Source organism: Enoplosus armatus, chromosome 7 (assembly GCF_043641665.1).
Source record: "Enoplosus armatus isolate fEnoArm2 chromosome 7, fEnoArm2.hap1, whole genome shotgun sequence".
NCBI classification, from domain to species: Eukaryota; Metazoa; Chordata; class Actinopteri; order Centrarchiformes; family Enoplosidae; genus Enoplosus; species Enoplosus armatus.
In genome coordinates this window covers 2,491,054-2,558,202 of record NC_092186.1, presented here as the reverse complement: position 1 = coordinate 2,558,202, position 67,149 = coordinate 2,491,054, and the positions used below count along the sequence as shown (strand labels likewise).

Genomic DNA, 67,149 nt, shown 5'->3' with positions numbered 1-67,149 from the left:
TCCCCGGCTGGAGATAGCCGCTAAACCGGTCTTCAGACAATATATAAACAACCTAAATGGACATGACATTCTCAGGTTTTTTTGCTTGATCAGGTAATGTGCAACGCAGAAGAGACAGCACGTCCGTCAAACAGGACATAACAGAACATTCAGCTTGTTCTACACGTCCATTGGGATCCCCCAGATTTCAGGACTCAACAGTCAGAGTGTGTTGTAATTTGCCTCGGGACAGTTTGGGTATCACAAAAAGATAAATCAAACAACTGCTGGCACAAACCTGCACGTCTCATTTCTCAAACCATATGTTCAACTCAGTCTGTGTTTGCAGTCTCAGCAAACTGCAATAAGAGATACCATTTGTCTTACTCGGTGATCTTGTCTTCATCTTGCATATGCACCTTTTGTCTTTCACCCTCTCTGTCTTCTCCGCCTCAAGGAAATGGATTTTCTCTTGTTATTAATCTCTCCTTCGTTACAGCGTCTGTGTCTCGGTCAACATTCCTCTGCGTTACGTTCCCATAATGCAGCACATTTCAGGCCGTAAATCATTAATTGGAAACCCAAAGTCGATGATGGTCCTCAGCAACACTGGCACAATGCACTTTATAATTTGAGGTTTTGTGGGAACGAGAGGATCTGGACAGATTTATTTGTTTCCTTCCTCCACATGTGATTCGAGCAGCAAATTTTCTTGCTGTCAACATATGCTGTCTTCATATATGAGCTATATCATCAGCACACGCCGCACTCGCTGACCACATTGTGACCTGCAAATCACTTCATGCAAAAGAAATGGAATTTTACATGGCTAGGCGCCATGGATCGCGTTGACAGCACGGTTATTTAGTGCTTTGTCAGTTGGACGACTTTCAGGTCCATCACAATGCGCTACAGTTGGTCTACAGCGTGCTTAAAGTGGGTCTTGTTTTGGTGTTTTACGGTTACAGTTATTAACGTGAGGGATAATAACAAGTCACAAGCAATGTGGGAATTTTTTTTAGTTAGAGGATCATCGCAGTTTATCACAACTTGGATCTTATTTTGTAGTTTTGGGCATCAGTAAGACACAACTGAGCAAAATGAACACCAGTAAGCGGAGTTCAGATTTTTTTTTTTTGTCAAATGTTTCTGAGGTCAAGAATTCATTTTTACACTCATCATGTCTTTCACTTGTGATAAGTCATAATTACAGAGATGTCAGGCAGTGGCAGTATCACTAAACGGTAGTTTGAAGGCGAAACGCGAGCAGCTACGATCAGAGAGGTTATCTAAATCACTTTATCTGGATGTAAAACTGAAAGTGAGAGTACCCAAAAAGTGTTGATTTTTTGAGACAATGACAGACGTAGTGAGAACAATGTCATCATAACTGATTGAAATGACGGCCAAAGCTATAAAAACAAGATCCAAGTTGTAATAAACCAACTTGATTAAAAAAACTGAAAGACTCCAAAACAAATGTAATCTGGCCACATATAACTTGTGATATAATTTGTAAAGGAACTCAAATGACAGAGGGAAAGAACTGTGTCCGCCAGAAGAGATTTGGCAATACTGTTTCCACCGTAGGAGCTGTCCCTCAGTGTCTCTGCTATACATACGGGGCAGGCCATGTACCAAATCAGGACTAGCTTACCACGTTCTCGCGCGCCATGAGAGCAACAGTTGGTGATGGTAACGCACCTCGAAGCTGGCTCGGTTCCCTGGCTCACACTACGTTCTTCACATGCTTGGAATGACACGAGAAATAACAAAACTAAAAGAGTTTCACAAGACATAGTAGAGAAATGTTTGATCAGAATTCACGGAAGAGTGTGACTCCTAAAATGACAGGAAGTGAACATTCAGCAGGGGGACTCGCTCAATCCACGATACCCCAGACTCCCCTGGTCGTTGGCTAATGTGTGTACTGTTGTTATTAGGTCGTACTGTGTACATAAAATAGTACATTTTGCCCATGTGTATGATCTGATGAATCCTTGATATTATTGACTCTTTATTTCCTTAATATTCATGTTGAGAGCAGCAGAAGACTTTGAACTTGATGCATAGAAATTCACCAGAAGGCAGGAAATGAAGTGTCTCATGGGACAGGACCCCCAGACCCCCCGCTTGATTTGTGTCTACTGGGCAAGGGGCCGCTGTCAAGGTGTCCCTTATTTTTCCGCACTGAAGGTGGCAACCCCAGTTGCTTTCCTATCAGGGGAATGATTAAAATGTAATTTTGTTGAATGATGTTGACTGTGGCTTACGGGGAAAAAGCATAAATAAAGCGCACTGCCAGCTTCGTGTTGAGGAAAATCATTTGGTGCTCCTTAACTCAGCCGGGGTGCTGACAGCGAAGACAGGCCTCGTCTGTCATGGGGGAACATGAAGATCGGCTAATGAAGCGGGGTTCATTTCTGCAGGCTGATGATTGCATCTGGGATGTTTTAGGACAAGACTTTACAGCATGTAGTAAAATCTGGTAAACTTGCAGTGGAAATCTGCTAGTTCCATCATAATCAGAACTGACATCTAGCATTACCGCCTAATGTTTTTAACTGTTTTTTCTTTTTTACTTTAGTGGAGCAAAGACGATGGGATATAACCGTATGTAGGATGCCAACTTGGGTGGTAGACATCTGCCTTTGTTAACCGCCATCCTCAGACGCCATTCATTTGTTTGGAAGTTAGGACTGACAGTTGAATCGTTTTCCAGAAAGTTCAAAGCTTATAGTTGTTGTTGTTGTTGTAACTATATCTGAAATGCTTAGTTTCCCTGTAGGTTTTCTGTGGGCAGGAAGCAGGTAAATAACTGTGTCAATACAGTCCTGTTTAGTTTTTATGTGTTTTCCTTCTCGGATAATCCTGAAAGTTTCCACATTCTCCACAACCACCGTCATAGTGACTTGGGTATGTACTTTCTTGGAAAGCACAGGACTGACTTTACAACATTAGAGACTGATGTAGCACTTGTTGTCACCCTTTCTCTAGAGCTTTTATTGAAATCTATTAAATGCCACGCACGCTTTTAAAACCAGCCGTTCTTTATTGATTGCTGTAATGGGGGTGCTCTGCAGGAATGAACTCCTCCTGTTTTCAATAAATTGGAAGGAACACGGCCTGACTGCTCTCTGTCACTGTCTGCACCAGTTGGTTAGAGAAACATCTGGAGGCAAGAAGAAGAGGAAGACAAAAAGAGGAATGTGTAGGGCTAAAAAGGTGAAGAGAGAACCAAAAAAAGTTAACTAGCTGAAGGTTTTTAATCAAGGCAGCTGCATGTGGGAGCAAAGAGAAGCAAAGAGGTTAGGGTTAGGGCATGTGTTATGATGTGTTTGTGGTAAAGTCTGCGCCGTTTGTTTGGGCTGCAGTTAGATATGCCTGGCAGCTCTCAGCAGGAGGTCTGAGTCCTGCCCAGCAGAGGCTCTCTCTAATTGGTCAAACAGGCAGTGTGGCACCTTGGATTGAACTCATGCCTGGAGGCCAGGTACGGCATACTTAGCAGCATACCGAAGAAAGATCACAGTCATGTGTTTGCAGTCACCGACTGTCTTTAGGTCAGCAGTCCTCCCACGGCTCGCCGGGAGGAGGAGGAGGAGGGGGCTGCTGTGGGAAGGAGATACAAGGCTAGACAATCTCGCCTGGCGCTCTCAGGTTGACCAACTCAAGTGACACTTTCCTGAGAGTGCGCCAATTCCAGGCTGCTAAGAGGATCAGTTTCCCCTTCCTGTCCTGACACACATACCCAGCTAGCGCCACTCAGAAGTCTTCAGGCTCGCTGCTCACCGGGCACAGCCGCTTCAAACACTCTTCCACGCTTTCTAAAAGCCATGCGGCCCTGCAGCATGAACGGGATCAGAGAGTGATTCACTGCAAAGACAAAGTCCTCACTAAGAGGATTGAGATCTTAAAACTCACTGTGTCAAAGTCTAACTGTAACCACAGGTAGGCCAGCGGTACAGTTCATACAACTTCAAACAGAATAGAGTCGTATAGAGATGATTTTCGAGGGAATGCTTTGGGATTGAGATTAAAAGATTGAAGGAAGAAGAGCAGACAGAAGAAAAGCACAACACAGTAGGGGGGGAGGACACAGAGGTGTCTAATCTTGGATCTTGGAGTGGCGAGGCTTGCACTGAGTCACATGTAGTGATATCGCCTCCGGGGAGCCGGGCATGCGTTCCAAGTCGAGTCAACTCAAGTCAATTTTATTTATATAGCACAATATCACAAATCACAGTTTGCCTCAGGGGCCCTCCAAGTCAATAGATGCTTTCAAATAATCTGCGAATGGACGCTTGGGAGAGAACAAACACATGAGACACAATGAATGTTTTAAAAACCACAAATGAAATCCCATTTACCTCCACTGTGTTGGGGTAGTGACAGACAGCTGGAGTGAAAAGTGTCGCTCTTGCTGACGAGACTCTGCAGGACTCTGCAGGACTCCTCAGCTCTCTAACTTCACTGTTCTGGCTCACTCTCACTGCTCTCATCAGCATTGTTTTCAAGCCATTTCAATGAAAAAAGGTGGAATAAGCCCACTTTACACTACCTGTCCAGCACCAAATCTGTTTAGGTCTTTACGTGGTAAAGTCCTGTCAACATACAAAATACAGACAGCACCAGCCAGGCCTTGCATATCTACACCTCCAGTATTTGATTATAAGGCCTATATGTACTGAAAGGACTTGATCTCAGTTAAAAAACACTAAAAACATGTCGCATCACTTGTCCACCAAGTACTTGAAATAGTTGAAATCAAAAGAATATATAGCAATAATTTTTTTAGGTGAACTGACCCTTTAAAATGTTATTATAGGGAGTTGATGAACAGCAAAGGAAGCTCATGGATTTGAAATCAAAAGATGAAAGCTGAACAGCAGCTTTCTACCTGATGAAGGGACAGGTGTTAGCGCCGCAGAGAGTGCTGCCAGAAAGGCCAGAGAGCAGCCCATTATGTATGAATGTTACCCCTGTATATTTTGACACATGTTGGAGCCTGACCTGACACTGAGCAGGTGTGTGCCAGAATGGGCTAAAAGGCAGCATGTCCTGCACACCAGCTGCAGAGTGGCTCTGGCTGAACCCTGCCGCCTGCTAAACCTGTGCGCCTGACGTGCTGTTTGGATTGCGGGTGACTGATTAGGTCGTGATGTGGAGCCCTTCCACCACAAGCTTAGCTGCTGCACTCAGGCGGCTAACAGCCGCTCGGAGCAGCACCTAGCTGTGGCCTAATGGACGGCCTCCATGTTGGACATGTGGAGAGGCTGACAGGCTGTATAGGAAAACTTAGGTGTGGCCAACATGTAAGACTGTGCGCAGAGCAACCTCTCAGACCCCTACTTTATCAGATTCTGCTGTTAAAGCAATACTCGACCACTAATCTTTTCATCAATTAATGTATTGATCATTTTTATTTGATCTATAAAATTCCAGGAGCCTAAGATGAAATCTTTAAATTGCTTTTTTTAAAAACTGATAGCTAACTTTGGAGCCGCTCCTGCAGCATAATCCACTTCTTGTTCCAAACACTCGTGTTTTTGCTGCTTCTGCTTTGTCGCTTGCAAGGTTCTCTGTTGGTCGCCACTAGCTTGTTTACTTTGGTTGAAAAGCCGTATATTTTGCTATATTCTGGAGAAATACGACTGTTACGGCTGTACGTGTTCCCCGTACTGTTTGTCCCGTTCTCCTCTTCTGCCCTCTCCAGCTCTGCCCAGGTGTGCTTCATCTGATTCCACAATGAGTCACACCTGGGAAGGAAGTGCTTAAAGGCTTCTGGTCCTGATGCTGTGTGGCTGTTGTGTTTTTTGGTAGTCTTCATTTAGTGTCTTGGTTATTTGTATGTCTTTCTGTTAATAAATCCCATGGCTTTGGTGGTTTCAAAGGTGTTTCTCTGTGCTTGATTGGGTCAGTGGTGGAGTTTTTGTTCACCCCATAGGGCCGCCTAAGGGTGGGGCATAACAATGACAAATATAGTTTTTGAATCTATCGTAACTGCCGTCAGCGACTGTAACTGTTGTCCATCTTTTCAGAGACACCGTTTGGTGACTGATGCTCAAAAACAAGTTTTTAGGTTGATGTGTGCTTACAGTGTATCCACACTGTGCTCCTCACATCGGTGACTCTGTAAAGGGCATGTCGAGCTCTGCAGATTGTTTAAGTGAAGGGAGAGAGAGAGTGAGGGTGTGTGGGGGGAGAAATTAATGGTTCCCCCTGCTTATCGCTTAGCAGAGAAGCTGAGTGAGGCGGCGGTGCTGTGGTGGCGTGTGTGGGGGGTGGGGGGTGGCAGTAAAGTAGCTTGGTAAAGTAAATAAACCGTGCTCCTCTGTCAGCAGTGGAAAAAGAGAGAAGAATGAAAATGTAATCTCACTCCAGCTTTTAAATCTGTCTCCCCTGCGAGACCTTAATAACAACACGTTTCCCATCAGATGGCAGATCAATCTCGAGCAACTCATGCACGGTCACATCCTGTTCTTCTCGCAGTGCTGGGAAGGCTGTGTGGGAGTCCGGCGGCGGAGGGATGACAGGGAAAGACGGGAGGAAGGGCTCAGTGCTTGCATCATATCATCTGATTTCTGAGGAGTGTGGGGGGCAGGAGAGTAATAATAAAGATGTCAGGAGTGAAAGCAATATCACCGTCTGGGCCAAGATCTCTCTGAAGAGATGCCTCCTATAGGTCGTGTTTCCATGCCACCTGCTCTGCATTACAAGGCTGCAGAGCTGCTGACGGGGAAGTCCGTAGGCTGGTGTTGTGGAGACGAGAAGAGAAACTGACCAGATTTCTGATGGAGATGTCAACAAACTGCTTCACATTAGTTTACAGTGAAAAAAAGAATACATCTGTGCAGATTATAGGATTTAGAGTTATAACAAAACAGTTGAGATTAATTATCTAAAATATCCAATGCAATGCAAAAATACTGAAACGCTTGTGTTGCAGACGTTTCAAACCCACCGTATCCTGTTTGCAATCGCCACTAGAAGACTGACATAATCTTTTTTTCCCCCCACTTTGCAGTTTGTAGAGTAAATCTGTCACATTTATGCGTCGTGCGAATACTTGAACGTTTTGTCTGATTTGTGGTCTCCCTTTCGTGCTGTTGAGCTGATGTCAGTTTTATGCCCACTCATGCTGACATTTCACCACTAAGACCACATTAACATCCACTATCAGAATCAAAAATGTTCACCGTTCCAGTAAATTCCAGTTAGTTAATAACAATTAGCAGGAAAAGCTGGCAAATAATTACAACTGATCAGAGGCAAAGATCTTAAAAAGAGAGGGAGAGCCAGGTTGATCCGTTGAGACATGAGCCCAACAGACCGGTGAGTCTTCTGCTTAGTAAGATCTCATGATAACAAATGCACTTGCAGCTGACGTGACACAGTGGTAACTACTTTGCAGTCAGAAGACCTGAGTGCTTCTTTTCGTCCTGAACAACTTGTACATGTTAGATTCATATTTCCTGACCATATAGTCTAATGTACTTTTGCCACGACCACCTGTGAAATTCCTCATGTGAACTTTATTTCTGACACAAAATATTTGGGAGCTACTTGACATAATGAAGAAGAGAGAGGAAAAAAAAAAACACACTGTCATGCACACACATGGACTCATCAAGGCTTACACACACATGCACACACACACACACGCACACGCACACACACACACACACACACACACACACACATATACATATCCTTTCTTGGAAAGCCACAAGTTTCTAATTATATCCTGGGTTTCAAATAAAAAGCGTTTACAGCCAATTCGTTTGCGTAAATGCCATTCCTGTCTGTGTGGAGAGATGTAACCATTTCTACCCCCGAGACAATAAATAGTTTATTGCTTTTATTCGTCATGGCTTTATGTTGTATTGCCAAGCCCTCAAAAGAATAGAAAAAAAAGCATATTTTCCCACTAATGACTGTGTGTGATTTATAGAGTCTGTCTTTGACATGGGGGTGTCTGTGCTTTCAAACCGAGCATAATTAGACCTCTTGAGCTGCATGCAGCGCAAAACACATTGGACAGAAACGCTGTACTTCCCAGAGAGACTCTGCAGCGCGGTTTGGGTATGATGCTGAACAGTCGGTGCATGAGAAAAACGCCTGGAGGTTTCCCTTCCAAACACACGCACGGATACGCGCACGCACACCGAGGTCAATGATATCTGAAACAAACATAATGATTGGCTTTGACACACTTTCAGAATCCGATACAAGGGGAGAAGAAAGAGCATATAGATTGGCTCGGTGGGGATCCAAAGAGTTAGTCAAGCATGAGCTGTTCCCTGCTGAGCGGAGAAAGAACGAATTCCCCTCCCTCCTTCGTCCTCACTGACCCTGAATGCTCACTGAGTGATTTTAACAGGTCACAAAGGAGCAGGAGTTCACACTTTTTTTGACGCCCCTCACCCCCTCTTACTCCTCCTCCTCCTCCTCCTCCTCTTCTCTCCTTCTTCCTGTCTCTCTTCGCCTTTGTCCGGCCGGTCTCTTTTTCTCTCTGTGCGGATGAGAAGAGAAGAAGTAAGAAGAGCTGAGACGTTTCTGTTTTGGGTGCCCGTCAAGTGATTTCTAATGACACACTGCTCCCGTCCCCACAACATGTATTTTAGAGTAAATGAATCAGGCAGTACATGGCCTCATTAAGTTGAAAGTGCCGCTCTCTGCCGCAAAAGTACATGGTGCTTTGGAGCCGGGCCGTTCACACCAAGAGGCAGGCGAAGCTGCAACGCCAGCATCGCACACGTGCAAATAGAGTTTGTCCGTGTGTGTTTGGTGGTGCACTGAGCAATAGGGTATCAAATGAGAAGTAATTCGGACTCCAGAGCGACTTGATTTGTTTAGACTGAAGGTCTGTCGGTGTCTCTGTCGACTTTGGCTGGCCCTTCACGCTGGATGTTTGGCTGATGATGCTGCTGAGAGAGAGGTGTCTGATTTGCTGATTTTACTCATTTTGTGTGGTTTCTATTTTTAACTTCAGACTTTTCATCTCTTTTTACGCATTAAAAAGACAATGTGCTGAAAACACAAAAAAAAAAACGGATAAACTTTTATCAAACGTATTGTTGAACAGACATTTTAAACACATTGTTTGGAAAGGTTTCATATCGACAGACACAAGGCATATCAGCAGCCAGCTGGCCTCTGGTTGTGGTCTGTGCAGCATCTTCACGTGCAACAGAAGACATTTCACTTTTGGTCTTTTTCATCGCAGCCCTTAAAGGGATCTAACGATTGTTGATGTTTTTTTTATGTGGATCAACATTTTACATACTGACTTGGACTGGAATTATGATTCTCCGAAGACGCACGTAAACACCTGAATGGGTCGAGGCGGAGAAGGGTGTTATGGGTAATCGTAGGTCGCAGATGCTGGCAAAGAAGGCGACATGCACACCTCCCGAATCTATTTATCTAATCTAATTTATTTGCATAACCGCGACCTGAAATGTATTTTCTTCCATTTAATGCACCTAACTACAGTGACTGTATGTCCACACATCCTGTCTAGACACAGACGGAGGACCGAAGCTGCTGCTTCTCTGCTAATGTGCTGCTTTCATTACGCAAGCTGTGTAGACATCGTTACGTGTCAAGTAAGATGATTGGTTGATCCAGCTCCTGTTGGGAGGCGAGCTCATATTGGAAAATCAACAATTGTTAGACTCAAAATCAATATAAGTACAACATAAAAGAAACAGCCACGCAAATATTTCCCAATGACCCGAGTGCCCGTTCTCCTACATGTAGCTTGGAGAAGCATTTCAGCCTTAACTGCAGAGATGACTCTCGCTCTTCATAGCTAATCATGTTGTAGTGGAGCTGCTGCACCCCTCTATCACTACAATAAAGCTGGTTAGTGTTATTAAATACGAGGATCAGATCCAGGTTATAATAATACAGACTTTGCTTAACTTTACGTTACACATGACTTCAGATGTTAATAATTTGTGTATAGTTTGAGTCTTTAAATCATGTTTCTGGTGAACTGAGGTGACAGGTTATTCTGCTCTGTGTGTGTGTGTGTGTGTGTGTGTGTGTGTGTGTCAGTGGCAGATGGGGATGAACAGTCGGGTTCAGTCAGGTCTGACTAACACAGATGTCTAAATGTGGTAAAAAACATTGTCCATTTTGTGCAAGAAACCACTAATTCTGCAGAACCAGGATGTGATACTACGTGTTTCACATCACACACGCAAACACAACTTCATGTACACACCCCCAAACAGGTGGAGAAGTCATTGTGTTCATTTCCCGTCACGTTATGTCAAAACGTCTTATTTATAAGCTATTTTTGCTTCATTAGGCTTAATTTTGTTGACAAAAAAGACAAGACAGAGGAGGAAGAACGTCATATGGTGACGTTTGTGAGGCAGATTGAAACTAGAGACGTCACAAACCTGCTGCAGTTTGTGCCTCTGCAGTGCTTTTTAATGATCATATCTGTCCAATAGTAGTCACAAAGATTCAGTGTTTATGAGGCCAACAGTTAAAAGGAAACACAAAGAATTTGTAACAGCTCATAACCCAATTCAATCCGCAAACTGCCTCATGATAAATCTAATCTGCAATAAACCACAAACAAGCTACAGGAGGGGAAATTAGGCTTTTTTTTCCTAAAGGAGAGAAAGAGGAACAATTTATTGCATTGATAAATGTCAACTCTCCATTAGCGGTGGTCCTGCTGATTGTCAGGACAGATTGATAACATTGATTTTGCAGCGTGTCACAGTCACCTGACTGGCGAGGACTGGTGGAGACAGATCAGGAGGTTTCAGCAGCCAATCACGGCTCAGCCGTGCAGTCTGTCAATCATCTTACCACAACCAATGGCTTACTCTGCAGCTGGGCTGTAGCCCTGCCTCCCGAGCTGTGCAGTCAAAGGGTTAAAAAGAAATTCACTATTGTCAAATCATCTGGAAAGCAACAGAAAACAGAGAGGCTTATTCCGGTCCTCTGTTCTGTCCCCAAAAATGATGCAACACAGAGGACAGACTGAAGACTAATGTTCCAACTGTCAACATGCATCTTAGATTATGTAGCTTAATATATAGCATATTGCTTAACATATTGCATTTATTTGTTCATTTAATCTATTTGGCCTTTATCTAACCAGGATGGTCACATGAGATCTATTAGATATCTTTCTTGAGAGAGTCCTGTTCACCACAGTTATGTTACATGAACCCATGCAGACACTAAATGAAGAAGAGGAAGGAAAACATAAAACTGATGGCTTCCTAGAGTGATAGGAAAGGACATTTCTAAAACACAGCGTTTATGTATTTGACCATACATTTTCACCACATTCGTCTGCTGAGATCTACATCAATGAAAACTAGGTCGCAAAAAAAGAGGAAAAGCGTAGAAGAGAATTGAATAGAAATCAATGGCTGCCTGGATGGGAGGAAAAAGGAAATTCAAGTTTCTAAAGAAAAAACAATTACATTTATTTATTTGACCGTAGCTTTAATGGTCCAAGAACCAACACCAACTGCAAATGAAGAAGAGGAAGGAAACGAATAAACAACGAAGGAAGAACAACTTATACAATAATTAAATAAAAGCCTATGGCTGTCTGGAATGGTTGGAAAGTTGCATTTGAATTTGTAAAACATATACATTTAAAGTAAATCTCTTTTTAAGAGAGTCCTTCCCAGTACAATTATGTTGTATGAACCAATACAGACACAATACGCTAAAAGAAAAGAAAATAGAGGAAGAAAAATTAGGAAAAATTGAATGAAATGAATGGAAACCAACGGCTGCCTGCAAGGGTAGAAAAAATGGCTTCAGTTTTCTAAAACACAGATCTCTCGTGAGACCTCTTTTCTTTTTTTTCAGAGCGTCCAAAATGGCCAATGGTTCTATTTCACAAACCAAAAGCAACACTACCACACAAAAAGAGAAAGGGAACAGCTTAAGGCAAGGGTCGAGGCCAAAGACAAGGAAGCGCAGATATGAAGGGAAAGGCTTTCTGTTCCATGCATCTCCCAGTTTATGACTCCAGTTCTCCCAGTGCGAGTACCGACAGGGACATGGCTCTAAGCTCTGATAAGATGATGCAACTCCTCCGTGCTCTTACATCAGGCAAAACACCTACCTGGGCTGCAACCGCCAAAGGGTTAACCCCTCCCAGCCTGAGCATATACATGCAGCAATGCACAGATCATTAAACACATGTTAGCCACGCATGCAGTTATTCCACGTCGCCCCTAATCCTGCAGCCTCCATGTTCTTTACATGTCTTTATTTTAATACCCCCACCCTCCCTCCCCTCCTCTCTGCTCCACCACCCCCACCTCTAACCTAAGTGGCAGGTGGGACATAAAATGTTGGGAGGTCTCGAGCTCAGGACATCAAAAGGATGCATCATGGGTGAGTCACCCCCACCGGCTCCAGATCGCTGCCCTGCATCATGAAAACAGAGCGGCTGTGCATAAAACACTGGTTGGCGGCGAGGAGAATGGAAAGTGGGATACGACCGGTCACAGAGGAATGTAATCAAAGTGCGTTTTATTATGTTTCGCAGCAGGGCCACAGGACACTGCAGCTCTTACCTCACACGTCATTCCACTCACTCACTGTATGTGTGATGCATGCCTGCTTTGAATTTGGAGTGTGTGTGTGTGTGTTCAGATGAGTGGACGCGCATTCCTCTCATTCGTTACATGAGTGTGCTGCATGCCTGCATGCTTTTGAATGTTTTTCGGTGAGAGAATGCTTGGACGGTCCTTTGTAGCGTTTGTCATCCCTAAAGGACCTCATCAGTGTGTTTCCAACTTTGAACTCTTTGACCGCTCAACATGCGTAGAGAGCCGAACTTACAGTGAAACTTCAGAGATCTGTACCAGAAACAAGAAAACCTCTTTCAAAATCAATTTGACGTTTGTAAAAGCACAAATTAATAAAGATCCATATAATATATAACTTTTTTGAAAGAAAATGTTTTTAGTGGCCTTTAAGAAACACCATTTCCCACAAGGTTAAAGGTCAAGGTATGCTTGAAAAGAACTAGTTTGTATGTAATACAATTGTACATTCGAGAGTGTTTATACCTTGAAGTTGCCACACTCGAAGGCGGGGACGAGACACTGTCGAATAGTCTCTCCTCAAAGGAATTCATGGTGTTGCACTTGTGACAAAAAGTAGTGGAAGTAGCTGTGTGAAGAATGAAGAAGAAGAAAGCGTGACCGTCCGTTTAAATTTACCTGTCAATATGGTGTCGGGGGAGGGGTTTTCAGATGCTGTCCAACGAACAACCTCTGCGTTTGAAGCATATTGACGCCGGGATCATCACCATTTAGACAAACTGAGGTCAGGTTCGTCAATGGGTACGGCAATAACAATAGAACACCTTCTTAAGTAATAAGAGGTGGAATTAAGGGAGAAAAATGACCTGCCGTACGGGCACTCAGAATATAGATAGCAAAACCCAGAAACACCAATGAGAGAAATGATCTATCCTGGATGTGATATCAGGACTTTGATTAGTCCTTCAGGATGTACATTTGAGTATGACATGTTTTAGAACAGAACAGTTGAAATGAATCATCCCACTCACATCCAGGCGGGATCAATTTTATCAAGCTGAATCATTTTTTGTTCGGTTCTTCCAACTGGAAGCAAAGGTCTTGGCCAAACCTCGGACCATCCTTCTTCCATGTTTTTTCATCATATTTGGGATTCCTGTAATGGTGAATAGAGCCTTTGAGATAACGGAGGATATGAATCACACACATGTGACACACCCGTCTCTGATATTCATTAAGCCAAGCATTTTTTTCCACCCTCATCCTCCAAGATGTTAATCACTAAACAAAGAAGATACAGTTTAGAGAAAAGACGGGACCGGGTAAGAACTGAGGCAAGGACGGAAGTCTCCTGAAGAGTCATCGTCTCCTCCGCAGAATAACCTTTGTATTAAGTGTAACAAGGGAACATTTCAGGAGTAGAGGGTGACACGCAAGCTGAGTGGGTGAGGAGGAGAGTGTGACGGCTCTACCAAATGAAGAAATGAGGGAAAGGGAGAGGTTAATATGGTAGAAATCCAAAAGAGCCCTGAAGTTTAAAAGGTCCACCATGACTGAATGCCAACACCTCATCTGCATATCCACAGTAGACAGACATGCACATACACTACCCTTCCACGAATGCCATGAACTGCCATGGAGAGCTGGAGAGAGAGAGAGCATGGGGGTTTAGACAGTGCCATTTATAAAGCATGGCCCTCTGCCTGCCTCATAAACTGTGCATTATTCTGGGAAAGCAGGAAACCGGCTGGACTTCAGGAGAGAGAGAGAGAAGGAGTGAGAGAAAAAGGAAAGAAATATATAGCTCTTTTTTCTCTGTTTCCTCTCTTTCCAGTGTTCGTTCCCTTTCTTACCCACCTTCAGTGCCGTCAGATGACTTCTCTTCCAAACCTTCACCGGAGACACACGACTCCAGAGTACTCTGATTGCACACTGCAAAAAGTATTGTTTAATTTGTCTGTATTCATTTGCCAAAGCAAAAGTGACTTGATTGGCAATATAATCTTATCAAAAACTACTAAAAAAGACTTGATGTTGGCGATAAAACTCAAGATAAATCGTTCTTGAAACTATATTAATTGTGTTTTAACCCTGCTCAGTTTAGTATTTAATATATTAACTCTTAACTCGGATACATGGAAGGAGTAAAGACGCTGCTTGTTTGCGTCAGACAGCCGAGGTGGGTCGGGTATCTGATGAAGGCTAATGAAGACAAACAAAGTCCTACAGGCTAGTTTTTCAAGCGTACCACAGCCTTGATGCTTCACTTCAGAGGTTTTCTGTGCGTGTCCTGTTACACAGCCCATCTGGGTTGGAAACATGTAGGGATCCCCATGATGAGCTTGAGGACCAGGCTGCTGAGAAGGACATTTGTGCTATCTACTTAAAGGCATCTGTATACTACATCAAATGTACAAGTTTAATGGTCAAATAGCATCTGAAACCCCCTCCCCCCCACACCTCTCTCACTTCAGAGGGGGGGCTGTATCTGCCAATTTTTTTAATAGTATGCAGCCGACAATGTGACAATCCTTCCCTCTTCACGCAGTGATTGGCCAGGGAATGCCTTCCAGGAGAGGCTGCACGCTGGTATCCACATATTTAAACAATTATTGCACCATGCCACTCTTTATGACGGCAGACTTTTCACCCAACCTTCGAGTGCGGCTGTTTGGATCAGCTATAAACACTTTTCCCTCTGACTTGGTCAGACGACCAGTTCCTTTTGAGTATACTTTGGCCTTAAGCCAGCTGCCACCACTACCTGTACCCAGGTAAGCAGACGAAAAAGGTCCTAAAGGTTGTGTTTTCTTACAACTTGGGCTGGATATCATTTGAAATGTTTCAGTAACGATACCTAAACAGTGACTCTAACCCATTCGATGCTAACTTTCAGAACTTGGCGGTTTTCGATACTCAGTGTTAGAGACACATTTTGGTGTACCCAGCCCGACTTAAAGCAGATGAACATTTCATCTAGAATTGAATGACCGTATTTTTCACTTGTTTTAAGAAAACAAGATTTTGGTGGGACTTGACTTGATAGAAGGGAGATTTTTCAGTGCATTGGAAAGACCTGTAGAAAAGTCAGAGTAATAAAGGGTTAAAGTTATGCTATCAAGAACAGAATGAAGCTGTGAAATGCACTGTCACAGCCTGATAATAAAGTCAAGAATGAATGTATGAATAATGAGAGAGTGGCAGGCAAAGAGAGAGACAGCTGATCTCTGCTTTTTATTTCTTTCCCGCTTTCTTTCTTTCCATGCCAGTCTCCTTCGTCTTCCCCCAGTGAACCAGGAGGTCTATGTTTAGACAGGATAGAGTTCTCCAGGGCCGACATGGGTAAAGCTCTGTCTCGTCTCTGCATGGTGAGTGTGTCAGTGGAGAGAGTTATAAGCCCTGCTCTCCCCACCACCCCCACCTACTCCTTGGCAAGTGGCAGTCAGTCAGCTGATTTGTGCTGCTGAGGGGATTTGGTGTTCCACGTAGGCTATTTAAAAAGCACCAACACCTCTCTCTCTCTCCCTCTCTGTCACTTTTCCACATAACATACCCCTCACCCATTCCCCTGTATTGCTCTCTGTACTCCCTTCCCCATCCCCCTTCTTTTCAGTCTTTTTTTTCTGCTCCCTCTTGCCTCGATGTCTATTGTTGCACTCATTCCCTCTACTGTATCTCTCTGTGAGTCCTAGATCTTCTGTTTCACAACATCTTCTGAAGGGGGTCCTCAGTCTTAGGATTTAGCCCAATAAGCGTCAGACGTCCTCATATCTAAAGGACGATGCCATCTAAAGCTATCTGCATGACTATTTCCAAAAGCAGCTCATATGTGCTTTTCTTGATCTGCCACCTCTGTGAGACTAGATCTGCTTGAGTAAGAGACGATTGCGTTCATGTTTAAAAGACTGTTTGCAGGAAAAATGGTAATGAAATGGAACATGAGCCACCGTCTCTTTTTACAGCGGCAACGTTCAGACTGACAGCACTGCATCAAAAACAGCCTCTTCATCTAGATCAATGAGGCCTCTGCGTTGGCACAGCGGGGGTCCCGCCACAGAGGTCTCCATCAAAACGTGCATGCTCGCCTTGCAAAAAACTTGAAAGCTTTACTTTTTACCGCAACACAATTAAACGTTATCAAACAATTAGTGTGAATGAGAATGCACATTCCCGGTAGATTACTTTCTTATTGCCGCATTTCAGCTGTTGCCTCGCAATCGCCAGAACCAAGGATCAAATAACTGGCATTATGGTAACTTTCCAGAGTTGCTAAATCCTGCCTTATAGTATTATAAACCTCTGTTCTGAGATCTGATGTTTGACAAGTCTTGAAACTCATAGATCTACAGTATTACTCAAATCCTCCTCACATCCTGACTCGTATTTACAGTAATCTCCTCATCTGCACTTGTAGCAACATGCCCACACCAGGGCAGCCTCAGTGCTATTTTCGGTCTGACCATCCGCCAACAACATTACATTATTTCCTTTGTTACTGTTAGAGGATAATCATTCACATGACCCCAAGATGTTGCTTGTCAGGAATATGTAAACCGGGGTCGTTTAATGCCGTCACTGTTCTGATAAGGAGAGTGGAAACGTGGAGCCATCGCGACCCCAGATGGATGTGTCACAGTTTACATCTTTTCTTTCACTCCATGATATAGAGCGACATGTTTTACGTTGCTAGATACTTTGCTCCATGTTTTCACTGTTAATAATCTATATCCCCATTAGAAACACACGAGAAAACAAGAAGCCCGAGCTCACCAGTAAGAGTGTTTGTGCGCTCTATGTCGTCCCTTCATAGCCCTGACTTGTAGTTGTATCTTTGAGGAGGTGCATGTCAGCTCCTGTAGCCTCTGCAACACCCTGATCCAGAAGTGCAGATCTGTTTCAAGATGCAGACATGCGCATACCCTAATGATGCTGATAGGTATATTTTCTGAGATCCTAGTTTCCCAATGTGCATGCATACAGACACACACACACACACACACACACAGATATAGATACACACTGTAACACACACCGTTTCCAACCAGCGAGTGTAACCATGCAACACTGCAGACTGTGTGCGCAGTGAGTGTCTCCAGCGCCTGGACTTCACTGTCAGCGGCGGCTGCATTTACCCCGTTACATTTACAACGGAAACAAAAACATGGCCTTGGGACTTCATGGAAATATATAAGGCAGGAGCGTGTCTCAGTGTGTGTGTGTGTGTGTGTGTGTGTGTGTTTGCCTTCTCTGAATGCATGTTTATAGGTGTGTGTGTGTGTATGTGTGAAATTTAAGGAAAAAGACAGAGTGAGACTTATCTGTTATTTCTAAAAGTTAGTGCAGATTCCTCAGAGTGGGACATGTACAACAACTAGGCTGGGGAATAAAAGGAGATACCAAAAATGGACTAAGAAAACAGGAGAGAAAATGAGCAGCAGAGGTAGAGATTAGCAACATGAACCAGCAGGGAACGAGTATAATACATATTGCCCTGTTATTAGTCCCCTGGGTTTAAAACATCAGGTTTAAAACACCAAATAAGCTCACTAATAGAGAATAGTTCACGTGTTTCTATCAACAAAGGGACCTTCGTAAATGCATTGAAAACTCTGGGTCATGAGCTTTGTGTCCTTATAAGGTACAAACTGGGCTGTGTGGAACTGTGCAGGGGTGAGGTGAGCTTTATCAGCTTCATCAGCAGGAGGGCTCGATTCTTAACTTCTGAATCGATTCACAACGGCCAAAACCTTTTTTTTTGTGTAATAACATTAGTTAATAACACAGCGTAGCACCCGGACAGTGTACAGCACGCACGCACTGCAGTTATCTTGTACTTCATCTTCAACAGAGGAAAGTGTTTGGGTGCCTTTTGGATTTAAGAAGCTTTGCAAGACAAAGGAGGAGTATTATGTGACTCCATCACCTACAGATGTTCGTGGAGCACTGGACTCTTCACAAATCTTCAAAGGGTGAAAAGAAAATCAAAGAAAATAGCAGTATTTTGATGAGAAATATCACCCAACGGAGACCAAATAGGAAGAGTGACAGTTTGGGACACCAGCTGCGTTGTAAAGTACTGCATGTATGTTTGTATTGTTTTATATAACATTATATGGCATTATATGTCTTTATTTTATATCATTATGATAAAAGTGAAGCGATGTGAAACACGTGCTCATAACTCAAATACGAATATTTGTCCTAATATGGACAGACACGTGGGCGCACGTCCTCTCGCACAAGCACATACAAGTACATCGTTGGTTAAAAGTACGATGTCGCGTGGAGGTGTACTCCTACAGCGTGTACATGTACTCACATACAGGATTGAGTCCTGACATGAACACATGAACTCTCATGTCCTCACTCTCCAACACACACCTGAGTTAAAGTGGGTCATATCTGTGCCCCCTCCCCCCTCCTCACCCTCAGACACCCTCCATTTTCATCCATTTTTTATTCTTCTTTCCCCTTTTCCTCCATTTGTCCGTTTTACCTCTTCACCCCTTTTCTCTTTCCCCCTTTCTTCCACTCGTCTCTACTCTTCTCTTCCTGTTTTCTTCTGTTTTTTTTTTCTCATTTTCTTCCCTTTTTCTTCAACGTATCACTTCTGCTCCCTCTTTCTTTTTCCATTACTTCCATTCTTTTCCTTAGTTTTTCCCTTTCTTCCCTTTTTCTTCCACTCTTGTCTTCACTTGTCTTCTCTCCGTTTCCTTCTCTTCTCTCTTCCACTTTTTTTTGCCATTTTCTTTCACTTTTTTTCATCTATTTGACGTTTTCTTCTCTTCTCTTATTCACATTTTTGTCCCTTTTCTCTCTTCTCCTATTCTTGCCTTTTCCTCCATTTTTCTTCTCTTTTCTTCCCTATTCTCATCCTCCTATTTTCTTCCCTTCTTCCTTTCTTCTCTTTGTATCTTCCCTCCTTCCCATCTTGTCCTTTTTTCCTTCCGTCCTTTCTTCCCATTTTTCCCTCCCATGTAAATAATAACTTCTTCTTCCCAGTTTTTCTTTCTTTCTTTGTTTCTTACACTCCTCTCTTCACTCTCCTGTGATTGTTGGCTTTACAAAGGAATCTAAACATTTATTGCACACAACAATACATTCATGGTTACATCTCTTTAAGATGTAAAGATACAGTCCTTCTCACCACCTCCCTCCCTCTGTGTCTCTTTTATTTCTCCCCCTCACTGTTTAACTTTCTGTGTGTGTGTGTGTGTGTGTGTGTGTGTGTGTGTGTGTGTGTGTGTGTGTGTGTGTGTGTGTGTGCGTCTGGCCGTCTCTCCGGGGCTGTGGGACAGCCACTGCCTCCGTCAGCTGAATAAGCTCATTGTCAGCCTGTGGAGAGTGCAGGTGCACCTCTTCTTTTTCACCTCCGACCCTCGGCCCTCGACCCCACAAAGCCCTTTGTGAACTCTATTTACTGGCGACTCCAATGAAACTGCAGTCCATTACCAACATCTCCTCTCTCCCCATTTTCTACTCCTCTCAAGAAACCAATTAGCGACAATACAAGTAGGTTAGACTCTCTATTCAGAGTGGGCATTGTTGAACACAATACCAGGAAGCATTGTGAGCTAACAATTAGTGGCAATGGGGCAGTGTAGAGTGTCACTGACATTGTTGGGAGCTGCACAAGGCTGGGTTTGTTCCCAAAGAGGGAGTTAGACAGGGGTGGAGGAAGAGAGCGGAGGGGTTCCCAGGTGCTGAATTAGCCCAAACTCGACCCATGTGTCCCGGTCACACAAGACGCTTATCAGCGGCAGGGCTCAGGATACAGGAATGCGTCCCCAAGAGGGCGTGTTGCTTTCTCTGGGTGTAGATGTTTATGTTAGAGGAAACCCTACCTGGATGGGATTGTGTGGGCATGCATGCATTCCTGTATTTGTGCTTGAACGAGAGTATGAGCTGAAGTGTGTGAATGTTCATCAGGTTACCTGCGTTTTTCTCTTCTTCTCTTTGTTTTTTTGTGCCGTTGATTGGGCTTTGTACACAGGTATGTGAGCAGAAAAGGAGGTGTTGGCTCAGGGTCTTCCCCCGACCTTCTGGCCTTGAGGTCGAGACCCCCGGTCTTTAGCCCATGCTAATGCTAACAGCAGGCCAGTCGCCACGTGAGGGGTCTGCCCCCCGCTGCCACAAACAGGTTTCACCCGGCTGGTGACTCCTTGCTGGAAGGTCACGACCAGAAGGTCAAGGGTTCAGTCATCATTGTTATCCTGCCCCCACACCTTCCACCACTAACACCCCAAACACACCCCCGAACACACCCCCGAACACACCCCCGCTGCAGCATGACATCATAGCACACACAGTCAGGGAGTCTGGAGGAGGAGGGCCGGAGCGGCAGCGTGGAGACAGAGCCGCTGACAGCTGCCACTGGCTGGGTTAGGCCTGAATACTCGCCTCTGTTCAGTAATGAGAAAAGTAAGACGACCACAAGATTTCATCAGTCCTGTCTGACACAATTAGCTGTTCCAGGTAAGAACTAGAAGGTAGAGTCTCAGTAGAGGTCAGAGCTTTAATCCAGTCGCCTCGTGTAAGACTTTGTGAGACAAATTAGCCATTTTAGGAACACATCTGGTAATTATCATGGTAAACCTCAGTAAACTCAACGCTCCAGAGCAGCTGACAGCAGAGTAAGGACACACTCACGCCTGTACTTTGTTTTCTTTGATTTGATGCCTGAGGCCCGTCTCACAAGGCAGGATTATTAAGTTAGCTGGATACATGCTCTGAGTGAAACCCAGAGGAGCTATTTTTACTTCAGAGGACTTTATTTAGAATCTGAGGGAGTTTTGTGAATTATCCTGATGATTTAGTAATACTAAATCCAGTCATCCTAAATGTAGTAATCCTAAATGCGTGATATACGGCCCAGTTGTGGATGACAAATAACCCAGTCACTTGATTACTCTGGTGACCCGTCATCCTGTAACGCCGGATGACTTTGAGGATTTAAGGGGGAAATCTAATCAAATAAACAGATCGTCAGTTTATTTTCTTTCATGGTTACATCAGGAAAATCCTCATTAATATGAGCATCAGCTGAGACTGTAGCTGGACCTGCAGCCTCAGCTGATGCTGAGAAGAATGAGTCTCTACTGCAACACCATGAGGGACCTGGTAGCCGCGATCAGAGGATGCGCGAGATAAATTATCAAGTATGATTCAAAATGGTGCAAGATGACTGAAAATGTTACAAAACTAAACTAAGATCATGCAGTCTTAGTTATGATAATAGACAGTGAAAAGTCAAAAGCAATGGATAGTTAGTTTGTTTACCTATTATTTTCAAGCCCATGTATTGTCTGAAGAATTAACTGAAATGTGGCCACACTTTGATTTGAAGTAATTCACTTGGAAGAAGATTAAAACGCACGTTTTCGGGGGTGATCTTGGTAAATTTGAACTACATTGTTCTCCCTGACTGAAGAGGTTATTTTAAGTTTCAACCTCTCTATCCCCAAAATCTGCTAAAAGACAAGGAAGCTCTGTGAGAATGGAAGTTAACTACGCTGAACACCAGGTGAAAAGGCCACATTAACAGCTAAAACTACCAAAACGTGTCTTCAGTAAAGAATCTCGAAAACCACCATCAAATGTTGAAGGTCATATTCATAGTTATTCATATAGACAACATTTGAGGTTTGAGAACTTTGGCTGCTTTTGTTAAATGAAAAACGAGATTTATAAATTATTGTTCACCTTTCTCCGAACCTCAGGGATCGTATCCAATCTTGAATCGTAACATTTCAAACAGTACCCAGCCCCAATAAGACAATCATAGAGTCATAAATTCTGATTGATTTCATTGTCCAGCACCGGCCGAATCGTTCCTCGTTCTCTTGTGCAGGTTTACGGGTGTGTGTGTGTGTGTGTGGAACAGCTCTCTGTGCTGCTGTGGGTCAACGTGACGGACCAGGTTGTAGAAGCTGTCAAACCGGGCGAGAGAAGACATTAAGACGTGTCTGTGGGGGCTACGAGGTGTCCCAGATGCTGTGTCGACACGTCGGCCCTGATGTCGTGTCACTCTGTTCTGACTGAGTTGCTCTCACGTAATAATGTTCCTCGAATGTGGAGGGAGGCGGTCATGCAGCGGAGGCTTCAGGGGGCAGTTGGATGGCTTTCGTCCCTTCTTGCCCCCCCCCCCACCCCATCCCCCAAACCCCCCGTTACCAGGGCATGACAGGAGAGATGTGGGGCAGCGAGCACAGATACTGGAGACTCTCCACACTGGTGCCCATTGTGCAGCCATCCCAAACAACCCTGTTCTATTTCTGTCTGGCCTTCTCACTTTGTCTCTTGCTCTCTTTCCCTCGACTCAGAGTTTATTTGTTGTTTTCTTGCTCTTTTCCTTTCTTCAGTTAATGAGTTCATTGATTTTATTTGTTGATTTGACTCCGAGGCCCCCTCTGTTCCGGCCTCCTTTTTGTGCTCTGCTTTCTTTCCTTGACAGCACACAGAAAGAAATCTGGGTCATGGCATCCGAAAACTCACGAGGTAGAAATGCTGAATGAGAATACTGATAGGGCAAGAAAGAGGAAAAGAAAGATGGATGCAGAACAGGACAGGCAGCATGTGTCTTTCTCCACAGGAGACACACGTCAACTCACCGCTTTGTTCCCACATTGAGTAAAGTTTTTAAGTGCACAGAAGAAGAAGAGGCCAAATAAAAGACAGGAAATAAAAGAGAAAAGGAGAAAGAATGAGGGTGAAACTGAAGATGGAAAAAGACATAGTTGAAACGTGAACCAGAGGTGCGTCAGGTCTAATAAAACACAGTGGAGAGAGCAGGAAACGGCACAAAGAGACACGCAAAAACACCACTCCGCTGATTCTCCTCATACAAAACAAAACTCACACAGCACGCTATCATGTAAACTGTGTAATCTTAAAGGAAAATTACAGTTTATTGTAACTGTGGTCTTATTTTCATAGTTTTGTCCCATCATTTCCATCAGTTATGATAACATTACTCACCAAAGTAATTGCTGAGATCTGGAAAATCTGGAAATAATCCCTCCATGTACAAAACAACTGTGTGCACAACCACGGTGAGAACGGCGGGTCAAAGCTGAACCAACTCTTTAGACTGCGATGGATGTTTACAGCAGAGTTTGGGTCATAATCTTGGCGGGCAGTGGAACAAGCTGAGAACACAGAAGTGACACGCCTTACGGAGCTGACGTGGTGAAACACAAGCACTGATTTGAGTCCATCTAACGTGCAAAGTGAGGTCCAGTATTCTGTTAGCTCTGTTTTTGGTCTCCACCAACTCCTGAGTAAACTATCTGTCTCCTTAGCTGCTAAATGCTCCACTGTGCTCACCAGCTGGTCTCTAACTGTGTCTGTGTGCTGTTTGGTGGGTGGTGCTGGGAAGGTGGTGCACAGTGGGTGTATTAACCCAAACAGTGTCATGTCATATAACCAAAAACACTGAGCTGAAAGACACTAAAATGCTCCATAGAACTGCGTTGGGGATAATTCTCTGTTGGTTTGTCACCACGGGAAACATCTTTCACATCATTCATATTCAATTGATCCGTTATCAATATGAAAATATTGATTAGAGCAGCTTTAAGGAGGCTAAATGTATGTTACACGTCTGCTTGCGCAGCTGAACGCATACTGAATCAGCAAAAGTGAGTCATCGCATTTAATTAGTGATGCAATGGCATGAGAGCCAACACACACACACACACACACACACACTCTCTCACACACACACACACACACACACACACATAATCCCTCCCTCATTAGGTGTATTGTGGGGATGCTGATGTAATGCAAGTTAATCTGTTGGCCTCTGGTTGGCTCGGTGGCTCAGCGGGAGCTCTTTGTGTGGGACATTACCCCGGCCCCGCCCCCTGGAGACAGGTTCATTAAGACTGACGCTGATACCCAAGTACCCAGGCCTTTTGTGTGTGTGTGTGTGTGTGTGTGTGTGTGTGTGTGTGTGTGTGTGTAACAGTGTGTTTTAGTCAGTTAAACCAGAGACAATGCAATGAAGAGGCTGGCCATAAAGGCACTGCTTTCTCAGCATGTGCCTGAGAGCACATAGTCCAGAAATCTTGATTGGCGTGCAAGTGTGTGTGTGTGTGTGTGTGTGTGTGTGTGTGTGTGTGTGTGTGTGTGTGTACAAACTATGTGAGTCTACCATATTTCTGTGGTGCATTCATGTTTTGCTGCTGTTGCACAAAAATCCTGCAGATCCAATATTGTCAGATAGTAGTCCTGTGATTTTAAAGAAACACTTAAAACTGTACAGGAAAAGTAAAATTTCTATCATTTTACAGCATTTTTTACAACCAGAGATGTTAAAGAAATATTTGAATGAAAAGGTATAAATGGTTTAACCCTGTCAAGTTTTTGCCTTCTCCTATCATCTTATTCCACCACAACAGTATAATATACAGTAGAGTAATATTCTAGATGTATAATTTCATGCACATTTCCCCAAAAAATAATATTTGGAAACTCCACTAAAATGTAAAGAAAGGCTCTGTGGGTTCAAACAAGGTTTGGCTGCACAGCATTACTTTGTACTGACTGACTCACCAGCTGGGGTGGAGCTGAAGAGGCTGCAAGGCTCGTGAAAAGTTAGAATCAGAAATCCTCCTTGCAGCAGTATTATGCAGTCGTGTGCTTAAATAAATAGCAATTCATTTTTCAGCAGGTCCATTAGTGTTTTAGTGGTACGTAAAGCCCCTTTTTGCCTATAAAAAGCAAAAGAAGCAGCAGAGCAAAACTTGGCTCTTCTCTGTATGTATACTCAGCATATTTACATCAGTCAACACTAAGAGGAGTGGAAAGAGGACTCAGAACCTTCACTTGAGGAAAACTATCAACAGCAAAGTGTAGAAATACTCCATTATTAGTAAAAGTACCACATTCAAATTATTTGTACTTAGCCTCCCAGCAAAATGAATCGGTATATGAAATAAACTTTTTCCCTATGAAATGTATGAGAAGGAGTACAAAGTAACACAAAATGGAAATATTCAAGTAAACTACCTCATTACTCTACTGAGTACAGTACTTGAGTAAAAGTAGTAGAAGTAGAAGTAAGTAGAAGTAACAGTGTGTATCACTAAAAGCTAACATACTGACCATGTTTGATGCAGTAACAAAGCACCACATAACAAATAAAAAGAAAGTCAGTAAGTTTGTCCGCCTGGTCGCAGGCTGCGTCCCTCCAGCCCACCAAATTAAAAATAGGAGAGGGATTATTTGGGGGCCGGTGTGGTTCTAGTGTGTGAGATGGAGTGTGTGTTTGCTCCCCTGTGCAGCCCTGCAGCAGCAGCAGCAGCAGCAGCAGCAGCGCACTTAGCATGGGCTTTAAATAGCTAACTCAAATAAAGTGAGAGGAGGCCGGGGATCAGGCTGAGAGGGACTCTGTGAGGGAGGCATTCCCGAACGGAAGCTGGCCTTTGGATTTCCAAACAGCATTCGGAGCGAGCAATGCCAGGAATGTGATGCCGTCCAGCGGCGGCGGCGGCGGCTGTGAAAACCGCCGGGCCACCAGGTGCCGGAACAGGAAGTGCAGCAGGAAGTGCAAGCAGAGGTCCAGCTGGGGGACAAAATGGCGGCAGGTGACTCAGCAGAGAGAGGACGGGAGCCAAACCGAAGGTTGCTGCTGTGAGCAGACTCTCTCTCAGGCCTTTCTGAGCAGAAGCAGAGCCTCTATCAACCCCGAAAATCTCTGAATCGCTGAAAAGGGAAGACGACTCCCCCTCCGAAAGAGCCTCTTTCTCATCGACGAACCGCTTGTCTGCACTTTGCCTCCTTTTTTACACACTGTGTTAAATTTCTATTCTTTCTCATCCTTTTTACCTTTTGACGGCCTTCTTTGTGTGCAGGCTGTGGGAAAGTTTCCCGTAATGGTGAGGTCATCCACCACCGACAACCCCCCCACCACCACCACTTCCATCACCCCCACCCCCCACACAGACACACACACACACACACACACACCATCACTACACCCCCCCCCCACATGCTGTCCCTCTTTCTCTAGGCCAGGCAGGACTGCAGGACTGTGATGTGTCCCCACGACTCTGTCCCACTTCCAGTTCCTCAGCTCCCTCCGCAGAGACCAGGAACCTGAATAGAGCCTCATTCAAAACTGGTATCTGCTGATCTGGCCTCTAAAAGTCTCCACCAACACACACACAGGCTGGAGACAGACAGATCAGCAGATCTACGAGGCACCTGGAGGCATATAAACCAACTTTTTCTGCCATGTGTACACCCTCAGATGCTCCCTTTCTCCTTCTCAAACACACACACAAGCTTGGACACACTTTGACATTGCCAAGTTTATTTAAGAGGGTGGTTCTTCCTGCATGTGTGGACCTGCTCAGCTCCACCTGCAACTGTTTCTTGGTATAAAACTAGTGTGATTATAAAAGCGAGAAGGACGAGAAAAGCTGAAAATCAAACGCATTTTTTTTTTTAAAACATGGTATTTGTGAAATACCCTCAAGTTCTGTGCATTTTAGTGAGCGCTCAACTCATCCACTGACTCAGTATGCGGTGTGAATTGTGGTGGCTGATTACTGCCATCTATTGGCAAAACTGTAAACTACAACTTTAGATTTTAAAGGGTCAGTTCACCCCAAATCATAAAACAACACATTCTCTCATCTCTTGTGGTTCTTTTTCCAGACATGCAGTTTTAGTGTTATTTGGTTTAAAGATGTCGTTTCTGTTTTAACCCCAATACAACAGAGCTGAATAACATTAATCAACAAATCCAACGAAAACACCAACAATGAACTGATCCACCAACAAGTATCGTGTGTGTATCACAGCCTGATATCTCTTCTTCCTCAATGAGCCACACTGAGTTTATTTTGCCTGATATCTGCAAACCTGGACAAATCTTCTTTCATTTGAACATGTTGATCCTATGTGAATATCATGATTTGCATGTGTACATTTAATTTTAATCCTAAATCCTTTCTAACATGCCTTTTGTGTGTGTGTGTGTGTGCATCCAAGAAGTGTTGCATGATATTAACTTATCTGGAGGTCTTGTGGTGAGTGTGTGGACGGTTTGGTCACCACTGCATGGCTGGACACCACTGGAAGTGAGTAAGAAGACGTGTCTTTCTTTATGTGACTTGTGCACCAACACTTTAATAAGACGTCAGAATTCGAGATGCCTTGGCAGCTGATCAACGTTCATTTACAAATCAGCAAAACAACATTTCTTTGATGACTCGAGGAAGACGTGAACAGGGAAAAACGCTGAGATGAACTAAAAATGTTGACATTTATCACAGTGACTGTATTTCATCTCTTATTAGAAAACATCATAATGACTTTTTCATGGCACAATAACTGTACATACATCTGTATTACTGTGTTACTGTAGAAGAAACATATTAACATCTATATTAGTGATACAACAAGTATACATGGACAGCTTCTGTACTGTAGTATCATACTGGTATGTAAAATACTACATAATCATATTCTTCCCACAACAATATATGACATAACTGTATACATTCTGAGGTACACTGCCTTTAATCCTAATGTACAGTATGTGTTAATATACAAAAATATATGACAAGTATATTTAGGAAAAAGAAAGACTTATCAGACATATCTGTAAAAAGGGATAAATACTATAAACACAACACAATAAATTCATCTTAAGTACAAGGCAACCACATTACTGGCTTTGTCACGTGACAGCATGGTTGGTTTTGTTTTAACATATAAAAATGGGCTGTTTTTTTTGTAGAAAAGTGATGGTGAAACCTGATTTACACATTTTAACCAAAAAGAAAAGATTTCAGAATTATAGTCATACTTGAACATGTGTGTTTATGTGCAGAATATCTCATATTCTCCTGGTTTAATCAGACATAAATGCGTTATTTGTCAGCTGTGACTGCCAGCAACAAGCAAAGTCAGTGTAAAAATGGTACATTTTGAGTTTGAAGATACGGGTCAGATGAAGTATTCATGCTAGATCCTCTGGGCAAAAGTGTCTTTGATTTTACACAAATATTACACAAAAGGATGCATCATAAAGTAGCCACAGCCTCCTGCTGATGAGGCTATCTTTGTGCAGTCTTGGCTCCCTCTGATGGCAGCATCCTGCAGTGCAGTCAGTACAAAATACACAAGTTTATCTGCAGGGTGCACCAACAGAACCAGGTGCTGGAGGGTGTGGGTTCGTAGTTTTTGGCTCTTGGGAGGAAGCTGTTGGTGTTGGGGTTGCAGGTTGATCTCTTTCTCTTCACTTTTTATGTGACCCAATCATGACTTTTGAGACAAAGTTGACGATGGCGCTCGCCGGCTGCTCGGGGTCGTGTTCAGCAAACAGATGGCAAATATTTTCAGTCTCACTCTGAGATTTCCTGGCTACAAATCCGAAGATCCTGGAAGAAACGGACAGAGACAGACAGGGATATTTATACAAGAGCAGGGAAACTTAAACACAATCCATCAGAAGAGTGAAGAGGGAGAAAAAGACTTTGATGGAGACATCAGTCAACAAAAGGGACTCACTTTGCAGTAGAACCACTGCCTCTCGTCCATCTGTTTGGGACAGAGTGACATAATACAGACTGTTATTGGCCATCAAATGTATACATTTATAGATCACACATTACATTAAACATACGTGTGTAATCCAATATCTGAATCTCAGCTCTCATTTATTGTTACAGAAGGAACAACAGCGTGTTTTCTCAAGAGGGAAAATCACTGCACCACCATGACAGATAGACAGGAACTAATGTTTAGGACTTCGTTTCTCCCTAATTCTCTGGTTCAAGATGAATCTGTCTTTTCTTCCAACAAGTGTCCTCTATTCTTCAACAGTTCTGTCAATTCAAAAACATATTTTTTACTGTATATAAATGACTGATTTCTTGCAACTTTTTGCCAAAAGATTGTCGGTCACTGTGTGCATGTTGATGTGGAAATGACATATTTATATGAATAACAACAATAATGTTATTGCAGTTTATGTAAATGCTGTCTCTATACTCACTTCCGGCCCTGTGGGTCCAGAGAACAGAAGATGACGGTGTTGACGGCGTAGTGTCTCCTGAAGAACAACCTGCAGGAACAGACGGTCTGTGAGAACACGTGGATTCAGATCACGTCTGGATCTGTTGTGTGTTTGGACTGAACACGTGTGAACACTCACTTCCTCTGGTTGTCGGTGAGCGTGATCCCCTGTGCCGACACTTTGAAGTGGACGACGGTGGACGCTGGCGGGGGGTCCTTGGAGAGGGTCAGCGTGGTCGCCTTCTGAACCGCCTGATGTCCCGTCAGAGACTCAAGCTCCACGGAGCCCAGATACCACACGTTACACGCTGCCCAGTAACACAAAACTAAAGTTATTATCTTCTGATTTCATTCACTGAAACAGAACTACGGTTGTTTTGTGCATTTTGTTGCAGATACAAATGTCAACTGATGCAGGGTGTGTGTGTGTGTGTGTGTAGATAATAAACGAATGTGCTGTACACACACACACACGAGTCAAACAAACACACAGATTTGTGTACATATGTACCTGCTCCCTGTTTGAGGAGCTCCGCTGCTGAGTTTGTCGCCGTCTGTGCAGACGAGTCATTCAGCTCCTCCACCGGGTCTGCAAGCAAAAACACACAGAGACGAGAGTTTACTGACCACACTAAGTGCATCTGTGCACACACACACACACACACACACACACACACACACAGTTTACCTCTGTCGGGCAGGATGAGTTTACAGGGCAGAGCCAGAGGGGTGATGGAGTGCTGACACACCAGAGCTGTGAGACTTCCTGTCAGGAACATAAGAAAAGATTTTTACAAACAGTGTCACTCTCCAGACTGATTATGAACAAATGAAGAATAATGGAGCCAGCTGCACCTCATCACTCTGACCAGTAGAGGGGGGCAGAGCAGGCACATTATAATCCTGGGATACTGTGCTTTAATAGCCTCAGTGGGTGCACCCTGGTGGACTATTAACAGACGGGTTTTTGACTGTTTGATGAAGTGAATCGGAGTCTTATTCTGCATAATGCTCTCCTACTCATGACGAGGAAGACTGCTTCATGGAAATATTGGATTTACAGGATTTTTGCATCAACGTGATGAACTTGATTTGTCCAGTATTCAGTTCAGAGACATTTCTATTACAAAAAACACTTATTTGATCTATAAAGAGTTTCTCAAATGAATTCCCAGAAAACGTACAACTTCATGTCCATATCACAATATAAAATATATATGTTGTGATGCAAGATGTTACCCATCTTAGACGCCCAATAAAGTTTTATATTCTCACCAAAGTACGGCTCGTTGGGGCAGCCTTTCAGACGCACTCCCTTCTGCGTGCACTCGATCAGGAAGTGTCTCACCAGCTCATTGGACAGGTCGCCTGCTGCAGAGACGCAGATTTGCATAGACATGTTGTTACTGACCGCTAGATGGAACTTTGTGGAACTTTAAACATGAGAAAAATATGTCTGCAGCGTGAATAAAAAAACATTAAATCCCTATGAATCTTTGTATCCGGGGCTCAGAAAGTTTTCAGAGAAAATAAAACTTCAGAAGTCATCACTGAAAAGATGGATTTGAGGGTGCAAACTGCTCATTGGGCTGAAAGAAGCACTTTGTAATGTGAGGCGCTCTAAAATGTGTGTTCCACTTGAAGATCTTAAACTTGTTGGTAGAACCTTTTGGAACTTTGACTTTATCCTGGTTGCAGTGCATTTTCAGCCTACCTTTCTTACTGTGTTGTAACACCGACGGAGGGGGCGTGGCCACCTTCATGGCCAATCCATACGCCCCACGGAATGAATGACTGTCTCTGACGATGAACGAGCCGGGCTCTTTGTCCTTTAGCACTGCGATGGCTGTTCAACAGAGGGAGGAAACACAGATAAGCTAAAGTTAGACTCATCATGTTCGCACTGTATAAGGAGCAAACCTTTGCACAAGGGTGTATTATCTGCTTGGAAGTGGCCATTAGGCTCTCCTGTCCAAGACCAATATTTACCTTGGTCTCTGGAAATGTCGGGCTTGTACCAGAACTTGGAAGTGTCCTGAACAAACTTCACAGTGTCCTGCTTACTGCCAAAGTCTGCAAGACACAGATTAAGGATCTACGTTAGGTTTCAGACTGGCTTTGGCCCAAATATGACAAGACAGCAGAGAAAAAACGAAGTGAGAGAGACTTGTTAAAGGGCCAGTCCACCCAAATGACCAAAAGCTGTATTATCACTCAACCCTTTTCATATCTAACCAGTCAGATAGTTCCGGTTCTATGTGCTGAGACATCACACCGAAGTTAAAGTACAGAAGTACTATCAGCAAAATGCAGGTATCAAAGTAGAAGTATTTCTTTTGCCCCTCTGACTGATATATTATTATATAAGACATATGAAACATCTGTCACAAGCAAAAAGGTTGGAAACCACTGGTTTGATCGCTGCCTAAATTATAGAAATGAAACCTGACTTGGGTTGAGTTATAAAACATATCAACGACGACTCTGCTGATAAAAGACTGAGACGAGACGGAAGTCCTGGAGGAAGTTCAGTTGGTCAAAGCCACAGAGACAGAAAGAGAAACCTCATGCCTGAATCTGGGACAGTATACCTGCTCCGGGTGACGGGGCCCCACTGAGTCCTCTAAGGGGGTCGGGGGTCATGGGGGAGGAGAATGGGATGCTGAGACTGCTGCCACTGTGAGGGCTGGAAAACCCGCTTAGAGAGGGGGAGCAGGAGCCAAGATCTCCCCCCTCACCCCCTCTCCTCTTCTCAGGCAGCAGCGGGGGGAGGCCCTCGTCTACACCGAGGTTCAGACTCCCAAGGCCCTCCATGGCCTCCAGCAGGCTGTGCTCCAGGCTGCCGTTCCCCAACAACAATGAGGACAAGTCTGTGCTGTCTGTGTCCCTGCGGGCCCCCAGAGCGCCCCCCAGGCCTCTCAGAGCCCCCAGGGGAGAGCTGTGGGCATTGGGAGTGCTGAGGGAGAGAGGAGGTGAGGGCTGGGGGGGGTACGGGGAGTTCAGGGAGTTTGGAGTCCGGTTGTGCCACACAGGAGGAGGAGTGGAGCTGCAGAACAGAAGGGAGGATTAGAGAAACACAAGAGGCCCAATAATTCATAAGGACGTCAATATATTCATGTTAAAACACGATCAGATGCTGTGAAAGACATTAGAACTGGAAATGTGGTGTAACAGCAGCCTAACTTGATGTTTTGGTGACAGAGCAGTAGCTCTGAGGACAGCATGCTGTTCCAAAGGGATTCCTGTTTTGTGCCATACATTTATTTTCTCTTTGTGCTGCAGAAATTCAACTCGCAAGGGCAAAAAGCCCTAAAGTAAAGGGGGCTCTCGGCCTTATGGATTTCATTTGAGTGAGTAGAAATGTGCGTAAAAGAATGCAGTTTATATTGGAGTCGTGTAAATAAAACATGTCATATGATTAATTATATGTTTGTTTGGGTATTTTGTAGAAGCCAACCAAATCACAAACAGCAAACACATTCCTGGTGGGTCCGCTGAGGTAAACTTCAAAAAGAAGAAGAAGCTGGAGATCAGACGGAGCTGTGACTGACGGAGTGAACACTTGTTCCTCTGCTGTCCCTCTAATGTGGACCAAAGTTTCTCTGGTGAACTGGTGCAGTTCAGACCTTTAAGTACACCTGACTGACAAAGTGTGCCTCCTTCAGAGCTACAGAAAACACTTCTTAACACGTAAATTAGGACGGCATCTGCAGCGTCCGGTCAGCAGAGAGACCGGGTATGTGTACCTGTCTGTGTGTGGGAGGGGGCTGTCTGATGACACCGAGCACATGGAGCCAAAGATCCTCTGACAGGAAGCAGGAGTGACCGACACTTCAGATCTGAAGAGCTCTCCCTCTGTGGAGCCGCCGGCGTGGTTCATGCTGTCCAGGAAACTCCGGGAATCTGACAAAAGAGCAGAAAAACAACGTCAATCCTCTCTGACTACACAGCTCTCAAACACTAACCACATGCGCTGTAAAACCTCCCAGGATGTGACAGGATGTGTTATGTTCCATAACCTTTAATAACTGCCTACCTACTACTACAAACTGGTACCCTTGCCTCCCTAATCTCCCACAGTCTCGTGTCAGCGTCTTTAACCTCTTGTCTACAACCTCAGAGGGGTTTCAGTGTACTGAAATGAATTTGTTGCATTGATGCACCACGTTTTCTCAAAATTTTAGGCCTTTACTCTCAAAATTTCTGATTCTGATTCTCCAGAAGTGGCCCTAACCTCCTGCTGTGTTTCTGTGTCTGACAGGAGAGTGGTATTATTCAATTCAATTCAGTTTTTATATATAAAAGTTATTCCATGACCCTTTACATATAGAGCAGACCGGTACTCTTTAAAATATTAATCTCCTCATCTCAGGCTCACTGTAGACCTTGTCCCATCTGCCCTGGCTTTACTCTGCATCATTATAATCACGCCAATAAAGCGAGCGTGACTGTAAATGAGATTGACAGCGTACAATAGCGGCAGAGGTGTGTGTGATGTTGGAGGGAGGGGCGCTCCAAACATCCCAACACGACATCCTGACATTCTGACAACACAGTGTGTCATTCAGCAAACATGAGGGCAGGCCTCCTCAGGCCACAGACAGGCCTGTGAAGTACGATGAGTCACCGTGTAAAGAGTCAATCATTATAAAGAGCTCCTTGTTCGGGCCGGCTGCCCCCCCCTCTAACCCCCCCTTCCTCTCTTCCGCTCCTTCCCTCCATTAAAGCACTCTGAGATGGAGGAATTCGGACTCAAGCCGCCTGCTTTGCTTGCGATCATACTGGACAAGCGACATCATCTCGAGGGGATTATATAATCCCACGTGTGCTGTTTGCTGGAGTGTTTGCTTGTGTGATGCTCCAGCAGAACAAACATAAAGAACACTATCTGAGAGTTTGAAGAGTGCCAGCAAAGTTATCTTTATGTTATGTCCTGATGATGTGTGAAAGGAGGTGGTGGAAAATGTATTTAAAGTACTTAAGTACTTACAGTTTTGAGTTACTTGTACTTTACTCGAGAATTTCCATTTTTTTTGTAACTTTTTACTTAGTTTCAGCAATTAAAATCTCAAATCAAGCTCCATCTCGACTGACTACAACATTAAAATGCTGTTTACATGTTCATGCTTATATTACAGCACAACACATGTCTGTATGATGATATAAGACACTGAAAGCTATTTCAGTTATAAAGTTATTTTGGTATTTAAATACATTTTTTTGATGACCATGAATGTTCAAACTTTGCTCGCGTACTTTTACTGATAACCCCGAAGAGTCCCAAAAGCCCCAGATTCACTGAGTGTGAATTGATTTTTGATAATTTAATGAATTTAATGAATTGCTTATTCAACAACTTGAGTACAAAGTCATTTTCCTGTAGGTGGGCCCGGTCAGTGTCAACGGCATGAATACTTCCTCCACCGCCGGTCAAAGATTTAGGGTTTAATGTGACTTTCCCACGGCAGGATGTCTCCCACACACATTTCTATAGCTCTAACATTATGAACGGTGTATCAGGTGTCCATAAGTGCCAGCTGCTGTGAGCAGGACTCAGTAAACACACTGAAAGTTTGTGTTTTGTATGTTCAGTGTCCGTCTGTCTGTCAGCTCATCGGTTCATCTTGTATAGGACAGCACGATATATGGATTGATTTAATAGCAGAAGTACATATTTGGAGGTACTTGTACTTAACTTGAGTATTTTCATTGTATTCTTTTTTACTTAATGTCCGAGAGAAAGTTTGTACTTTTTACTGATTTACATTTATTTGATGGCTGAAGTTACTTGTTACATTGAAGATTAAAGACAAAACATTTGATAAGTTTATAAAAATGTGATCCATTTATCTCCATTTCCCCCCCATGGGGTATCAGATACACCATGCATAGGCAGTCAACACTCAACTTGAACTCTTAGGGGTCAAAGGTCAAGAGCACGGAGCAGGTTGTGTCGTGATCTGCCTCTAACTAGAGTTCACCCTCTCATCACTGACACACAGACACTGAGGCTGACTCATGCTCAGCTCAGGAAAACGCAGACAATCTGCAGTTAAAGTTGTTGTTGCTGCTTGAAGAAAATAAACACAAACACAAAGTGAGGGGAATGCACTGAGGGCAGCGGGATTCCTCAAACATTCCCACAGTCCCCGTCAGCTTTTCTCTCTCGGGATGATTCCCAGAAAGCAGCCGAGCTTCGTCTCTCTCTCCGTTCCCACGGCTGATTCTCCTCGCTGTGGTTTGTCACATCTGCTGCTCTACAGCTCATCCAGTTAATTACAGAACAGCCCAAACTGTGGCAACACTGGCTGACCCCACCCTGACCTCTGACCTCTGACCTCAGACCCTGCAGACTGACGCAACACACCTTTCAGCCCCCTGTGTCCATGCTGCACCGTATCCATAGCTACTCACTTTCAGCGGTGTGTTAATGAGGAGGACGGAGGAAGAGAACAGTCTGTGTCCAGCGTGAAATAAAGAAATGATGAGGAGATCAGTCACGAGACGGTTCCTCCTGTTTCGCTCTGTCCCTGCCAAAATACGAGCTCTCTCTCCGAAACTATCCTTGGTTAAACGGCAGAAGTAGGGAAGACGTAGTGGACCTCACTACTTCACCAAATGAAATGTATCTGTGGCACCAAGCATCAGAAACTGTGAAAGCTGGCATTGAATATAATCAGAATAAAGTGAATTTTCATGAGCTAACAGTAACCAGTTTTTCCTGTTAACTGTATTTATTCTAGCAGACAAAGAGAAAGACTAACTGCCTACTGTATACTCAATCAGTGTGTACTGCACACTGCCTACTAAATGAACTATAAAGTATGACATTACCAGCTGACTGTTGCATCACATGACTGTATCGATCACATTACCGGTCTGAGCTCAGAGACGCAATGAGTATGTCCAATAAGCTCAAGCTGCATATTCAGAAATTCTTGCAAATCTAGAACACGTCCAGGCATTTCTCACAAACTCAACATCCACACACTCCTTACTCAGTATGAATAGCAGGTTCGTATATGATTCTGATCACAGCAGTCTCATGCAAACATCTGACACACTTTATTTATTATTTTCTAAAAGTTTTGAGTGTATTTTGCCCTTTAGTGTCTTCAACAGTGTTTTTCTGTCCATTGTTTTCACTTGTGCAGCTCCGAGCGAGCACAAAGCCTCTTCAGTTTGGGTCGAGCCGTGCAAAACCAATTCCAGATGGCACAGACCCATGTGGGCACGACTGCCAACCACCACCAGCCAATAGCCCCGCAAGAAGACTCCATAACACACACACACACACACACACACACACACACACACACACACACACAGATACACACTCTCCTGATCACAGAGTGACTGTTTTATGGCTCAGACTGAAAATGTGTGCATACCTTCATGCTTGGTGCGGACGTAATCCCGTTAATCAATAAAACCACAGTGAGGTTATCTGGAGCTAACGTGTCTCTCAGACCTCGCTGGCTGTTGCATAAGCAGGATGGTATGAAAGGCAAAGCAAGGCAAATCAGAGAAGAAGAAACGCACACAGCTGTCACATGTTCAGTGCAGCTAAACAGCTCCTGTGTTGTGTTGTGACAAAGAAACGCTTCTCCTTGTCGCTCTTCATCGCTTCCACTCACGCATCCAAACATTTACTCGCTAGACAGCATCGCAGCACACAGAAGGGCGAGCCTACACGCCTGCACAAACACAATGATGCACATGGAGTTATGCAGGACAGCAGTGGGTTTGCAGACTCCCCGCTGACCACAGGAATGCACACACTCACTCACACACACACACACACTCACACACACACACACAGGTCTGAAGGTCTACGGCATGTTACAGCTGTTCACAGCGATCCCAGGCTGCAGCTTCTCGGGGGGATGAAGGGAAGAGGAGGAAGACACCTGCTGTGATCCTGAAGGTCCATATCATTGAGTAACAATGATGAGAGTTTACTGAAGAACACCACAAAAACCTGAAAAAGACAAACTCTAACACATTATTGGCTTGTAATTGTTATAGCTAACATCTAGAATTGCCTATTTACACTTCCAGCAGACAAAGAGCAACATAATTATCCCACCGGACTCATGTTCTTGTGGCTCTTTAGCTGCTAAATGTTCCACTTTCTTCACCAGCTGGTCTCTGACGGTGTGCGTCTGTTTGGTGCTGGGCAGGTTGTGTTCAGCGGGGTTTGATACAGTAAATATACGGGAAGACCGAAACTAAGAGCTAGAAGAGGCTTAAAGCTCAGTGGAGCTGTAGAGTTTCTGATGATTCTCTCAACTCCTCTTTCACATAACAGATGCTTATTTGATCCTTTGATTTTAATTAGTAAAGCTTTAAGAGTTATTGAGTGATTTCTGCCAGAGGACATGCAGCTCTCTCCTTGGTATCACTTGGCGCTGCATCAGAATGCGATCAGTCGTCTCCCACCGCCCTCCCTCCGTCAGTGAAAATCAATCAACCTCAGACCCTGCTGTGTGTTCCCTCCTCCTCCCATTCAGAACCTCTCAGCATTTTTCTGTAGAGAGGACAAACTAGTAGGCGGTCGTCTGTAAATCAGATTCCTCTGCTCCTTCTTGGGTGTTTGGACGGGCGGCTTTATCGCCTCAGCGTAGAGGCAGAGGAGACGCCAAGTAAAGATTCAGCTGGGGAGGGAGTGAAGAATAACACTACAAACAAGTGGAGGGAGAGAAAGAGGGTGAAGGGTAACGGTAAACAGTGTTTAAAGAAAAGGTTATGGGAGAGAATACTGCTGTATTATTACACAGGTATTTATTGCTGAATATCTCAATATCAGTGTTTTTCATGTATTCAGGAAGTCTGAACTGCTAAAATGTCCCAGATATTTGATCATGTTTTGAAGCTGAAGTGAAATTCCTCAGACTTCACCCATCTGGAGAAGTGATCATGGATCATAAGTGGTTCTCCTGGTGGGTCCATACATGTCGGTGGTTGTAACATGCCACTGTGTTGCAGGAAGCTCTTTCTGACTTGTTATGGAGAAGCTTCACTCTCTTTGTCAAACTGGCAAAATCTGGGTGGAAAGTGAAAGTATTTAAACATGCAGGTTACGTTTCACTAACTCTGTTTCAAGGTGTAGTTAGGAGCTGCTTCACAGTGAAATGTAGTCACTGAAACGCTGTTAAAATAACACATTTTGGATATGTAACTTTAAAGTTGTCAGAGCTTTCAATCTTATTTAGTTCAGTTCAGCCGTCAGAAGCAAATCAAACTGACTCCAAGTTCTACCTTCATTCATTTCTAAACTTGACTGGCGTTGTGTTTTTACCCGCTATATTTAACTGAGGTTCAAGGTCAATAATCCTTAACAGATCCTTCATACGTGACGGCGCTGGAAGGTTAATAGTGACCCCAGTGTGACATCAATGTCCTGTCGATTTGTGATGGTCGGTTTGACTTGATCGTTTCAAGCTGTTTGGTTTGACAGAAGAGTTGTCAAAAGGTTTTGTCTTATCTGAATCAGGGGTCTACAGACTGAGGGTGTTGGATGCTGTTCAAACTGAGTTTGAAATGTGTGATTTGAGATGTGTGTCTCATCTGGAGTATTGTCATACTCAGTCCTGATGAGGTCTAAGAAGCTCCTTATCTCAGCTGTATTTGTTCGGCTGCGTTCAGACCTGAAACTCAGCCGTTCCTTTCAGTAAGACCACTTTGTTAGCGCAGCAAAAGAAAAGCCAAAGAGTTCGGTGCTAGCCTGGTTCCAGACCTCTGAATCAACACCCACGTCCCTGATTTATTCAGAAGTTCACTTGGGTCTGGTGTTGTGCCCACCGACGGCCACTTCAGCCAGTTGGAGAAACAGTTGACCAATCAGAGCTTGATAGGCGGATTAACAATGTCGACAGCTAGCTAACTACTGAACTTATTGTAGCTAAACCCATGTAGTGACAGAAAAATGGCTTCGAGCATGTTGAGATCAAAGTAGCTGCAGAAGTTGTTGTAAGTCAACAAAATCATTAAATATTAAATAGATAGTTCTTAAATCCTCTTGGAAAAAGGTTCATTTAACTGCTCCAAGGCCGGCCTTGTGCTGCGATGTTGCATGTAGATTTCCTGCAGTTGCACGTGTCCTGACATGTTGTTGTATACAGTCGTGTAGATATACCAGACACCATTACATCACTACATGTAGGAGCACTGATGTTCTGCTACATCTCACAGGCTGGGCTCGTGACGCCGCAGACCACTTGTTGATTAATGCTCTGAGGAACAAAATCCAGTTTCTCTCCAGTTTGGTCTCTGCACCCTGAACTGGCCGTCTGTCCACTGTGTTGTCAACATTTTCCGTCCTTGTGGCTTGAATTTTCTGCCTCTTTGCCCTTGATTTCCTGCAGTCCCGTCAAAGCCAATGTTTCTCACACAGCAGACGTCTGTACAGTGTCTCAGAACAGCGCTCGTCAATAACTTTGTCCCCAAGGACATTTCCAATTCTTTTTTCAAACTCACATGTGGCAGCTAATGTCTTCAACCTGTTTTCAACAATGTCCAAACATTCCCGTTGTGTTTGGCTGCATGTGTTTCATTATCGATTAATCTGCCAGTTATTTTATTGATTAATCCAGAAGTGTTTGGTCACAATAGTTGATTTGTGATTTGTACGCTTGGCTATAGACACACTTTAGATTTTTGCACTAAAAGACAATTAATTGGAATTAATAATTGAAAATGAATTGAACACTGTGTCTATTTGACCTATTATTAGTTATTTCCAGGTTCTTCTGTCCAAGAGTCAATCGAGTAATTACTCGACTAACTGTTTCTGCTCTTGTTGTGTCGTGTCTTTTATATGGTTTATTTAAGTATAAGGCTGAGAACATAATATGAGTGACATCGAGCTCAAATCCAGTTTGTTTGTTGCTGTTCTTAATTATTCCAGTTTCAACACGTGGAAAATATGTGCTGGACTTCCAAAGTTCTTTTTGTATGAAACTACTGCAAAAGTTTGACTCTAGTTAACTTGTGGCTCAGCAAGATGTAGTTTTATGGTGTATGACATCTCTGGGAGCAATAAGCACCCCAACAAAAACTCCAATCTTCAAAGACTTTTCGGTTCAGCTCAGGTCAGTAGTGCAGAAAAAAGGGGGAAAACGGCCTCCCTCGGTTAACCACCAATACATCAGACTTCCATGACTGCACGATGGAGGCGAAAATAGCCTTTAACAGGATGAGATCATGAACGCAGCAGTGGAACAAACCATCTCATCATCCCACCAAGTGTGAGATGTCAGAGGGGCTGCAGATGCTGCTGTTCAGAACGTTAGATCAACAAAAACAAAAAAGCCTTTTCATGCACAAAAAGACAGGGCGATGGGGTTTGGAGGGGGGTCTGTTTGGAAAAGAGAAAAGGCATCTGAAATTCCAGAAGCTGTCTGCAAATACCAGCGGCCTGGAGGAGAGAGGCGAAGTGTTTCTGTGCATGCGTGCCCTCCTTAAAATTCCCAGGAGGGACGGAGGCAGAGATAACGCAGTATAAACAAGAGCAGAGAGGAAAACGCCGGGTGAGAGGAGGAGAAAGAGTAAAGAATACAAGGAGGAAAAAAGGTGTTAGAGTTCACAAACTCATTCAATCACACACACTGTTTCTGACACACGTGCATGCACGTACATACCGAGAGACGCAGTCATGATGTGACACTCTCTGAAGTATCCCGTTATGTGCCGGTTTCCTGTCTACGCCAAACTTTAGGATCACTCCTTCACCTTCCTGCTCTCTATCTCTCTCTGGTATGTTCTTCCTCCCACTGTGAATGAAACCAGAATCTCCTCCTCTCTCTTTCACTTCAGTCTGCTGAAAAGCAATCTGAGCCCGACTCGGCTTTTTTTTTTTCTTTTCTTTTTTTTTTCAGGGGCTGGATCGTTTCGCCGCCATGCCCAATTCCTTTCGTCCCCCAGATGGAAAAATAAGCTCCCCGTTTGTTCCTGGCTTGTTGTGACACCGCTCGACTTCTGGGTTTGTATGGAGGGAGGGACAAGGGGTAGAGAATTTGTGCCCCCTCCCATCCATGCATGTCTACACACCCTCCCTCCTCTTCCTCTCACTGACCACTGAGCATTGTTCCTGCTGGGCCACTGCGAGCACTTTCCCCCAATCAGAATGGATTCCAGTGGGGTCAGAGGTCACATGAGGCCTTTTATGGACCAGAGAGAGGAGGTGGTGGTTAGCGGTCGGGGGGGGGTTGATCTGGGGGTTTCTATGGCCTCTCTGTCAGGGCATGTGTGTCCACTCCCACCATCTGCTCGGCACAAACACAGAGACAAAGGCATGCAGACACACACTGGCCGTGTCTCCTGCCATGTGTCTAATCTTAGCACGTCATAAATTACAACTTAAAGCTCTTGATTGAATTGTGTTGAGTTTACTTTTGTTTCAGTGGAAGCATGTGCTGCGTGCCTTATTTTAACCTCCATGTCAGAGGAAACGAGCTGGAATGGACATCGGCTCTGTCCGTCTGTGACGCTCACTTATCAGTTTAAAGTCCTTCGTTCACGAAACTACAGAATGTAAACAAAGGTAATAACTTACAGTTAGTTGTTAGTCTCTGTATCAAAGGAATAGTTTGACATTTAGGGGAATATGTTTATCCACTTTCATGTCAAGAGTTTGATATCACTGTCTGTCTGTTCAGTGTGAAGCTGGAGATAGGAGCTGGTTAGCGTAGCTTAGCATAAAGACTGCAAGCAGTAAGAAACAGCTAGCCTGGCTCTGTCCGAACTTTAAAAGGAGCTGCTGTCAGTCAGTTTTACAGCAGCTACAGTCTAATCATATATTTTTGTGTACGTTTAGATCATTAGAACATTGACTCAGTCGATTTGTGATGTTCATTCATGAGTTTAAATGCCAAGTGCTTAATATTATTATTTTCACGTATTTATCATCTCTCGGCACATTTGTTGTTTTTAAATGTATACTCTATAAATAAATTCACTTATAACATAATGAAACTGTCTTCTTGAAAATACATGTTTTTTAGAATGACTGATGCAAACAAACCTTTAACAGGATCAGTATTAAACAAAGACCCGCAAATCAATTTCACAGCCACAGCAGCTTTCACTCATTTTGTTTACATTTGGATAAACTAATTGTGCCTTTAAGTGTTGTAATTACAGAGGAAGATGCTGCCAACCTTTGGCTCAAGGCTGAAAACTAAATGTTATGTTATCTACATGTCTTTGGACGTGAATATTGGTTATTCTTTATGTGATCTGTCGTGAAACATCTCTCTGCACAAAACCTGCTCAGGATCAACAACAGCACTTGAAAACTTCATCATTTCATTCATCACTGACAATAAATCCAGTCATCTGAAGGAGAGGTTTCTTTGCCCTCTCGGTCCACTCCGTACTTTCTCCTGACCTTCGACCCCTGAGGTTCAGACAGTCAAGTGTTTGTCTGAACGGACCATCTGCCTCTGCTAGACTGAAGCCCATAACAACCTCTACATTCCTTTGACTGAAGCCTGCTTCCGCTGGATGAGGACTTCTGAATATATCACTGTTTATTTTGATTTGACCGCAAGTACACAAAGGAAATGTTATTACGTAACATTTTAGAGCTGCGCTTCGCCCTCACAAGGAAATGAAAGTACACGAGGACAGAGACAGCAGCAGAGTTCATCTTTGGGTTGATGCACGGCAAAATACTGTGACTGTCTGTATCAAAGACTTACAGTATGGAAAAGATGTGAAGAATGTCATCACTCTGTTGCCATGAGCTGAAAACCTTGTAAAATATTATATATAATTTTCTTGATTTCATTTTTTCTGTCTTTGGTTGAAGGATTTCACTGCTTTTCACTGATTTCTTTGACCTTTTAGGTTCATGAAGTCCTAAACCAAATAGATTAGGTGAAAACCACAATGACCTAGAGGTGCCCTCAAATGTCATGTTTGTCATCCAACAGCCCCAAAACAGTCAGTGCGTGTGACATATCTGTGGTTATTTAATCCCTGTAAGCACTGATTTGGTGATTTTGCAGGGGAAAGTCCGTCTACAGGTCTAACTGGGATATATTTGGTTGAAAAGTGTAGTTAGAACCTGCTTTACATTGAAATATGGGTCTTGAAATGCTTTTGAAACCATGCTTATATGTAAAATCTTGTTTGAGCGTAACTCAAATCTTGAAGTGGACCTCAAGTGAACGCTGCTTTAATTCTCCATTTATGGGCAGAGACCAGAAAGTCTCACTAAGACTTAGTTTGCATAGTTTTGAAAATGTTGGAAATAAGCATATTGTTTTGTAATTATTAGCTTTCCTGTCGAGTGTTAGATGAGAAGATCGATACCGCTCTCACGTCTGTATGCTAATTACAGAGCAAGAGCCAGGATGTGGTTAGCTTAGCATGGCATGACGAGTGGAAGCAGGAGGAAATAGTTAACGCCTCTAAACCTTGCTAATAAGGTTGTAGCCCGCAATCTGCCAGTCTAGCTGTTTCCACCTGCTTCCAGTCTTTATGCTAAGCTAGGCTAGGCTAACGTTAACCTTTGTCTATCTCTATATGGACTTCACACACAGACAAGGCAGTCATATCAATCTTCTTATATATAACAATATAACTCTCACCAACAAAGTATTTTCCAAAATGTGAAGCCAGTCTGGGAAAGTATGTTTCGTCCTGTAATTTTGAAGTCAATAAACTAATGTCACTTTTCCGCCAAATGTAACCCAGTTTAAATCTAGACCTGTGAGTTTTTACCCTCGATGTCAGGACGTCTTTGACCTCAAATCGCCAAATCAATACCTCACTGGATCACTTTCCTTCTGTTTCTGTTGACTCTAATAGGATCTCACGCAAAAACCAGCACACACAACATACCAGGACCCCAGCGTTCCCAGTGTGATTATCCTGGTGATAACACAGTGGGAACTCTGAGTGCACCGCTGTTGATTTGGAGTTGTGTGCTGCTGCCCTCAGTAATCACTCTCCACATTACAGTAGCCTCAGGTCAAACTGTGATTACAGTAATGACTCTAAACATGAAATGAAAATAATTAAAAATGGGGAATCGGACTTTTCCGACATAGCAAATTGTTTCCCAGACTATCTTCTGCCTTTAACGTGGGAAACAGGAAACTCTTGTCTGCCCCGCAAAATGGCAGTGAGCTACAGATATTGTGTGCCCTTTGTTAATTCTTCTGTCCATCCAGCGCAGAAAAAGAATCAGGTGTTTTTCTGTAAACAAGTGATAATGACTCTTTCATCAGCTCCTTCTCCGTCCTGCCACCACTCGGCTCTGACAAACATGTTTACATTAAACAGGCCAACCTGCCCTTAAAAAGAATGAGCTGAGCTGTCTGCAACAACACAGAGCAAAATGCCATCACAAACATTACTGTGGCTTGGGTCATCAATATGCTGAGGTCACAATGAAAACTATGTACGATGGGTGCAACTCGTAAATGCGAACTGATAATAAAGTCATTTGATATTGACATTCTTGCCATTAAATTTAAAGTTAATTGATTAAAAAACACGCCTCAAATAAAGGACTCGAGCTTTGGTGCAATAGATTCAAACAAAGCTTTTTAGTACGAGCAGTAAAATGCAGCCTCTGTAGTTACCAGCACTGTTGTAGTGCAATACTGTCCCGGTCTGTTTCTCTACTTTACTATAAGTTATTGTTTTTATTGCTATTTTGTGTTATTGTGCAAGAAAATAAAGACTGAACTGAATCATCAGACATCTTCATGGTTAATGGTTTGTAGTCAGTCCTTATACCTAAATGACACAATAGGTTGGCTGTCAACGCCTTCCAAAACAACCCATACGACGAAAAATGACCAGTATGACGGTTCCAAAAAGTGATTCATATGAGCGTTTTCTGATCTGATCAGTGTTCTCCGGTTTAGCCCAACCATCCACTTTGACTTCCTCCACAAGACTTTTTACTTCCAGACAGTCATCATTCTCACAACCACAAGATCAGGTCAAAGTAAACACACAGTAGGTAGTTTTGTGGTTTTTCTTGTGTGGACAGGCTCGCGCACACCATCAGTCGTAAGCCTCAACTTCAGTTGTTGCCTTCGCCTCAGTCACTCTCGGCTGCATTTGAATTATATTGTAGAAGACTGCACTTTGGCCGTTATAATATGAATCCAGTGTGTTATGGTACAGCACATCGTGTATCTAGTTGACAAACAATCAGGTAAATTGCTGCAAAAGTGAAGTTTTCGTAGGATAAATTTGCTCATTACTCATTGCCTCCATATGACCACTGAAACTACGAGTAGCCAGTACGTCGCCACACTCACATACTGTTTAAAAAACATACCGTCAACATTTAGACACACCTCAGCGTAATGATGACTGCACACAGATGGACGATGGTATTTTATGTCATTTAAAGTATTTAATGCTGCATACGTTGTTTAATGAGTTTTTATATATATTTTGTTTTTTTGGTTGTGAAATCTTGTCAACATTGGATCCATGCTAACAGACATGAATTCAAACTGAACGCAGCTGCTGTTCATCTTGAACCAACAAGGAACAAACTTTGTTCAGCCAACTTTCGAGCCTACAGCAGGTGTTTGGTAGTTAAAAGAGAGCTGAGTATCAATGTGAGCACATTTATCAGTTCTGGTGTACTTTCGTTTTCTTTATCAGTAAATTTCCACTTCTCATGAATGTGATTCACATTGACACATCACATGTTGTCTTTGTTTCTTCAGCACAAAAGCACAAATAGTTGCTGTAACTACGACGGGAACATGACAGCCACTCCGACCAGATATGAGACACAGCCACTGAAAGATACTACAGTAGATTCCTTCTGCAGCTGTGTGGTACATATCTCTTCAGGCAGGATGTCCCAGCAACAAAAGACCCTCCCCTCTCCTCCTGTCCCCTCCCAGGACAGGACGTGAGTGGACATCCTGCCAGCAGTGGTCTCTTCCTCTGTTACCGTCAACTATTATTAGCAAACATCCAGTATCAGCTGTCCTGCATGAGCCTGGAAGGATATCCCAGTCCCACTATCGACTCCTGCAGCCGCTTTTTACCCCGAGCCGAAAACTAATGAACACAAAAGTTCAGAAACAAGCCATCTGTCTGCCTCTAGCCAGGCACGACTTACCAAAAACAGAGCCATGCCCTCATATCCAGCCAATAGCAACACAGTACAGGCCAGGTGTGTGTATGTGTGTGTGTTTTTGGTAAATTATGCCAGGAGGACATTCCAGCCAGCTCTTCAACTCTGTCCGGCAGCATTCAGCAGTGTTTGGGTTCAAACTTCAGTGCTCTTGCCAGTCACACACACTCACATATATATATATATATATATATATATATATTTGGTCACACACACTCTTGGGAAAGTGTACCTTGAGTCCAGCTGTGTTGGTCCCTCTGCCCGGCCGTCCTGAGCTGGGAGAACTCGGAGAAATGTTTCACTGGGAAGAGAAGACAGACACTGATAAGATCTAAAAATGCAGACATGTCCACATCCAGTAATGTCCGTTTTGACATCATGTCTTACCATACGGTGTTGGAGGAGACACTGGGAAGGCCGGAGTAGGAGGGACGATGTCAGAGCTAAATGTATGTCCCCGATAGTCCACGCTGTTGGTTTTGTAGAGATGCCCATGCTTAAAAAAAAAAAGGAAGAAGAATGGATTTAAAAAAAGTAAGAAAAGAAATGAGGGGATAAGTAATAACATGAAGTCTTATGGGGTAACAAGTCCACACACACACACACACACACACACACACACCAGCAGACATCAGTCTTGTGATCTGTGTGTGGCTACAGTCTGTGTTTTGGTGTAAACAGTCGGGCCATTCATGCCACCCAGCCATAAGAATGAGTGCAAGAGCAGAAACCTCAACTCTTTAAGAAAAAAAGAAAAGAAGAAAAGAAGAAAAAAACACTCAAAGACTCAAAGTCGGCCAACAGTTTGAAATGCAATACAAGTGATGGACGAGGAAACGATGTACAACAACGTTGCATTACTTGCTGAAATTATGATCACAACTCACAAATCACAAAAATGATAATATTAGAAAGAAAACATTAATAATCAACGTTACAACCATCAAATATATATCTTTCAACACGTTTACACATAAAGCTACACATCTGAAATGAGGACGTTCCGTTGTTACATGACATAGAAACACTATGAAGAATGAGCATTACATGTACTTTGACTTTTTTACTCTTCAGTTTTGTGCAGTTTAGTTAAATGAAATGCAGCATGTTAATGAGTGAGTTTTAGAGGTGCTGGTAGGCAGATGATGTTACATTCAGACAGAGCCAGGCTAGCTGTTTCCCCCTGCTTCCAGTCTTTGTGCTAAGCTAAGTTAGCAGATTCTGGCAGTAGCTTCATATTTACCGACTTCTAATTCTCAGCAAATAAGTGTATAACTTGTCCTTTACGACTCCTTCTGCTTCCTGGACTTTTACTCATCTTACCTTTAGTGGACTTTCAGTAATTGTAATATAATATTTTAGCTTTAGGATCCATGACCTTTGATTTTAGTTATTCAAATCATTTTTTAATCATTATTTTTCAGAGTTTAAGTATCTGCAGTCCAGTCCAGCAGTTGGGGAGCAACATTAACACTCATTTGGAGAAGTGTTTATGTCCAAATGAATGATTTAAACAGCTTTTTGTGGTTACAGCGTATTATGGGTGAAGTTCAACTACCAGCAGTCAAAGGGGCCGTCAGGTGAGGAGAACCGGGAAACTGTGTTTACCTGAGACGGTGAGATGGAGGGATTGTAGACTGGGGAGCCTCTGAAGCTTTGAGCACCACCCCCTCTCCATCCTGGACTATGGAGACCAACGTAGTCTGTCACATCACTGACTTGCATCTGCTGCCTCCAGCCTGATCAGGAACAGAGAGATAAGGAGAGGGGTGAGGGAGGGGAGGAGCGTGGGAGGCAGAAAAGGAGAACCAGACAGTCAGACAGATCATAATCTGAAATATAATCAACCAAAGAATCAAACCTAGTCATGTGTTCCTCTATGAAATGAAATATCCATAAACAGTTATGTCTATTCTTTTAAGAAAAACATAACATTAAATGGTATTGACACTTTGTTATGACCAGATGCCAACTTGGCAACAAAAGGTGATGACAATGGCGCATGTTTAGCGTGTTTGTCTCTGACAAAAGCGTCTATCAGTATGTTTATCTGCAGCGCAGAGCTCCTATCATCAGGGCCTGTGTGACTAAGCCAGACTTCACTGTGACCAGATGGTGGAACAATCAGCCGTCTCTTTTCAGACTGCCACACGTTTCAGTTTTAGAAAACAGATTCGTAAAATCAACACGTTGACGGGAAAGAGCTCTATCGACTTATTTTAGCTTAATACATCACACAAGGCCAGCCTTTCAAACAAAACAGAAATCAATTTGCTAAGAGATAGTACTAGCAGTAGTATTCGTGTACAGTGTAGAAGTACACTAATACTACTTTCATTCTCTCTGTCACATAATGTTCCGGTTCAGTAGGTACAGCTCTGACAACTGAGTATTCTGGTGGTTTTAATGCATTCTTTGAATATGTGAAGGGGGCGTGTTCGAGCTAAAATTGGGTGTTAAGTGGGAAACTCTTGTGGGACCACTACAGAGGGACCCAGACAAAGGTGTCAGCTGGCTACCTCACTAGCTTATTTACTTGTACCATGAGTGAACTGTGAGGTTATCGAGGAAGAAACGTTGAAAAACGTGTAAAACTCTCTACAGCAAAGGGAAAACGCGGTAAAGCTTGTCGGTGAACCACCAACCTATAGAAACACCAGAAACACACAGAAACCAAAGTCTGACGTGTGTGTCATGATAGAGATTCACCATATATGGGGCCACACTCAATTGTGCATATCAAGTATAAACAGCAGTGTGGAACATTGTGAGCTCAGTGTTCATTGTGAACATCCATCATCTCAAAATCACATGAAAGGCCGAGCTAGTCCAACTGAAACTAATCCAGTTACTCTGCTACACCAGAGGGCCTGCTGAGGGTGCTTCCACGGAGGTTTTTACAGTGTCGAGTATCACTTGATACCCCACTGTATTTGTGAGTGGGGGGGGGGGGTATTCTCTTTTGAAGACTGCGACTCCAACATTATGAGAGGGAGAAGGAGGGCATGATGCAAACACACTCGAGAGCAAAGTGTTGTGTCAAACTTCAAAAGCATTCCTGATCGCTTACAAATTCCTGCCTCAAAACATCGCCTTGAAAAACACACGTTACAAACAGACACCTCTACACACACACACACACACACACACACACACACATTGAGTGAGCAGTGAAACATTCATGTTACTGCTTCAAATATGCCCTTGGGAGATATCAGCCCCCTGACAAACTTGCTGACCTACATGCGTACAAACACATCCTCCATTTCCTCTGCTCACCCTCCATGATCAGGAGAAGAGCCGCAAGACCTCTCATTGACCTGACGGCGTACAAAAACACAGGGTCGGAGGTTAAATGTCAGCAGTAACGTAACCCTGCGTGGCACATGACCGCGGGTCAACGATAACCACAGCAGAGACCCTGACAGGCGTGATTCAGGAGCTGTCGTGGCCGCTCTCATCAGCCCTCGACCGCCGGGAGTTCCCACATGAACCATCGGGCCACTCCGAGGTTAGCTTTGATGGAACAGCTGCTCTGTATGCACAGAGCTGGGAAGTGATGACATCACTCGTACACCTATGACCCGCCGTCCTCAAACAGAAAATGAATCAGGGATGAAGGTCACAGCTGAAATGTGCCTCTTCCTCCTGGTCTCGTCCCGGTGGATATGAGAGGGAGTAAATCTGTCATAAGCTGTCAAAAGGCTAAAGTCAGAGTGATTCATTGGTGTCAAAGTTGAGGCTAAAGTCACCGCCTCTGCAGGTTCTACTCATCCTCAAATAATGTAAAATGCACTGTATTTAAGCCAGAACTTACAGTAAGTTTACATAAAGCCTAAAACAGATAGAATTGATATACTATTTATGAATATAAATAAGCTTTCTCTGCCATCCATCCACTCCACGACCCAAAACATCCCTTTACTCTCCCACCACTACACAAGTCAGATACAGTAGATCCCACATGCTCAACACGAGGTCTCCGGTCCGGATCTGGACTGAAATACAATTTAATCTGGACCCGGAACAAAATTTGACCCAGACCGCTTGTGAGTGACACATTTCTCTCACGTCCCCTCACACACTCGTCTGTCAGCTCATTGTGAGAGAAGTGAAATGTTCAAAACAAGCTGAACCACAGAAACATAAAGTGTGACTGTGTGTTTAGTATGTGAGTGCATGACATCAATGGGACTCATTTGCAATGATACAGTGGCCATTGTGAACGGAGGCAAAATGTCACCAAACATTTCCCAATTTCAGCACACCTGCTCCCAGAGCACGGACGCACCAACCACAAAGAACCACAAAGAACCACAAAGAACCACCACCTTAACCGGCTGAAACTGAAACAAGCTACCAGCAGAATAACTGTAAAGTCAGTCACACGTCACGAGTGAGCAAGAGAATCATGAATATAGTGAAGAACTCATAAGCCAGCGAACTCACTAATGAACCCTGAAGTCAGTGTCTCTGCTGGCCTAAGTAGTTGTTACAACCGGCACTGTAGCTGAATGAGTGAACTGTTAGAAATAATGACAATAGATATGAATTGCATCTGATGGTATTGTAGCCTGCGTGAGATCAGATGTCTGAGTTTATTCCATGCGGGCGTGTTGAAGACAGTGTTGGAGAAACTCAAACAGGGCGCGGCTATCTTAATGTTGAGGTGTAAACTGTAAACTGCTCGTAGGCTGAACTTCTGATAGTCTTCAACCTTTATCACAACTGAACTTTGTTTGACATCCGTGATGTTTTCAGTTCACGGTGATCCAGAAGCCTCCGGGCAGATGGACAGGTTGCAGATAAGAGGGCCTGTATCATTCTGAAGATCTACCATTAGAAAAGGCGGAAAGGTTTAATATGCGAATGATAACTCGGCCAAGAGGTTAATTTCCTGAGCTATGAAAGTTATAGTCCAGTCTGCTCCCTGTGAGTGCTGCTGTCGGTGGAGAGGACGTCCGAGAGAGCACACACATTACTTCTTGGCTGCAGAGTTTGGGATACATTTAAAATGGACTTGTGTTAAAGTACTGACTGGGGGCGTTTCCCTCATTGCATCATCAGATACGGGACACACATTTTTTGGCAATCTGGGCCCCTGCTCACTCTCCTGTGCGTTAATCTGCCCCACAGACACAGACACTTGAACGAAGCCTCTTTAACTTTTAAAACGTCCTTTTCTTGATCAGGATTTGAACTATTCTGTTAATATTTAATCAGAAGTTACAAAGTGGATTCTAGATCTAAATCTGCTGAAGCTTTGAGCTCTTTCCTGTTACAGTGCATCCGGAAAGTATTCACAGCGCTTCACTTTTTCCACATTTTGTTATGTTACACCCTTATTCCAAAATGGATTAAATTAATTTTTTTCCTCAAAATTCTACACACAACACCCCATAATGACAATGTGAAAAAAGTTTTTTTGAAATTTTTGCAAATTTATTAAAAATAAAAAACTAAGAAATCACATGTACATAAGTATTCACAGCCTTTGCCATGAAGCTCAAAATTGAGCTCAGGTGCATCCTGTTTCCACTGATCATCCTTGAGATGTTTCTGCAGCTTAATTGGAGTCCACCTGTGGTAAATTCAGTTGATTGGACATGATTTGGAAAGGCACACACCTGTCTATATAAGGTCCCACAGTTGACAGTGCATGTCAGAGCACAAACCAAGCATGAAGTCAAAGGAATTGTCTGTAGACCTCCGAGACAGGATTGTCTCGAGGCACAAATCTGGGGAAGGTTACAGAAAAGTTTCTGCTGCTTTGAAGGTCCCAGTGAGCACAGTGGCCTCCATCATCCATAAGTGGAAGAAGTTCGGAACCACCAGGACTCTTCCTAGAGCTGGCCGGCCATCTAAACTGAGTAATCGGGGGAGAAGGGCCTTAGTCAGGGAGGTGACCAAGAACCCGATGGTCACTCTGTCAGAGCTCCAGAGTTCCTCTGTGGAGAGAGGAGAACCTTCCAGAAGGACAACCATCTCTGCAGCAATCCACCAATCAGGCCTGTATGGTAGAGTGGCCAGACGGAAGCCACTCCTTAGTAAAAGGCACATAGCAGCCCGCCTGGAGTTTGCCAAAAGGCACCTGAAGGACTCTCAGACCATGAGAAACAAAATTCTCTGGTCTGATGAGACAAAGATTGAACTCTTTGGTGTGAATGCCAGGCGTCACGTTTGGAGGAAACCAGGCACCGCTCATCACCAGGCCAATACCATCCCTACAGTGAAGCATGGTGGTGGCAGCATCATGCTGTGGGGATGTTTTTCAGCGGCAGGAACTGGGAGACTAGTCAGGATAGAGGGAAAGATGAATGCAGCAAAGTACAGAGACATCCTGGATGAAAACCTGCTCCAGAGCGCTCTTGACCTCAGACTGGGGCGACGGTTTATCTTTCAGCAGGACAACGACCCTAAGCACACAGCCAAGATATCAAAGGAGTGGCTTCAGGACAACTCTGTGAATGTCCTTGAGTGGCCCAGCCAGAGCCCAGACTTGAATCCGATTGAACTTCTCTGGAGAGATCTGAAAATGGCTGTGCACCGACGCTTCCCATCCAACCTGATGGAGCTTGAGAGGTGCTGCAAAGAGGAATGGGTGAAACTGCCCAAAGATAGGTGTGCCAAGCTTGTGGCATCATATTCAAAAAGACTTGAGGCTGTAATTGCTGCCAAAGGTGCATCAACAAAGTATTGAGCAAAGGCTGTGAATACTTATGTACATGTGATTTCTCAGGTTTTTTATTTTTAATAAATTTGCAAAAATCTCAAATAAACTTTTTTCACGTTGTCATTATGGGGTGTTGTGTGTAGAATTTTGAGGAAAAAAATGAATTTAATCCATTTTGGTATAAGGCTGCAACATAACAAAATGTGGAAAAAGTGAAGCGCTGTGAATACTTTCCGGATGCACTGTATGGGCTGATGAGAAAAGCGTTTCACAGTGTCTAACATCCTTGACTGGATCTTTGCTGATAAGAAGTAACTAATTTAATCCCATTCAGCTGCTTGCAAAACTGCAGGCTCTGTATTTCTGTCAGTGGATTAAGTTTTGATGGCATGACCTCATCCTGAGTTTCACTGTGGTGAGAGTGTCTTTGCACATGCTTTACTTATGTAACCTTTTCTTCCAGCTCTGTATATTTCCACTCAAAATACGACAGATTGGAGGGTAAACACATCATTGTGTAGAGACCAGCGGTGGTGATTTCACTTTGCTTACATTGCAGGAATACTCACTACCTGTTTAACCAAATGCTTCCACCCTTTCAGCAAACACTAACAAACACACCTTCTGTAACAAGTGCAGATGTATTCCTCTCTCTCAGGTGGAGATTTCCACAATCAGGCAGCGCTTCAGTCCTTCAGTCTGGTTTATAAATGCTGCTCTGTGTGTGCAGGCTGAGCTGAGCTCCACAATATAACAAGTCCAACCTACGAACTTCATCTGCCAGCCAGCTTGGTGGCACACGTGTATTTTCTTTAGTGTGGCATTTCGGCCAGTCTTAATTTAACAGTGGACTGTTTTGTGTAGAACTGTGTGAAGGTAGTGTGCAGTTATAATTAGCCAAAGTAAAGGTTCAGTTTACCCAAAATACATACATTTTTAAACACGGCAGTATTTAGCAATGCAGAAGATGTTGGCTTCAAGTGCTGAGGTTTTGTAATATCAGCCTGTTAAACATCTGCTGCCCAGTACAATGCCGATCAATGGAATTTTGTTTGTGGAGCTCTCAGCACTGAATAATCCCGTTTTAATCAGGCAGTCGGACGAGAATACGGCGTTATAACGGTCTTTGTAGCAGCCTGGAGTCATTTGCATTTAAGGCAAACACATGTGTAATGGTGAAGCGCAACACTTCTCCAATCAGAGGCTGCAGATGTATCAACACATGTCCTGCTGCCTTCAGAAGATGGCTGCAATAATGCACTGAAGGAGAAGCTTCTCATACAGGATAAAGTAGCTGAGGACAACAGATACGTACACAGAACAAAGTGGCACCAGAAACAGACAAAGTTGTGAGATGTCTAAGCAACTGTGTCGCCTCTACGTTGACAGAACCTCCCAGCTGTGCACCGTACGCTCTGCACAAAGCACAGCTGAGGCTGATGGGAGCGACATTAGTTTCGCAGGTATTTGGTGATCAGCCAAAGTATCGCATCATGCACGTAGCATTTCATGGCAATCCATCCAATAGCTGTTGAGAAATTTGGCTCAAAACCACAGATGTCAACCTCCTGGTGGCGCTAGAGGAAAAGTCAGGGTATCACCAAAGTCTGCAGGCTTCCTCCTCTGAGGACCATGAATGTCTAAATAAAATGTAATTGCAATCCATCCAGTACTTGTTGAGATATTTCAGTCCAGACCAAAGTGGTGGAACACAGCCATCCTTAGAGCCATGCTGCTAACAAGCCTAAACTAGAACACTGACTGTTTAAACTGTTTTTCCTTCCAGACTATTTGATCTATTCTACGGTGAGATGCTTCCTTTTTCATGTATTTTAATTGGTCTTACCTGACCGATGGGTATTTCCCTTGTTGCTGAGGCCATTGGTGTGGAGGGAGGTGGAGCGGGACAGGGGGGCACAGCGGGTAGGAACAGGAACAAAGGTGGGGTCCAAATCCAAAATCAGCTGGTTCAACTGCTCTATGGACTCATCAATGTCTGTGGTTAACGACTCCAACTCCTCTTCTTGGCAAGACGGAGTGTGTGTAGTGCTGACGGACTGTATGCTGTGTGTAACGGCGGTGTTTTGCCTGACGCTGTGTGTGCCCTCCTCGTCCACCAGCACTCTCTGCGCTGCTTCCCTGCTGCTGGTTCCTCGAGGTGGAGTGTCAGGGACAACCAGAGGTGGCGGCCTATTTTTTCTCATCCTGTTCAACCTCTCCTCCCCGTCAACTTCAAGGTAGGCTTCAGTGACGGCATCAACTATCTGCTGCTGCCGAACCCAGGAGTGCGTGGAGTAGTCGGTTTGAGTTTCGGGCAGGTTCTCAGAGGAGAGGGAGCAGATACTGCTTGAGCTCGGCATGTCTGAAGCGGGAGCTGCTTCATCCTCGTCATCTAATATGTCAGTTTCCCTCTCGCTGGATGAAGCCTCTCCATTAATAGTGTGTCCCAATCCAGACTCATCTCCAGTCATCTCCCCCTCCCCTCCACCGGCAGCAAACTCAGTCATGACCTCCAGAAGAGGCTGAGCAATCTCAAAGTCCACCCCAGAGACCAGCCTCCCTGCCAGGGTACACTTGTCCTGTGCAGCCCCCCTCCTCTGTCTGGCTCCGGTCCGGCCCTGTGAGGCGACAGACAGGCCTGAATCACTGCTGGCAGATGGAGCTCGGTCACTGCAGCTGGGGCTGCTGGTGGTCAGGGGGAACGAAGCTCCTTCCTCGCTACTCCTCTTCCTCACTCTGCCATACAAACTGCCATTTCCAGGGTCCAGGATGTGAGGTGGAGCTGTGAAGACAAGATCACTGTATAAGTCTATGTGTTGACAGAAGAGTGAAAACAGACGCAAATGTGATCTATTGAAGCAAAGGTAAAAAGGTTCAGCATCAGAAGTGAGGGGAACATCTTCGACCACATAATGCAAACTTAAATTATGTGAATACTGAAAAATGTGCTGCAAGTATTTCATAATCAACATTTTTTATGAACTCGTCTCTAATCTGGATTACGGCAGCTGCACAGAGGACACTGTTCAGACAGATTTTAGAGAATACATCAAAGTTAGACTGTAGAAGAAAGAAAATACAACCTTGCTATAGACTCCATACCTGCACCACTACTGTATATGACTCACTGTGACACACACACACACACACACACACCACCTGTTGGACCACAGCCATCACTCCAGACACACTCCATGTAGATAACACAGAGCCCCTTTGTGTGGACTGGCGGATGCATATGTGTGGATGTGTGTGTGTCACCTAAATGACGTGTCTGTCACAGACATCTACCTGAGGTCAGATAGAGCTGATTACACACACACACACACACACACAGTTTGTTATACTTTAACTGTCTGTAGCAACAAGAGAGCATATCTCTAAGTCTCACAGCGAGTTGTAAACATACTAGAACCGAAACAGTTAATCAATAAATCAATTAGTCGATCAAGAGAAAATTAATCTGCAACTATTTTGATAACTGATTGATTGTTTAAGTCAAGCAAAAATGCTAAACATGCTCTTGTGCTGCTTTTTTGTCATATAGGACATTAAACTGAATATTTTTGGATTTGGGACTTTTTTCTATTTTCAGACATTTTGTAGGTCATACAATTAATCGATTGATGAAAATTAGCATTAGTTATAGCCCTAAAACAGACCAGACAGTAACCTTTTATAACTTCAAATGATAAAGGTTGTTATGTTTTGATGAGATAAGACTGCCTCGTACAGTGACTGCAACAATACATACAGTGCATACCAGAGCTGCAGGAGCACAGCCTCTTCAGTCCAGAGAGGCAATAAAACTCAAATACCAGGCATGCACGGTAAAAACCTCACAGCTGGTCTGTAAGGTCTCTCACACACACAGATGCACAGAGTAGAACATTCACAAACCACTACTACTAGTAACGTCAGAACTTAAGAATGAGTAGAGCTTCATCCCGTCAATAAAAAGACACACACCACCAAACTAGCATCAAAAAGCAGCTTACTTCACCGGCAGTCAGCAGCAAACTTTCACTGTTCCCTCTGCAGACTAGAAACAGGATGGAAATGCTTGCTGAAGCCTCGGAGTCAGAGAAAAAGGAAAAGAGAAACAGATGAAGCTGAAGGGAAAGAGGGGCAGGGACGAGGACAGAATGAAAAGGATGAGGGGACAGTTAGAAAGAAAAAGGGGAGGCTTAAAAGATTCAAACCAAGCCTAGCTGAAGTCTCTCTTCCCTCTGCTGTCGTCCTCTCTGCCTCTCAGGCTGCCACAGGAAGACAAGCAAAGAACATTCTTTCTCTTAAGGTGCTAACAGCCCCCCGGTGTCCCCCCCTCCCACTCTCTCTCTCTCTCTCTCTCTCCTCTCTCATGTCACTTCTTCCTCGCCTGCTCCGTCCCTGCACTATGAATCCCCGCCTTCACCGTCACTACGAAATCAGCCCCCCCCCCCCCCCGTCCTCCCCCTGCATCCTGTCCCGGCTGACACAGGTAGGTAATGCTGTGCAGAGAGTGTGCGCTCATGCATTTTTATGTGTAAAGGGAAAAACAGTGGAAGGAAACTGAATGGTGGATCATTCACTAGACTGCATCACATTTACACGCACACAGGTGGACCAGTTTGTGCAACACACATAATGCACTTTTAAGTGAAAAAACACAAAGCACAAGGACCTTGAGTTGGCCAAATATGGTGAGGGGAATGTAAACATGGGGGCGGGCTCTGGAGAGACTTGTGTGCAGAAGGGGGATGGGGACATATTGGACAAATTGCAACCTGCAACTTGAACCTGAAAGCAACACGCACAGCTAGAAAAGGGGAGAAGATAAAGGGGAAGAGAAGAAAAGGAGATGGTAAAAGAAGATGGGGAGATGGAGTGATAGGAGTAGCGGTCGGGTGGAGGGGGGGGGTGTGAGTGGGCTGGGAGGGTAAAGTAGAACCACCTGTGGTTGAAAACAACATTCTTGAGACTGGCTGCGCTGCTAACTGGCTGGCACCCTCATTATGCTCATGTGCATGCGTGTGTGCTGGCGCTTAAACGTAATGGCCGTGTGCGTTTGCATTCATGTGAGTGTTTGTGTATATGTGCGTTTACATGCCACTTTGCCGCATTTCTCCCCCACTGCTCGTCTATCTAAATTACACGGCTGGTGGAGCAGATTTAGCAACGGCATTAAAACAGTTGGAACTGAACCCTCAACCGCCGGTTTACGTGATTGTTTCAGCTGTCTGGAAGTGTGTTTTTGTGTTGGTGTTTTTCTGTGTGTGAAAGGTTATTCTAACTGAATGGAAACTGTTTGAAACAGCCGCCTCCAAATACACGGGTCTGGTCTGGCTGCTGTCCAGATGATTGTCGTCACACCCATTCCCAGGAACGTGAAAGAGGCCTTTGTGACCACAACAGTTGTAAGCTGTCACACTGATGACCAGACAATCACCCACAGCACGGACCACAGCGAAGGCTGGAGTCCAAACAGACCTGTTCTGAGACTGGATCTGCACCCACAGAGGGACGTAACGTCTGAAGAGCAGCCAGAGATACATTCATTGATTTTCTTAGCCTCTTGGGGGCAGAAAACACACAACTTTAACAAACCATCTTTTAAAGTTGTTATGGCTCCTTAAGATCCCAGTTGTGTTTCAACGTTTTGACCCATATTCAAATTCAGTAGTTCTCTTGCTTTTTGATGTGGTATTAAGTGCGCAGATAAAGTCGCCTGGCTTTTTATATTCGTTCCGGTCTTTAAATCCCCTCCAGATAAAGTCAATCCTTCCTTCGTCTTACCAAAAATGATTTTTTAATCTTCTAGACGCCTGAATTATAGAGTTATAAAAACAATCCTTCCAGAGCTTTCAGCTACATGTATTTACCTGCACATGCACAGTAAAGTGTCTTTCAATAGACAAGTTATGAAATGTGAAAATCACATGTAAGTAAACTGAATTATTGTTGCAATCTCACACAACAAAATGCAAACTTTGACAAAACCATAACACAGACTTGTTGATGCAGACTGCAGATTTTTATATCAAGCAAAAGTGAATAGAAACCAACTGCTGTCTGAGAAGGCAGAAAAAATACATTAAAATATCTTAAAGTAAACAGCAGACATTGGAAAATTGCCAGCAGCAACATCATTTTGTTGTAAAGGAAGTAAAATATTGATTTGGTCCTTTAAAAGTCAGACCTAAGCAGCCCTGGACCAGCATTCTAGTTTTCCTGAGAAACACAGACAGCTAAAGGTCACCATTATGTTGGAGTTGATTTATGTCCCATAATGTGTTGTGTCTTCAAATATATTGCTTTCCTGTTAAATCCTGTCTAATAATTGAGTCAGAGACACCACAGGAATTCAAAACAACAGGAAAGGAAAGTGAAAGAAAGAGAAACAGAAGTATGAAAAAGGGGTGAATTCCTGATTAAAACCATGAAAATGCGTCTCACCTGCTTCAGGAGAAGACGTGTCTTGATACGAGTCTCGTCTAACCAAAGGGTCCAAGGTGTCATAGTCCACCGTCACACAGCGTCCGTTGTGCCACAGCTCTCTGCCTGCACATGGAAATGACAAACAGACCAGCAGACAAAGAGGCAGCACTGGTCAGGAGTCAGTTAAACAACAGCAACACACACACACACACACACACACACACACACACAACAACACCAGCTGGTTCCAGATCTCATTTAAATTTGATTTAAGAACTTTTGGATTTGCTTCCATTTGTAGTTGACTGTCTGTGTCCGTGTGAATGTGTGTGTTTGTGTGCCCTGCCTGTGTGTGTGTGTGTGTGTGTGTGTGTGTGTGTGTACAGTATCTGCAGTCTGAATTCCTGTCAGATGTGTGTGTGAGATAACCCCTCATATTACTTCCTGTTGAGAGGCGAGGAGTGTGATTGTGCACGCTGAGGGCCAGTTTGGCTGTTACGCCCTCCTCCTGGTGCCCAACACTGCCCCCACCTGGGTGACTGTTCGATGAACTTGATGAGTATGTTTTTCATTCATGAGTAGTGTGTGTGCGTGTGTGTGTGTGTGTGTGTGTGGTGCAGATGTAATGCTGCAGCCTGAGTCATTTCTGTCTCTTCTGCTTGAATTAGGAGACACAATGAAGCTCGGTGCAGTCTTTGTTCATCAGCAGCACTTCAGCCTGAATATTGTGTCCGTGTGCACGAGTGTTGGTTGTGCACGTGTGGGTGTGTGTGTGTGTCTGGGAGTCCAGGTGTTTGTATACATCAGGTAGAGTTGTGGTTCTCAAACCCCACATGGAGTCACGGGAAAATGTTAGGGACCGCAAGATGATTAACAGAAGACCGAAGCAAAACATGTTTTATCCAATTTCTTCTTATCTTTACTTTTTTCTTTGACTTTACTGAATCATTTCACTTCTTCAGGACTTGTTTATAAAAAACAAGCAAACATATATTTCTTCTGAACAGGTGACGAGGGCCACAAGTAGACATTTCTTTGTTTTAAGAGGCCACAAGCCAACTGAGAGGATTTCTTTTAGGTGAATTAAATTCAAAACTTTTGGAAATCATCGTTTTCACTTGTATTTTTTCAGGGTACTGTGGGCTTTAAAGGTTCAGTTCACTTAAATTTAAAAAAAGTAACTCTAGTGTTTTACTTATTCCTAATGGTGTCTAGATATGCAAATCGTTTTGATTCTCTACGCCGAAATATCAAGATGTCAATGTCCCAGTAAAAATCTACAGAATTGTTGATTGGAAATTAAAGATTCCTATTTTAGTTTGTGAAAATGAAATAATCCTGATGAAACTGGGTGCAGTCTGATCTCAGCATCCCTGGGCTGGATCCACGGGAGGTAGGAGGGGTCTGACAGAACCACTTGAACCCTACACGGAGTAGCTTAAATACTGACAACTGCCTACCATCCATCTTTGTAAGTTATTCACAAATATGTTGTATAGCCGTGCCAGCTGTGCGGCTCCAGAGAAGGCGATGTCGCTGTTTTTGATCCAGACTGAAATATCTCAACATCTGTTGGATGGATTGCCACGACATTTTGTACAGACAATCATCGTCCTCAGAGGATGAATCATATTGACTTTAGTGATCCCCTGACTTTTCCTCTAGCGCCATCATGAGGTCAAATTTTCAATCCAGCACTTTGGTTTATAACTAAATACCAGCATTTAGCTCAGAACAGCGCTGTGTAGTGAGTACAGAGCCGCACAGCTGCAGACTCTGAATCTTCTTTCCACTGAATAACAAAAGAAGTATGAAACCTTGAACCAGTATACTTTGGATCCTGGATCAAAGCTGAAAAACACCTGACTCCCATTTTCACCTGCAAATGTATTCTCTGTTTTTTTTATCCAGTCCACTGTAGTAATGTTTAATGGTTACCCTATGTTTATGTAACTCTGAGCTTCACTTCAAATAAACAAAAAGATTAATAAATTGCGAAACAAGAAAGTCTACCTGTAATCTTTTCAGGGCTGTCAGAAAGCAACAGCTCCACTTTTCCGTCCTCCGGGAACCGCGGATCTGGAATATTAACCAAAACCATCAGACAGCTGGAGCCTTTGCTTGGCACACTGGACATATTTCCACGTACTTCACACCTGCACTCCAGCACAGCTGATAAGGGGTCCAAGGTTAGTTCAGGTAGGTTATATTTACATTGGAGGGGGTGAAGGATTTATCAGTCACAGATTAAAATTGATACTGCAGCAGAGTAGAGCGTGATAGTAACTGAAACAACAGTTGGCAGTGATAGCAGCAGGTTCTAAATACCTTCACTGGCACAGTCGAGGTCCGCCTTGGAGAAAGTGAGGGTGTGTCCGCGTACGAGGCCCGTATGAAACTGGAGACGGAAGACGACCTGGCGGCTGGCTGACCGGCTGTTTTTGTCATAACAAACCACCTAAAATCAATCAGACAGAAACATCAGGTCAGCTAGTTTTCTCCAGGAAGCCTAAAATATTAGGAAATTATTTGGAAATTACAGATCCGTAAAATAAAGTGTTACCAAAAACATTATAAACACACAGAAAACAAAAAATGAACAAAGGGGAAGAAACTGAGGGCTTTTCAGTTCAGGAAGATTCAGTTTCCCAAATAAATAAATTAGTAAAATATCTAAACATTCACAAAAAGACAAGTAAAATAGCGTTGTGGCAAGGTTAGCTTCTAATGGTCCCCCCCCCCACAGGGTCCCAGTAATAAATAATTCACATTTTGTGCCATACACTGCAGTAGTAACCTGATTACCACTCACCATGATGTCCCCCGCGAGCAGCTGAGCTGGCTGGAGCACAAAGTAGAGCCGGTCTGTCTGGGCTGCATTAACATGGCTGAGATGGACATAAACACACATTACCATATGTGTTCTATTCTGAAACATCCTGCCACGTTTCGAGATTATTATGGGATTTCTTACTAGACTGCTGATGTGCAAACGGCTTGTAGACTCTGGTAGACTCTGAGGAAGAGACAACATCCTACAGGAAGAGGAAGAGTTTCGTCAGGAAAGGTAGTATTCATTCGAGAAAGAAATTGTTCAAGAAGCATGTCAGTGTAGCAGAGCTGTGGACTTTGACTTGAGTCAGACGTAAGGACTTTAAATTATAAGCTTTCTTTCTGTCTTCTTCCTAACGAAGATGAAAAGAAGAATACTAGAGATGACACGTAGAGGGCTTCTGCAATGGACAGCTACTGCTATTTATCTACTTAGCTTCCTCTAATTCAGGTCAGACATCTGCTGCTTACCTCCGTCTGGTCTTATTTTGGGAATACCGTGAAGAACTACACAGAGGAGGAAAGACGGCGAGGGACACATCCTCAGTCCTCCTTTTAACACGTTGCCCAGCATCCACACGTAGCTGGAGAGCACAGAGAAATTTATCTTAAATAACTTTATGACTGGATAGAAGCGTGGTTGTGACTTTTATTGAGTTTCACAACCTTACTGTAGCTTTATTGTGGTACCTATTTCACAAGAGGATAAATCAGGTGATTAGTGACCTTGCAGGTCAACAGTCACAGCAGATCCTTCGGTCTATATTCAAAGATCAGAGGCGAAGAACTGAAGCAGAGTTGACCTTTGACCTGCAGTGATTCTGCTCCATCCACCCCTGTTCTTACCGTTTCTGCGAGGGGGTCATCAGAGCGTAAAGTTTGTCATTGTAGAACCTCCTCATGGCAAAGTGGTCGAGAGAAAGGTCTGCACTGAGAGAGAGGCATATATTCAGATGATGACGCATTTAACGCAGTTCTGCAGTTCGCCTAAATTACAAAATACAGCATTTCATGATTTTACCTGAAGTGGTATCTACCCATCGCTGAGATTTCTGCCTCCATTACTATGGAAGTAAATGCAATATTGTTTCCTCAGAAGAAAGTCCTGACTAGCAGCTAGAAACTCAGTCCTTAAAGAGCTCAGAAAAAACATCTACAATTACATGACAGCTGGGGAAAGTACATCTGGTGATGAAGATGGAAAGTAATGTGATTGAAAGCTCCAGAACAGCTACTACATGGACCTTGTGGTGAAATTGTTTTCTCAACCACAGAATTCTATTGTAAATACTAATACTATACTCATTTTTATTTTATTCCATGCGTCCTTCTTCCTTGTCAAAACCTGGAGCCTACATTACCCACAATGCAACTCAACGTCTGACAGTTCAGGCTGAGTTTCTTGTGTGTCACGCTAGTAGCGGCAAATGTAGCCTCAAGCAGAGGTGTGGTAAGCCCTCTTCTTTCTAACTCCACACCTCCAGATCTCTTACATTTCAAACTTCTGTCTTCATCACTTTTTAACAGACACCCCACTGCTCCCTCTGGAGCCACAAAAGGCTTTATACAACTTTTCACATATGCAGTAGCGCCTGTAAAAAGACTCTGATGTTTAAAACTGGTGGATTTCCCCTTTAAGGAGTTAGAAATATTCAACAGCAATGTGTCGTTCCAGAATCAGGGTCCCAAACTACTTTCTACTGAATAAATAGTCCCCCATGAAAACTTGACAGTGTGATCTGTGGATTATTCAGAGTAACAAGGACATTGTTTCTTCAAGAAGATGCTGCTTTTGGCATTTTTAAATTCACCGCTGACAAAATTCCATTTGTTTCCACTGTGTTGGGATGACGGCAGAAATCTCAGAGACAGAGACAGAAAACAATAAAACAAAACTATCTGCGTGACTAGATACCACCAGAGGTAAGTAAGTAAATATGGTTTTCTTTTGTAATTTGGGTGAATGTCAGATTTACACTCATTCACACACCTTTGCATTCCTGCACTCATTCTCAGAGGGACAATGGTCACAATCAGATATTTCTCAGCAGTGAGTCAGCTGTTCAGACACACATGCACGCCAACAGTGTAGAAGTCAACCTGAACTTCCTCTTTTCTGCATTTTCAGGAGACAGTGATTTGCCTGGAACTGACCTTTCCCTTCATCCCATTATTAGACATAAATGAGGATGTGCTTTTAATAGCTCACATCTCGACCATATATAGAGGATAGAGAGACAGAAAGCGCAAATGTTAATGAGAGAAATGTAATGTTTGCTTTAAAATAGCCTTGAAATGACCAGACTCTGGTGTACAGGTAAATTAAGAGTAAATACATCCACTGGTGTCCAACAGGATCCCTGCCCGAAAATCAAATCAAACATTCTAGTTGAAAGTCTCTTCAATCAGCCGTCCTGCTCTTTGCCTGCTGGAGACTTACAGTAGATCAGCCTCTGTTCACTCGGTCTATTGTTCTGTCAGTGCTCTTTGATCTGCAAACACGTCCAACGGTAAATGTCAATACCGTGTCATTACTTTACAGCCACAGTTCCCTTTTACTTCAATGAAATCTCTAACGTGGAATAACAATGATTATGAGTACACGAAGAGAAAGACTCTTCAATAAGTCATTAATTAAATACATTTAAAGCCGTCTAGTCTTCTAAATGTTGAAATGTTCATTGTTCGATGGAACAAAACGGAGGATGCCAAATTGAATTGCAATGTGGCCAGTAGCTGTTGACATGTCTGGACCAAATGCTGGATGGACGTAATAAAGCTGACGTCTAAATGCTTCTTTACATCCGTCACCCCTCTTCTTCACCATTTGAGTAAATTCACGTGGCGTCAGTGTTACCTGGATGACATGTTGCTGAAGTGGATGTAAGAAGCCAGCAGAACTCCGAGCCGGCCTTTACCCCCCTGTGGAGGACAACCACAGACTCGGGATGAATACACTTTTAAGGAACATGTCAATGTGTGCGGAGGAATCAGCGACGGTTACCCTGCAGTGTAACACCAGGACACGCTTCGAATGTGTTTGCAGCCAGTTCTCCATCGCTGCACACACACTGAAGATCTGATCCAGGCCGGGAGCCAAGAGATCCACCCAACCTGTGTCCAAAACCTGACAGACAAACCACACATGCTGTTACACACATCACACTGCGATATTTAACCTCCCGAGCTGGTACTTTGAAGCGTCGTCGTTACCTTGTGGTTCGTTCGGGTGAGAGTGTCACTCTCCTGTGAGAGGTTGACGAGCTGAAGAAGGGAAGGAAGCATTTTTATATCGTTTAAGGAATATTGTAAAAGTATCAGCAATCTTAAAGTTACATTTTCAACTGTATTCATTATTCTTAATGAGACTTTCTATTGATTTAATTAAAATAATTTATTTAAAACTAAAATAACTAAGTACATTTACTCAAGTGCAATTTTGAGGTACTTCTACTTTATTTGAGTAGTTTCACTTATGCTACTTTATGCTTTTTACTCCACTACAGTTATTCTAAAGCTTTAGTTACTAGCTACTTTGTCGATTCAGATTATTAATACAAAATAAATTCTGATGTATGATTATAGATAAAACTACCCAGCAGTATATAAAGTGGTTGAAATTAGTCCCACCTTCACCTGCTGCAATATCAAAGTCAGTACGTACATTTAATGTACATCAATAATTATAATCCAACTATACAATATATATTGTTCTGATATTATTATTATTATTATTTCTGTTACTTTAACTTCTGAGTACTTCTTCTTCGTCTGTTCCTCTCATCTCACCATGTAGTTGCGTCCGTGTTTGGACTGCAGCATGAGAATGATCTCGTGCAGGTTTTGCAGGTAGATCTCGTCAGGACATTCAGGAGGGCAGAAAATGGTGATGATGCGCTCAGTGATGTAGGTCAGATCGATTCGCTGCGGCTCCTCCATGACTGATCTCGGTCACATGGGCGCCCTGCAGGAAGCGAAATGCATGGTGTCAGAATGAAAGTCATGGAAAACTTAGGGAAGTGAGAATTTTCGCTGCAGGTCAGCAGATGTTTGCAGGGCGTTTATCTGAACTTCTGCCGTGTCAGCTGGAACTCCAAGTGAGGCAAATCCCCACGCAGATATGTGAGTTCAAATCTGGTCAGACTTTTTAATCCTCAAATCCTTTTACAGGATGTGGTGCTAAAACAAAGTGGGGTCAAGGCCAAATACATGAGGAACTCAACCACGGGCTTAGTCACTGGAACCCCTCACTGAGCTTGTGACTGGAGGAGAGGTGATGATGAGTCACAGAGGAATGATGCTGCACAAACACACAGAGGCGTTTCCTAACAGGCTGCCCTTCTGTGGTCCTGAGCTGTTGGTTTTTATTTCTTTCATTGAGAGTTGATATCATCTGTGTGTGTGTGTGTGTGTGCATGTATGTTCTTAACTTCATTACTCATCAACACAAACCCATAAAACTGAAACACAGATTCTGACAGGGAGAGAAAATCATGACCTGAGAATTAGAAGGTTCCTCTGTCGGACTTTTTTGTCCAAAAGGA

At 43.6% G+C, this 67,149-nt stretch overlaps 1 protein-coding gene across 1 annotated transcript; it reads right to left on the bottom strand.

Moving 5' to 3' along the window:
* Positions 1-27,635: 27,635 nt before the first annotated feature.
* Positions 27,636-66,544, bottom strand: tns3.2 (tensin 3, tandem duplicate 2). The gene is made up of 26 exons (XM_070908283.1): positions 66,395-66,544; positions 65,819-65,869; positions 65,610-65,732; positions 65,463-65,527; positions 63,452-63,535; positions 63,077-63,189; positions 62,748-62,808; positions 62,586-62,661; positions 62,102-62,231; positions 61,787-61,852; positions 59,792-59,896; positions 55,203-56,138; positions 48,292-48,422; positions 47,071-47,179; positions 46,916-46,984; positions 33,305-33,461; positions 32,150-32,604; positions 31,548-31,631; positions 31,273-31,404; positions 30,834-30,929; positions 30,247-30,324; positions 30,070-30,147; positions 29,698-29,866; positions 29,539-29,607; positions 29,052-29,081; positions 27,636-28,921 (listed from the first exon to the last, which is right to left on the bottom strand). The coding sequence occupies exons 1-26, from the start codon at positions 66,542-66,544 to the stop codon at positions 28,780-28,782; spliced, it is 3,759 nt and encodes a 1,252-aa protein (XP_070764384.1). The 3' UTR covers positions 27,636-28,779.
* Positions 66,545-67,149: the final 605 nt, after the last annotated feature.

What these genes read in the sequence shown, in the direction of transcription:
- tns3.2 (XM_070908283.1), bottom strand. Translation starts at nt 66,544, where the DNA reads ATGGAGGAGCCGCAGCGAATCGATCTGACCTACATCACTGAGCGCATC. An exon ending in TGCTCGCGGGGGACATCATG is followed by an intron (nt 62,232 to 62,585) that starts GTGAGTGGTAAT and finishes GATTGATTTTAG; the next exon opens with GTGGTTTGTTATGACAAAAA. An exon ending in CCCCAACGAGCCGTACTTTG is followed by an intron (nt 30,325 to 30,833) that starts GTGAGAATATAA and finishes TGTTCCTGACAG; the next exon opens with GAAGTCTCACAGCTCTGGTG.